At 38.3% G+C, this 72089-nt stretch overlaps 4 protein-coding genes and 1 long non-coding RNA gene across 5 annotated transcripts in view; 3 read left to right on the top strand and 2 right to left on the bottom strand.

Annotated features, from left to right (window-relative positions):
* LOC140945019 (uncharacterized) overlaps positions 1-9984 on the bottom strand; it is a 20050-nt gene extending 10066 nt beyond the window's left edge. The window contains 4 exon segments of the mRNA XM_073394116.1: positions 1703-1995; positions 5694-5837; positions 6319-6352; positions 9894-9984. Of these exon segments, the coding sequence (XP_073250217.1) occupies positions 1703-1995; positions 5694-5837; positions 6319-6352; positions 9894-9896 (474 nt within the window). The 5' untranslated portion in view covers positions 9897-9984.
* Positions 9985-12488: 2504 nt separating this feature from the next.
* On the bottom strand, positions 12489-28731 carry LOC140946885 (uncharacterized). Its single transcript, XM_073396020.1, has 13 exons — positions 28445-28731; positions 26990-27020; positions 26660-26803; positions 25131-25444; positions 21977-22007; positions 21353-21496; positions 19097-19447; positions 17968-18111; positions 15952-16025; positions 14797-14830; positions 14341-14484; positions 13370-13612; positions 12489-12726 (listed from the first exon to the last, which is right to left on the bottom strand). Exons 1-13 carry the CDS (start codon positions 28445-28447, stop codon positions 12695-12697), a joined length of 1689 nt encoding a protein of 562 aa, XP_073252121.1. The 5' UTR covers positions 28448-28731; the 3' UTR covers positions 12489-12694.
* A 965-nt stretch (positions 28732-29696) lies between these two features.
* LOC140945003 (calmodulin) lies at positions 29697-35843 on the top strand. The gene is made up of 5 exons (XM_073394115.1): positions 29697-29825; positions 32488-32518; positions 33419-33562; positions 34656-34898; positions 35512-35843. Exons 1-5 carry the CDS (start codon positions 29823-29825, stop codon positions 35538-35540), a joined length of 450 nt encoding a protein of 149 aa, XP_073250216.1. The 5' UTR covers positions 29697-29822; the 3' UTR covers positions 35541-35843.
* A 1840-nt stretch (positions 35844-37683) lies between these two features.
* LOC140935151 (peroxisome biogenesis factor 10-like) lies at positions 37684-51101 on the top strand. The gene is made up of 9 exons (XM_073384685.1): positions 37684-37878; positions 38890-38970; positions 40792-40868; positions 42389-42494; positions 43776-43844; positions 44384-44466; positions 47390-47500; positions 47865-48050; positions 49720-51101. The coding sequence occupies exons 1-9, from the start codon at positions 37770-37772 to the stop codon at positions 49792-49794; spliced, it is 897 nt and encodes a 298-aa protein (XP_073240786.1). The 5' UTR covers positions 37684-37769; the 3' UTR covers positions 49795-51101.
* Positions 51102-55636: 4535 nt separating this feature from the next.
* LOC140935143 (uncharacterized) overlaps positions 55637-72089 on the top strand; it is a 104332-nt gene continuing 87879 nt past the window's right edge. Inside the window, exons 1-5 of the long non-coding RNA XR_012165170.1 lie at positions 55637-55716; positions 56070-56187; positions 57071-57106; positions 57773-57856; positions 58467-58550. This is a non-coding gene — a long non-coding RNA (uncharacterized lncRNA). The remainder of the gene's footprint in view (positions 55717-56069; positions 56188-57070; positions 57107-57772; positions 57857-58466; positions 58551-72089) is intronic.

The following is a 72089-nucleotide window of genomic DNA, read 5'->3' as shown; positions in this document are numbered from 1 at the left end:
ATTTTGTTCCAACGCGTACTCTCCATTGTATATACAACGCTCTCATTCAATCTCAATTCGATTCTTATAATATTTTCTGGAGTAACTGCGGAAAAAACTTTCTTTGACAGGCTACAGAAGCTTCAGAACCGTGTAGAACAGATGTAAATTTTATACCGCCGATTACAATGTATTTCTAAAGATCTAAAAATACTCTGAATAGCCAAAAGGTGCTTTCAATGCATTTAGGAGGAAAACGCCGTTGGGCGCCCCTGAATTATCATGATTATCATTAACCATTCTAATTTTTTTTATAATTATCATTATTATTTTTGACACTATTGGATTAAAAGTAACATTAGTCTAGTTATAAACTCATTCAAATTGTTATCAGGAAGAAAATTTAAAAAGATACCTGCCTTAAAATGGCCGAATTATGATGTCTGTTACCGTCACAATGCTTGATCTCACAATATATTTTTTTAATACACTCTGTCGATCATGGTCGTAAAAAATCAGCTTTATTTTTGTTCACCCATTCTAATATACACGTTTCAGCATTTTGTTCGATATACCCCTAGAATTGTACATTAGTTAGATACAATAATATAACAAAAAATTCAACAGAATATCAAACAACTATCCCGGTATATGAAATTCTTAAAACTACATGGATGCTTGGTCACTTTTGGCAAACCAGTATAGGACAGTTAAATTAAGAACCGTTCATGAAGCAACTTCGAATAATAACAAAACGACAGGAAAAAAGGCTATTCACTTGCTCATCAACTTTACAAACTCTGCAATAAAAGAGAGAAATAAAAGAACATTAAGAGGAAAGCAAATCATCACTCGGGAGCTTATATAAAGCACAACTCGAAGCTAATTTTTGGCTGTCGTCTTTTTTACTTCTTTTAATTTTCGACTTTCTTATGACCCCAAACTTGAAGTTGAATGTGAATGACAACTTGTTTAAATACTTTAACTTAGCAGCTGCTCAAATACGACATTAAAGTAAAATCTCAGTAGGATCCATAGTTTTGTGATCTGAATTTTAGTGACGTCACGTAAAAATTAACAATTATAGCGAGTATGTCTCCCTTCTATTGCTGTAGTATTTTCTTTCAATGTAGCTGTGGCCCTAAGGAAGGCTCATGTTGTTAACCGTAGTATTGGCCCCACGGATTAATCAGCCCTTTGCCTTTGCATTCAGTTTTGTTTTAGGACGGAAGCCACCACGAAATTGAGTAATTTTAATTTTCATTGGACAAAAACCTTGTACCATACTAATTTAAAGAACATTGCATTCTTTTTTACATTTTTTAAGGGCTAAAGACGTAATAAATCATCTGTAGTAACACCAAGGAGAATTTCTCATGGAAGTCCGAGAAAATGAAACTCAAATTTCACAAGAATTGTGATTACACAGGTAAAATTCTGAGAATTTCGTGTAAGATGTAATTTTGTGAAATTAAATATTTATTTTCTCGGGCTCCCATTAGAACTATTTTTGGTGTTACTACAGATGATTTATTATATCTTTAGCCCTTGAAAAATGTAAGAAAGAATGTAATGTGCTTTAAATTATTCTAGAACAAGATTTTTGTCCACTGAAAATCAAAATTACTCATAATGTCCTAGTGGATTCTGTCTTAATTCCATTTTCAAATACTTTCTAAGTATCGCATGAAACGTATAAACAAAAAATAATCTATGGTCAGACAAAGTTTAATTATTCTGCGTGAATCGCGTTCTTTTAAAAACACTTACCTTCATAACTGATTTTTCCATCTTCATCTAAATCCGTTTCTTTCATCATCTCTTTCACATCCTCGTCGGTCAGATTTCGTCCCAACTTGCTCGACACTTCCTTTAACTCAGAAGCACTGATAAAGCCACTGTTGTCCTTGTCAAATACCTTGAAAACATCCGTAAGTTCCTCTTCATTAAATTCTTCCTCCTTCTTTCTTTCTTTCATCATTTTAAGGAATTCCGACCATTCAATTGTTCCACTGCCTGGTAAAAACAATTAGAAACTGCTAAATTACAATATAGTTTAACCTCGATTTAACGAAGCAATCGATATAACGAACGATATTCTCTGCCTCAGTTATGGTAGAATATACAGAAAAGAACATCGATAGAACGAAACTTCGTTTTAAGCAAACTATCTGCTGGCCAGTCCCTTGGCCTTTCGTTAAATCGAGGTTCCACTGTAACAGTTATAACAGTAAGTGAATCAGGAGAGAATAATGAGATAGTCTAGCCTCTGGGATATGTGAATTAATTTCAATCTGAAATTGGTTTCCGTACTGGGAGAGGTCGCCCGAAGACTTTTATTCAATGTTGTCAATAGAGAGGAGAGGTATGACGTCACGTTACCATGGTAGAGAAATGTTTGGATCACAGCAAAAGGGAGCTTAGTCAACAACGACGGCAAAGGCGACGACAACGGCAAAAAAGGCAATAAATTTATATGAGTAAATAACAACTGTGCACGTGCATGACGCTTTTTTGCACATTTTATAGCCATCGTTGCACGACTGCGACAAGAAACTTCTAATTTCACGCTCCCCGCTTTGCGAAGTAGATGAACACAACACAGAAAGTTTCTTCTTCTTTTTCTTTCGGATTCAATCCAGAAAATTTCGCCAACATTAATTTGACAAATTAAATGAAACTGAATAAGATCGATGAAGTTTGAAACAGTTCGAATTTACTTTTTATAAGTGAAGTTTCGGTTTGTTGTCATCCAAAAATGTTTCTACCATGGCAACGTGACGTAACGACTTCTCCTCTCTATAGACAGAATAATGGGGCATTACTTCCCTATGCTCTCTTGGTGTGTCACCATTACAAAATTCTGCATTGCGTGCTTTCAGGTTTTCAGGATTAAGATATGCGGACGTCCAAGGAATTAGACTTCCGTTATATTGAATAATGAAGAAAAGCACGTGAATGGAAGAAGGCATCAGACAATTATCAAAAGAAGGTTCTGGACGAGGGATTGAGATCTAAGTTATCTTATCTCAGTCATCTCAAGGAAGAACTTCGAAACACTCACAAGAACACCAGGGAGGAATGCTCGTTCATTCGCTGCATTGCAATCATACGGATACTGAACACAGTGCGACAGAACCAATATGATGAAATGATGAAAAGCCATGTTAGCAAGACTTCTCGCTTATTATCAAAGAAGTTTGACGTGAACGACCATATTAGCATCATATCTTCGTATCTTTGAAAGGCCTGTTCATTCTGCGGGATAATGAAATTTTATCTGCCTCAAAAAGTCGCTCCAACTGAAATCAAAGCTAACTTTTAGAAAGCCTGTCGGAAAATTGAGCCACTTTTGAAAGATGCTAACGATAACGAGTTAGCAAGTTCAACATCACTTTCCATGTCTTTGAATTACATTCAGCGCTCAAGCCCTTCTCCGGTCCATCTAAAGCTCTCGTGAAAGTGCTCGATCGCTTAAAGAAACTTGAGAACATTGTTGTTACCAAACCTGACAGAGGTTCTGGAATTGTAGTCATGGCCAAATCTGAATATGTCCGTCTTCTAAGCGCAGCTTCTATCGATGAATAGGAAATGCTACAAAATTTGCACGCATTGATGACAAACGCCCAAAACGGGGCGGGGCCGCCCATAGAAAAGTGAAGTGGATGAACGTCGTCTCGCTTTGGGGTGTAAATTGCAGATTTCGGTCTTAGTTAGGGTGTTTGCGATGTAAAGTTACTATTTGCCCATCCAGGTATCGCTTAGTACTGTGCATAAAGAAATTTTCAAAAAATGCCCTGACACTGACAACACAGAAATCTCCCCTAGGGGTTAGTTTAAACTTGAGCCACGCCCACATTAGATCCCCTTCAGGGGATTTAATTTGAATTTTTCTACGAGCATCCTCGTCGCTTTTAGATGGGAGTCCCCCGTATGCCCAAACCTTCGTGGACGACCCCGAACCACTTTCACCTACTTCTTCGGAAATAGAAAGATGTACATTCAATCCTACATTAAATACTGCCTGAAGACATTGTCACTTCCCTTTCTTCTTGTCCCATCTTTATGGGCTTCCCAAGACACACAAAGTCAAAAAAATTGAGTATGAGACCAATTTTATCCCCCACCGGAACTTACAACTTTAACCTGGCTAATTGGCTTGAAGAAACTAATCGAAACCACCTTCTGTAAACTAGTACGCTATTACTGTTGCGTTTGAATTTGCTGATGAGATTTGTTCCATTCCTTCGTATGAAGAAGATATACTGGTCTCTTATGACGTGAAGGCCCTTTTAGCAATATACCTCTAAGTGAGACTATTAACATCCTGGTCGACAAAGCCTTTACCAATGATCTTAATCTTGAGAAACAGGAACTTACACAACTGTTTGATGTTGTAGCCACCAATCAACTTTTTTAGGTTCGATGGTCATTTGTATGAATAGATTGACGGTGTATAGCGATGGGCTCTCCTCTTGGCCTCCTAATGGCCAATGTGTTTTATGTGCCACCTCCAAGAAAACTCTTGCTAGAATGCCTGCCACCCGATGCCGACGCTGACTTTCTCATTACATCGAATGCTCTACGCCGTCCCGAGCCTGAATTACAATGGCCGAAACTTCCTACTGATAACAAGATCCCGTTCATTTGAAATGAGCTATAAGAATAGTCTAAGAATAGAAAAGATTTTGAAACCCGTGATTACAGAAGGCGGACCAACAGACTGTTCTGCTCTTGCATTTTTAAAGCCATGTAAACAAACGTTACAAAACCGGTTTATTTAAGACCATTTTACATCGCGCCTATGCTCTATCATCTACGACAAAAGCCTTTAGTCAAGAATGTGCCAAGGTACGCTCTTTCTTCTGCCGACTTGATATCCAATCTAAAGCTCTCTATTGACGTCCGAAAACGTCGAAACGTCATATAATTTTTAACTGTTTTAAAAATTTCTTAAAATATTTTGAAGAAATTAAAAGTTTTGAAGAAATTTTTTAAAGCTAAATGCTTTATGAACTCTGGGAAATTTTCATACAGTCAACTCTCCCACAGCGACCGCTTCTTGTAAGCGACCATCCTTCGTGCGTAAGCGACCACTTTGTATAGATAACCGTCTTGTTTCTCAGTTAAACACTGTTTTAAAAACTCTCTCGTAAGTGACCACTACTTAAAAGACCGCGACCGCTTTTATAACCAGAAATTCAACATTATTCTATTCTTTTCTTTTTCTCGTATTAAAGTGACCCTGGCATGATCATGTATGATTGTAGGAAAACCATTGCAGCTCAAATTTCACAAAAGTTTAGTTTTAAAAAGCGCTGCGGATCCCTGAAAGCAGTTAACTTTAAAGAGGGTTGCTGTGATACGATCTGTAGGGAAAAAATGGGGATTGTAACATTGCTGCAATACTGTTATGTACAAAATTTCAACATTTCCAAGCGCTGTTCGATGTGAACCAGTGTGGCCAGTTGTTTGTTTGCCTTAGTTTTAGCTTGTTAGGTAATAACTTTATGTAATCACGTTCATCAGTTCAATTTGAGCATATTCTCTTGATTTTCCCTTGGATGACCACCTCCCGTAAGCGACCACTTTTTCGTGCGTCAGGGGTGGTCGCATACGAGAGAGTCAACGCCCTAAGATTTCCTTTCTGTTCCATTGTTCTCTTGACAATCTCTTGCGTGACTATATGCTCTTAAAAATAAGTGGATCATTACCATCTGTGTCAACTTCACTGATCATTTCTTTAAGTTCAGCTTCTGTCGGGTTTTCCCCTAGAGATTCCATCACTGTTCCCAACTCTTTCGTGGTAATCTTTCCATCCCCATTCTTGTCGAAAAGAGAGAATGCTTGTTTGATTTCTGTTAAGGATGTGAAGGAATAAGTGTAAATGGGGATAAGCTCATCATATAAGATCCACCTTACCCTGAAACGTAGGAAGCATCCCATTGGGAAATCCTGCTTTAGATCTTGAAATCCAAATTTTGGATATGTATAACAACGCAAAATCCAAAACCGGATTACGTCGAAGCGCCACTAAGACTGTGGGCACGCATAATTAGCAAAAAAAAAAAAAAAGACTTCTGATCACGCGAACTATATATTTTTCAAATTCGGATTTCAAATAAAACTCAAAGAAGATTTGGATTTCTTCTTTGAAATCTACCTCGTGGACGAATTTCTCGAAGTAATCCGTACTGGATTTTCTGCTTTAATTATTGCAAAATCCGAAATCCGGATTCCAAATTCTAAATTCACATTTCTCAATCGAACGCATACAGGATAACTACAAGGCAAGTCCTTGCATGTTGCTCGTTTTCAGATCGGAATTTAATTTCATACCTGCTATCTGATCTTCGGAGAATTGCGATTCAGCCTGGAATAAAAAAGGATGAAGTCTGTATCAAGTACATGTACTTTGACTCTATTCAATTATTTTAAGCAGAGGGAATCATGCAAGTCTGAGTTTTTAAAAGGCAAACAATTCGAAACAATACTGCAATTGGCTGCAACAGAATTTGTACGGTTGCGTGTAAACGGGTTGCACAGGTAAAATCTTTGTCCGTACCCGTGTAAACGATTTACAAATAACGTTGTACCAGCTGGTTAACTTGAGCAGTCTGTGCCACATTTAGCTCTTTATGCTCCATGTTCCTTTAGATTGAGTCGGTTATTGCTGTTGGTGGAGTCTCGCTTTGGGTGAGCTCTGTTTGCTGGGATACTTAATAACGACAATTCCAGTTTGGGAAAAATTTGGCCACAAGAGTGACCGTTTATTTCATTTAAGCATATCAAGCTAGGAAAATACAGATACACTAGAACATTTATACCAGCAAAGGTGAGGGTACACCTGCCATTAGGGAGATGATTCTCAGGCGATTAAGGCATGGGTCACCTCATAATTTGCATAATTTGGCGAAGTGGCCTTTGAAACGGATTGTTTTGATCAGTCGTCATGAAACTTGGCAAACAGTTTCAGCGCGACGATCTTAACAATAGCTGACATATTCATTGTTGAAATATTAGTCACCTGACCTGCAAATGATCGTTAACGTTCAAAGTGATCAAATAAAAACAGGTGAAAGGAAATGAAAGAGCAGCAAATATTCTTAGGCAACAGTGTTTTTACCTAGGCCTGGATATCATGAAATAGCCAGGCATGTATGCCTAAGTTGAGCAAGGATTATGAAATAAAGAAAAACAGGTCACGTGTCTTATAAAAGACTTTAATAACTCTTAATAAAAATGCTTTAATCCACCTTGCAAGGCTAATTGACAATCCAGACAGTTTCGCTGACAATTTTAGGCTGAAGTTTAACAACCTTGCCTCGTTTGAGAAAACAGTTTTTGTGACGTCATAGACTAGTGAATGTCGCGTGATGCTTAGGATGAATTTTCCAAAACTATTTTAGTGAGATGTCTTATCATATCTTTGTGGATACCTTTTTTCGTGGATCCTTCTGTGTCATTAAAATGGATCTTTGCATTCTCTGTGGGGGGTCTTTTAGCCTTTCAACCTATATGCCTTAACCTGCATGAGGAAAGCGGAGCCAAAGGGGACGGAAGGGAGGGGCAAATGTTTTCCAGCTTTGTTTTTGCAGAGAGCAGAGAGGCCTTGTTCTTCACTTTCATGTTATAGAAACACATATATAATGTCCCGGATGGCAGGAACGACCCTCCCCGGTAGCTAGAGAAATGGCACATTAATCAGTCACATTTAGCATAAAACCATTTATTTCTTTCAGAGATAAGTTTCCTTTAAAAGCAATATCTAAGGAAATATCAGCCAAACTTCAAGATTGCTGAGTAGAAAAAGCCTTAATGAGCCTACAGTTCCTTTGATAAATTTTGAGTTTTTTAACCGAAAATTTCTCCCAAAAAAATGGACATTTGATATTTGTTATATCTAGCTCGACGTTTTCAGAAATTACAAATACTATTATGCTGTTTCTTACTAGAAACAACTCTTCACTAAATAGTTGTTTTAGTAAGAAATCGCCTAGTTAGCATAATAGCATAATAGAATAATTGTTATATATTCAGAGATGTCATCATGCCTGTGGCATTAAGTAGATGCGAGTTAAATGTTGTTTAAACAGGATCTAACCCTTATTTCAAGCAATCAATCATGTCGCCCTCTCACCACCTAGCCCCCTATGAAGATGCCTCTAGTAGCTTAATAAAATGTCACAAAACGGAAAGTGTAAACAAGGATTCGCCTATACTATGAATAAAATATGCTTTTATTTTTTTCCATTTTACAACAGATCTGCCCCCTAAACACCCGCAAGAACTGGTCCTTGTTAAAGCAAATTAGTTGGCATGGACGGGGGTTTGAATAAATTTTTTAAAATGTTCTTAAAAGTCTTTTGTGATGTTTGTTTCAGCTTAAATAAGTGTCAGGACGCGAAATATTTTGTTAGTAAAGATCGAAAGAAAAAATTGAACACAAACGTTGCCATTAATATACATCATTTAAATCCTCGTTGCACCTATAAGTTAGAACGGTATGTAATAACAATGGTGTGCTACCTAAACTGACAATGTTGCCTGGCACATTGCATCCATTTAAAAGGAATCCCTGACGAGAATTTTATTTCAGCTGAAATTCATTATTCTTATAAAAAGAAACAGATGGACTGTCATTAATGTTAACGCTAAACAGAAGGTAATTAAGTAATATAAAGGCTATATATATATATTTTTTTTAAGACCTACGGCGACAAAAACTTCATCGTAATTAAAAGAATTAAAAGTACACGTACATTCTCTAAATAACAGCTATGTAGTCAGAACTCAGTAAGCACGTCTGGCACTTGAAAGACGCTAAGATTAGATTTAGCTTAACTTGGAAGATCTTAAAGCAAGCCGCACAATTAATCCCGCTTCAAATCGCTGTAATTTGTACCTGTGGGAAAAATATTTCATCATTTGCAGAGCCGATCTGGCGTGCTTGAACAAGCGAAATGAACTTGTCACTTCGATTCCTGCAAGCACGCGCGTAAATTCCTTCTTAGCAGTTTTACATCTTCCGTTGGCACGCAATAGTTTTTTTTGTTCAAATGCCGCGCGCGCGTTTGTAATAACGAACTTTTTGTTGGCAATTTTATCTGAGGTGTGCCATACATACCGTGCGGTACGAAACTAAGTAGTAATAAAAATGCCAAGTCAAATCTCAGGCGTGCATATGCATCAACTGGTAAAAAAAAAAGTAATGTAAATGATGGAAAAAACATACAAGGCATCGCCATTTAGACCTGTATTTAATAGTTGTCATTCTTGTGCTTTGAACTTAATTTTAACGTTAAAGCCGGCCACCTTTACCTCAAGTCGAAGATTCCGTTTCCCCGCTCTCAAACTAACCACCAGAATGCAAATAAGATAATTATTCCTCACCGAAGGATACCGAAGGATACCAGCTGACTAGCGTTTTGTAGGCATTAAGGACGAAACTTGTAATCTTTTAACGAACACCTCCCCATAGAATACTTTTTTTTTCTCATTACAAATTCTTAACCTTTATGATAGAGGCTTAAAATTTTGACCTCATGTCTTGCCTAGAAACAGAGGATTAGACATTGAATTTTTCTACGTTTTTGTGTAGTGAGTCGCGGCATAACTACCTTTACAAAATACCCCTTATATTCAGTGTGAGCTAGAGCCTAGCTCATAATATCCTTTATCCGAGAATGGATACATCCAAAATGAGGCAATACCTCCCATTCAATTCAAGGCAAAAAATGAGTCCAATTTACCTGCTCATCGTTATGATAGTCTTTACTCAGTCTGTGTTGTTCCTTTTTTTTTTTTTTTTTTTCAAAGTGAGACCTACACAGTACACTATGAAAATATCGCTGATCAAGTTATTGTACCGTAAATCTTTAACCTAGATTGAAAGCTATGGACTACAAACTTACCATATTACAAAGACGTTTCCACTGCACAAAATGTTCCGTATCAACGAGCTATTGCAAGATGTCAATGTTATCGACAAGGGTATTTATTGCTGTAAAAATACAACCATAGCCTGCTTCTGATTGGTTCGTTAGAATCGATAAACAGTTTTTTTCGGATTTATTTGCATGTATCAGGGTCGTAAGGGCCAAAGCCCAGTTGTGTGTCGCCAAGTCTACAGTTTTGATGATTAAGAATTAATGTTAACTGAAGTTATCCACCAGCACAGTTGGCAGTCATAGGCGAATTCTTGTTTTCATTTTTTTTGCGTCATTAGTATACGCTTGTCATTATCTAAAGAAGCTAACAAAACAAAATTTCTGAATATTGAAAGAGCATATCAATTTCAGTTATCTCTGAAAATTTGAGCCCGATATACTGCATAGTTTCGAAGAAATTCTCTTTAAAAAGAATGTTTGAGCTCATTAACATTTTCCCTCCTAGCAATTTCGCAGCTTTTTATTGGTGTTATTTTCTTTGTTATTGATTGTAAATAGCCGAAAGCTGCACAAACTGCTCAAATCCACCAGTTCTTTCAGTTTTTGAACCTAATTTGTCTATATGGCTACGCTTTCTCTTGGTTAACTCGTACGCTACTGCAAGAGGAAAAATGCGAACAACGACGTTATGATGAATCCGCCTATATAAAGTGTTTCCCCCTACAAAATTAAACAGAACATCAACTGTTTTGGCTTATCAGGTTCAGGTTCCTTTTCAGTATAATGGCTCATAAAGCATATATATAGTATAAAGTTTCCAACGGTGCAGAGAAGTATGTCACTGGAGAAGTTTATTGGGAGGTAGCCAAGTGCTGGTGAATCGTGCAAGGTGGAATCCATTTGCCAAATGTCTGGTTGTCAATTTATAACGCCAATCGGAACTGTTACTGTCAAAATTGCTGAAAGGAGTTCTTTTTTCATTGCTTCAAATGATATAACACTATACCATTATTCACTGATCATAACTAAATTCTAAACAAGGAAACTGATTCAATGAATGCACCATTCTTGACTGTCGGGATTTTTTCTTTCTTCTTTTTTTTTTTTTTGAGGGGAGGGGGGGGGAGAGGGGGGGTTTCAAACATTTACACGTGTACAAAAAGTAACTGCTCGATTGTTTTCGCAAGTTTCTAATCACTAAATTCTTTGCCTATGGCGAACATTTCTGTTCGCAAAAGAATAACAGGCTACTTATCAAGGCAACCACTGAGAAGATCTCTGGAACCTTGTGGAGTGGACGAAAACATGAAGAAAACATGGGATGCAAACATGGAAAAACATTTATAATTACTGCAGGCAGAAGCAAAAATGTTAGGAACCTGATTCGGCCCGATTTTACATATGAACTCAAATTCAAATTTGCCAAATACAATCAGTGACCTTTAAGGGTTTTATCATTATTATATCATTACATAACTATTATTACTTATTTATTTATTTATTTATTTTGGTACTTTTTACTTGAACATGGCTTTTTTTTTCAGTTATTTATTTGCCAGAAAAAAATACAGCCATTCATTATAATGCATAAGGTTAAAAGTGACGTTAAATTTACATATAATAATAATAATAATTATAATAATTTAAGAATTTATATTGCGCTTTTTTCATGACGAGATAATCAACTGCGCATTACAACAATACATAAAATAAAAATAACTAAATGTTAAATAAGAATTACATCATGTGTTGTGTAAAATATTAAAAAGCCTAGCTAAGAATAGAAAGCCTTACTAAAAGGTACATCTTCAAAAGTCTTGCTAAAAGTAAATAAAAATTACATAGTCGTGTAAGTAAACCTAACTAAGAATGGAAAGCCTTACTAAAAAAAAGATGATTTGGTCATTCTAATTTCCAGAGGTAAATCGTTCCAGAGTTTAGGCGCCGAAGGAACAAAAGTATGGTCCACCATTAAGTAGATCCATTAAAGGTATTTTTCCGGCGAGGAAGCTCAAATTGAAACTGTCAGTAGAAACTTGTTAAAAAAGAATTAGTTTCTATTTATTTTTTTAATCGTAAAATTAGAATTCTTTTTTCTTTAATTGGTATTAGTAGAATCCCGAAAGGGTTAAGCAGTAGATATAAACAGAGTTCCTGGGCACTGACCGTTGGGGGTGTGATTTTTAGCTGCTTTATCCTGACTAATGACGGTGACGAGAATAGAAGACATTATCATGTCGGATAAATCTAATTGATACTTCAATGAATTCTCCCCGCTACTTCTATAGCAAACGTATATGGACAACAAATGAGAATCTGCATGAATATTGAAGTCAGGATTTAAAGGGTTAATTAATGCAGAGCTTGCTGCCCTGTCCTGTATTCAAACCTCATCCAACATCCTTGCTCCGAAACCAGTACCCAACCATCCTCCCTCCTCAACCCCCTGGAGTTTTGTGGTTTTGTGTTTTGTGTTTTGAGGTCGAAACGTCGTGATTTTTTATCGCTAATATTTATCTCAAAATCGATTTCTAAGAAACTACTTATTAAGGAAGAACCCATTAATTTATTTCGAAAATAGTTTCAATCTTTTTATCATTGCTAATTCTAAAACATATTTTAAGATGTACAATGCACCCCCAAAAAACTAATTAAACCAATCCAAACACACTAGCTAAGAAAGCAAAGTTAAGAAATCTGTCTTGTTATTTTAAAATGCCGAAAACCAACACATGTATACCAAACTATCACAAAACAAAACTTTCTTCATTTCTTCATTTCTTCAGCAACGAGGATCAAAGAATAGGCGGAAAACGAGAATTTCCTCATTTTGATGGCATCATCATGTTCTCGAACTCTGTTACAAAGCAAATGAAAAAATTATATATCAGTGCAGAGAACAAACTAAAGACTGAAACATTAAAATCATTGATTGGAAGTCACTGAACATATTAAACCTGGGCGAGAGGAATAGCTAGGCTATCTCCTTTGTCCAAGTTCTTTCACATAAGGCCAATTTTTTCAATTGAGCTATTGTAACTAATTGGCGTCCGGATCGTCAAAGTTCTCATTGCTTAGGTCAGTTATGCACTTATGCACGCATTAATGGCATTAATGTTGCTATGGTTACTTAATATGAAGTCAGAAAAAAGTCCAAGCAATGATCGGGTGATTTCGTACACACCAATGTTATAGCGACTCTAAAACAAGTGGTAGTATCGATCAGAGATACCCTGGCTCATAGGGACAAAACACTTCCCAGAATCTAAAACACGTTCCAGGATCCAAAACACTTTTGGATTCTGGCACGTGTTTTGGATTCTGGGAAGTGTTTTTGGATTCTGGCACGTGTTTTGGATTCTGGGGAACTGTTTTTGGATCCTGGCACGTGTTTTGGATTCTAGGAAGTGTTTTGTCCCTTCGAGTTTTAGTGGGTCCCACTTTGGGAGAAAAATCTACTTAACATAACAATTCATACACTTCTAATGGGACATACATACCTTTGTAACTGACTTTACCGTCTTCGTCCAAATCTGCTTCGGCGATCATCTTCTCTATTTGTTCATCTGATAGTTTTTCTCCCAGTTTTTCCATGAGTTCTTTCAGCTCAGAAGCATTAATATAACCATTGCCGTCCTTATCGAAAATTTTGAACGTCTCCCTTAATACCTCAGCTAAGTATACTTCCTTCATTTTCCGACACATCATAGGTAGAAACTCATCAAACTCGATTTTTCCATTACCTATTAAAAAAATAATAAAGGAATACACAGTAACACCTTGACTGTATGCCCCCTACGTCCGGTAAGTTATGGGAGGTATTTTATGTGAATAAACCTTCAGCGCTAACTAATCATTAGTTAGTTAGTAACTTAAATTGCTGGAATATAGCAAAAATTATCTACACCTGGTAATGTTTAACTGTGTAATTCAGTAGAGACTCGAACGTACAGGGCGTTTTTTTTTTTTTTACTTATGTGACCAAATTAAAAGATGTCCTTTTTCTTTGAAGGTACGCCGAATGGTGTTTACAGAGGCGGAACACTCGACGAAAAAATAGAGGAGTGGTATGGGGCAAAGATGGTAAATGCCACATTTGCATACCAAAGCGAACTTGCATGATTTGCAGTACTTACAGAAGCTTTTAAGGCTTCTGACACCTTTGGATATTATAAGTTTAGAAACAAAGGGCTGACAGGCATCCATCGATGGATCGAATCGAAATCACAATGCTGAACTTTGCTTGGCTTTGTTTAAAGAACCCATAAAAGTAATGACACATTTCCAGTTAAATGGGACAACTTGAAACCAAAGGCAAACTGGATAATTGAATGTAATTTAAAGAAGCGTGAACAATGCCAAAAACAGATCATTATCATTATGTTTTTTCAGAATTTGCTTGTTCCTACAGACAACTTTTATCCTGCCAAGCGATCGACAGAACATTGAGGCGAACTGAACACTTAATTACCATTCGTATCCAACTCATTCACCATATCCTGAAGTTCTGCATCTGTTGGATTCTGTCCAAGAGATCGCATCACTGTTCCAAGCTCTTCTGTGGTGATTGTACCATCTCCGTCTTTGTCATAGCACGAAAAAACCTCCTTGATTTCTTTAGAGAAGAAAAAACGTGCAAAGAGTAAACAATGTGTAGTTGGGACTTTCTCAATTCTCTGAAAAGACAACCTTTTCTTAAAACTTGAACAAACATGTTGAAACATTTTGTACTAAATATCAGAGTATGGTTTTCTGTTAACCGTCAATTTATTTCCACGACCCTCCACATGACCCAGATAGAAAGATGTCGATGAAATACGTAGGACTAGTAACAAGAAAACAAGTTAAGGGATGGGTTTTGCTACTTAATATCAGTTAAAGAGTACGCTGTAAAAAGCTAGAGTCTAATAGTGTGTAAAATCCTTACCTGCAATTTGTTCATCAGTAAGATTATGATCACCCTTGAAGCAAAAGATACAGTTGTAATTATTAGTGACAAAGATTACTTCCACAAGCTAAGCATCTCTACCTTACTTTAACTGAGTACTTATCTTAATTTGAAACATAATGGGTGTTACTTGTCTGGAAGGCAAATTAAACCTAGCACTGTCTTCTAGGTATAAAACTAAATATGTAAAACGTAGCATTTCACTCGCGAAGACACACCAAGCTTATTTATCCATTTGTCTGATTTATTTATTTATTTATTTATTTATTTATTTTATTCATCCATTCATTTATTCATTTTTTTTTCCTTCATTCTTATTCCCGGCAGAATAGCTTACCTTTCCCTAAAGTTAATGCTTTTTTTATCTGGCTACTTTTTAGCTTGAACCCAGAAAACATGATTATGATTATTTACGTATTAATTGTAATATACAAAATTGTAATTGTAATAATGAATCAAAATTTGAGGGTGCAATCGATGTCATAATCGTTCTTTGATATCACTTAAAACAACCCTTTCGTATGCCTTTAATGAAAGTAGGGTTGTTCCGTACAAAAAGAACATTTTCTCCAGAAGTTCCCAAAACAGGCCGAAATGAGAAACTAAACAGAAAATAACTTCGAGCAGAATCATTAAACATTCATAACCCCAGCATAACCACCAGTCAAGGCGTGTTCAATCTTTATTAAGTGCCAAATTTTCCATTGTATTATTTGGTGTGCCACTACTCTGCAAATAATTTTCTGCTTCATCGAAAATAAATAAAGTGGAAAAAAATATATATATCAAAGCCCAGCGCATCGAGTTCTAAGTTCACGACGTACAGATGAATACAAATTCGATGATTAAAAATAAATAATTAATTGAAACGGGAATTTTTAATTTACTTTAGGGCTTGGTGTACAGACTAATATTCAGGCCAGCCTTACAATATGATCGGTATTACAGACTTCGGCAATCAAACCTATAGTGAGCATTTTTTGTTTTGTTTTATTCTTCATTCATGTGAATTCAGATTTCACACGACTTAGTAGATTTTTTTGAGCGATCGGCTAGGTATGCACACACCGTTTCTGGATCTTAAAGGATTCCAACTAAGCAAGGCATTAAGTAGGTTGTTAAGGACGCCTTTACTTTTCCTTGTCTCACGTCCTTTCTCGGCAACGTAATATTTTCCGCGCAGAAAGCAAAGCCTTTCAAATCATTCGCTAAAAAAAGTATTAATTCTCACGGTCAGTGTAACAGTTCATCAAAAGTTACAAGACGAATGGAAGATATTATTGACGCAAGCCACTTCAATCTTACCTTAGCATAAATCCCAATTCGTGAGGTGCATACTTAGGCTAGAGAGAATAATATTTAGTGTTAAATAAACTGAACTTACCATTTTCAGATTCAAATTCTCCTGCCCTAGCCAAATGTCTGCAACCGATAGTCTAGTCACCGTTCATTAGTGAAGTTCAAAACTTTTTAAATATTTATTAAGGTGGGTAAATTTTGGCATTCTTTTTATTCGCTTCTTATTAAAAGGGAAGCCCTATTTGGCCTTGCATCATGATAAATGCGTCGTTCAGTTTGCGTCGCTGTAGCCACGCCTAGCTGTTGCATCGCCCAATGTAAAGGAATTCGGATTTCCGAATCCGGAAAAATTTTGCTTGTGGAATCTGGAATCCTGGGCTTTGAATACGAAATACAGCTCATGGAATCCGGAATCCCACTAACGATTGTAATCCAGAATCCAAGTTACACTGGCAAAGAATTGAACACAGTTCCTGGAAACCGGCCGTAATCCACGGAGTGGAATTCAAAATCCAGGCCTGCCTTGGATACCCTTAACATGCGATATGGGGTGAGTTGCAATTAAAGAAACAAAATGTATTTTATACTTTCTCGAATTTTATATGCGCAATTTCGTCGACCTGCAGGCAAATAAACACCCTCTATTCTCTTCCACACCTTCTTAAATGGAAAAGATCCGTATCATAACGAAAGCTTTAATTTTTCTTATTATTTTTTCAACTCAATTTTGACATTACCTGCATCAATACAGAAGGGCTCTTTTTTCTTCATCAATCTAGCCTGTGTACAGACGCCCCTCTCCCCTCAGAAAAAAATGGGGAGAGAGAGTCTCTCCCCGATTTTTTCTGAGGGGAGGGAGCCAACATACAACCACTTCTACATGTGTGACCTCAAGTACTTGTCCCTAGAAGGTGGATCTGTCACGTTACTCTTGAGCAAGCTGGTACGCGGGCATTACGGGAATAAACATTTCTGTGCGTTTTAGTTGTACATCATGTACAATTCAGCGACTCGGACGGGGATGGGAATGACACTACCAAGTCAAGACTAAATGATTTTTTTACGAGAAGGTAAAAGAAAAACTTGAGAGCTAAAACGTGGAAAGTTTGTATTACACAACGGAACATCAAAGAACAAATCCTTCCGATCGACAAGGCACAGAAGAGCGGGAAAACTAAGTCGCCGAGCCTCCAATTTGATAAATGTCATCAGGGTAAAACTCAGAAAAAATTCAAAGAGGAGGGGAGCGGGGGGGGGGGGGGGGGGGTTGGGGGGGAGGCGGCATCCACCCCTGTTTGTACTTCCGAGAATTATTAATAAGTATTTTCTCTTTCACAGCGCATTGTGATTGCAAATCTCCCTGTGATGTGTCGGTGCGCGCATCCATTGAATTAGAATGTCCCGGAAGGTATCGTCAAGTCCATCAAATAATTCGATCATTGCTTCGGACTAATCTTATTGACACGACACCGATCATTTGGTGATGAAATAAGTTACATTGATTTATTGAACAAGCGTAAAAGAGCTTTTCCATAAGGACTTAAAATACAAAGCATATTATGAGTTACGCAGATTACAATGCAACTTTTTATCCTGGCACAAAAATTAAAAGTTGTACTGTCGGAAGCGCAAATCACAATGAAGTTGACACGCAGCATTGAGACGGTATAGCGCGAGATTCTGGTGAGAAGTAATTAGACAGAACATCAAAAAAAAAAAAAAAAAAAAAAATATTAGGCTACTACTTTTACTAACTAACCTAACGGCTCGTGAAATTACGTATAACAATTTCGAAATATCACTCGTGGTATTTATGCCAAATATCACTAAAAATCACCAACACTAACTCACCATCGGTGTCAACTTCATTGATCATATCCTGAAGTTCTGCTTCCGTCGGGTTCTGTCCAAGAGATCTCATCACTGTACCCAGCTCTTTAGGGGTGATCGTACCATCTCCATCCTTGTCAAATAAAGAAAAAGCTTCCTTGAATTCTAAAAGAGGAAATTAATTCAAAGTATTTAAGACAATATTTTGATTTCAGGAAGTCAATTAGTGGACAACCTCTTTTTATACAGTCAGATTGATTGTACCAAAGTATTCCCTGAAACAAGCTAAGTTTTCCACAGGGTATTATTACCATGACTAGCTAAGCGAAATCTCTTTAAAGAGTTGTTGACAATTACATAGCTTATTGACCCTTCCATACCACAAAAGTGTCCGGAAATTTATGTAAAATTTCTTTACACTTTTTTCCCACAGGTAAAGTGGAGCGAGTGAAGTACTCCTTTCTCACGAGATGCCTGTTCTCACGCGAGAAGCTGATGTTTGTGGCGCGCTAACTTGTTTCACTCTCTCTACTCTCACGGAGGATACAGCAAGGAGCCCAAAAGTGTGACCTCCTTTACTTAATTCACATTCTTTCATACAGACATTAACCAATCAGAGATCGAGGACAGTTTCCAGCTGGCTTCTGATTGGATTAAATCAGTGCACGAAAGAATGTGAATAAGTTAAACTTTTGGGCTCCATGCTATAAAAGTTCGAAGAGTGACCAACAACATTTTTTCCCTTGCAATATCAATACATAATCAAGAGAAAAGTTTATAAAAACTATTAAAATGATCACCCAAAACTAAGGGAAAATGAATTTTTTAGGAGGGTTTTTTTTTGAAGAATTTGTATCTGGATAATGGGACTTAAAGGGTTAAAGAAAAAGAAGCAGCTGCTCGTAGTCTACTTTCAGAAAAAAAGAGTTTAAGTGAGAGTAGATCTCAATCACATAGCCATCATGACGTTAGTAGAGAGAAAGAAGAACTTTCAAACTTCTTTTCCTTTGTCTTTATCATATCGTTTAAGAAGAAAACCAAAGATTATTTAGACAGTACTAGTTATTTGTCGATTGATGAGATATTACCAGTTGTGGATAGTAGTATTGTCTGGCCAAAGGTTTAAATTCAGACCCTCCAATTGCCTGACCGCTGATGATAACATGCTGATGATCATGAGCTACCGAGCCATTTATTGTTGAGTGAACTTGGGGTGTTAGGGGCGTGGCAGAAACTATTTTACCGTGGATGCTCTCACCTTCATAATTGACTTGTCCATCACCATTAATGTCAACTTTTCTAATCATCTCATCTACTTCTTCATCCGTAAGTTTCTCTCCTAGGTTACTCATGACTAGTCGCAACTCAGCAGCACTGATGAAGCCATTGCCATCCTTATCAAAAACTCGAAAGATCTCTTGTATTTCCATCTCGCCGTCATAGTCTTTCATTTTTCGTGCCATCATAGTAAGGAACTCAGGGAAGTCAATTTTCCCATTTCCTGATTACGCAAATATAAAATTAAATTTAGCACAAAGCTGTATTGAGGGCATTGTTTTGTGTTCTGCACAGGAGATGCCACTCCCATTTTAATGCGTAATGCTGCCTCGGCAGGGTTTGCAGGAGAGAATCAGACATCGTCACCAACTTACTAACGGAGAGCTAGAGAGAGACTGAGGTCGATCTCCGTAATCTTAATACAGTCGAATCTCTCCAAACCTTGGGAACAGAAAATGGCCATTGTGGAGAGGGTGTCCGTTATGGGGAGGTAGAGGTTAATAAATATGAGAATTTTTTTGAGGAAATACAACGTAACATGTTGTGATCAGTTCATGCTTACTGTATCCCATACTATCGTGGATCCGATGGACAATTAATGCTTACTGCAGCAGTAAAAATGGAACACAATCAAAATGCGATAGCCGCGATTAATCATCAACGCGCCATACGGAACAAATTTCGCAACCATTCTTGACTTTTTCATCAGTCAGCTGAAAAAATTGCCATTTTCGAGAGGTTATTTTGTGGACCCGCTTTAGTGGCCTTTGCCGTTGTAGAGAGATTTAAACATGAGTCAATGTATGCGGAATGTCCGCCGGGGCAAAAAAGTGGCCGTTGTGGAGAGGCTGCCGTTAGTGGAGGTTGGACTGTTTACATTCACCACACTCTTAATGGACACCTTGCTAAAACGGACAGCTAGAGTTGTTCCCTGCCTTCCTTTCTCCTTTTAGTTGACCCTTTCTAAGACGCACGGACACATAGAAAGAGATGTCCGTCTTATAGAGAGTCAAATAAAGGGAGGAGCAATGGAGCAAAGGCACGGACCAAATTAAGGTGTCCCCTTTACAGAGGTGTGGGTCTTATAAAAGAGTTCATCTTAGAGAGATATGACGGTGCAGTGACCACACCTTTATAAGACGGACACCTCTGTAAAACGGACACCTATAGTTGGTACCTGCCTTTCATTACTCGTCCCTTTATTTGATTTCTATAAGACGGACATCTCTCTCTAAGACGGAGGCTTAGTGCTGGTCCCGGTCCGTTTTCGCAGAGACTGAGAGATTGACCATACTGTTAATTCATTTATACTAGTACATGAGAAATTTCTGCGATTTGATTGGCTTAGAGCATGGTATATCAGCTTAATTTGAAATACCTACATGTTAAAATTACAAACCTTTAGCGGGTAGTAGTATAAACAAATAATAGAGACCTTAAGATCGAGGTTTGGTCATTTTACGGCAAACGACAAACTGTGGTTTGCGGTTAACGGTTTCACGTCACCCGTCTGCCCATATTTGGGACTTAAGATTCGCGGCTAGTAGCTCGCGGCTGCCATGTTTGCTGTATCCACTTGCTTCTATTTTAGCTGAAAATTTGTCTTCAAAATTTCGTTTTTTTAAAGAATTGGATAATCAATTAGCAAAAGAGTTCTAAAAAGTCGTATTTCTTCTCAAACGTGGGATTGTGATGTTTTGGGGTGCAAAAAGCCTTGCGGTAAATCACTTACCTCTGGAGCGTGGTCTAGCCGTACAAACGTGAACCTCACACCGCAAACCTGACAGCAATGCCCTGGTCACGTGACTTCTAGACGTTAGCGGTTCGCAGGAAATGCCGAAAAACCTCAATCTTAAGGTCTCTAATAGCATGATTTGTACGTGATATTTGGCATAAATACCACTCGTGATCTCAAAATTGTCTCACATTTCCTCGCCTAACGGCCGGTGAAATTATTTATAACAATTTCGAAATATCACTCGTGGTATTTGTGCCAAATATCACTAAAAATTAGGCTACTACTTTTACTAACTAACCTAACGGCTCGTGAAATTACGTATAACAATTTCGAAATATCACTCGTGGTATTTATGCCAAATATCACTAAAAATCACCAACACTAACTCACCATCGGTGTAAACTTCATTGATCATATCCTGAAGTTCTGCTTCCGTCGGGTTCTGTCCAAGAGATCTCATCACTGTACCCAGCTCTTTAGGGGTGATCGTACCATCTCCATCCTTGTCAAATAAAGAAAAAGCTTCCTTGAATTCTAAAAGAGGAAATTAATTCAAAGTATTTAAGACAATATTTTGATTTCAGGAAGTCAATTAGTGGACAACCTCTTTTTATACAGTCAGATTGATTGTACCAAAGTATTCCCTGAAACAAGCTAAGTTTTCCACAGGGTATTATTACCATGACTAGCTAAGCGAAATCTCTTTAAAAAGTTGTTGACAATTACATAGCTTATTGACCCTTCCATACCACAAAAGTGTCCGGAAATTTATGTAAAATTGTGCAAAAATAAAGACGAAAAATATCAGACTTTTAAAATATATAGTTGAATAAGTTAAATTAATTTGGAGTGCTGGCCATGGCGACATCCAGTGACTATGACCTCAATAGTATACCGGCAGTTACTGACTGTCTGACTAACGCAAGAGAGCGAAAACTTGACAAAGTCTTCAGTTCAAAGTTTCAATGCTAAGTCTTTCAAATTAATTCAATGCTGTCCCTAAAAAAAACCTACCAGCAATCTGCTCCTCTGTTAATTGATCAGTCTGTAAGTTGTAAAAAAGAAAAAAAATGCAACCGCTAAAATTCAGTTACTAGCTTGCAATTTAAACTGTCTCTACGCTATAAAAACTATTGACTAGAAGGCCATTACGTTGAGCAAAGATCAGCAAAGGTATCACTTACGACCGCGATTCTCAGAATTTCCGAGAACTACTAAAATCAGTATCAAACAACAAACGAAAGGCAAGGTTACGTTTCTCCACAACAACATACATGTTCTGTTTTTGCAAGCAGCAATCTCGTACAATTCACACAAATATACTAAAATCGTAGAACCGAGACATGTAATCACCGGCATAGTACTTAGTGTACGGGGCTGTGAGGAAAGTACCAAACAAAATCTTACCATGTTTCGTCTGATGTCGTATTCTAACTTTTTAAAAAAGTTGAGAAACTCTTGGTTATATATTTGAAACTTCCAATTTCTCTCAAAATAACAACGTCTATAATTGGTGGATTTTGAAATTAAGTCATTCCAAATTTGGAATGTCAAGGAGGAAAGTGCGTCGAAGGACTGCTGTGCTTTTGCTCTATGTTGATGCGTACGGCATCTCGCTGAAATTATTCCGGACGATGATACACCTGAATAAATTCAATTAATAACCAGATTACTTAATCGTTTACAAACAAATCATCGCAAGGTGTCACCAGCAAATAAGTCTACTTACATACTCCTTCTTCCCGAGTAAAATCTTGGGCAGGGTTAATTCAACTGCCGCATATTACGTCACACTGCGTCAGTTCACTGCTGCGCATCAATGCGGCAAATGCGTCTGGTGCGTTTACTGAAGAGACAGCAAAGGGATGCGTCGTTTGATTGCTTGACTTACTTCAAAAGTGGATCTCAACTAGAGAAGGCTCGTTTTTTGCGTATTATGCATAGCAGGTGCAGGTTTAAGGCAGCGGGAAAAATTTAGACTACGCGCATGACAAGCAAAAGGGGTAAAGTGGACTAATAAAAAAATTAATAAAAAAATTAGTAAATAAATAAACAGATAACCGGTGCCTGCTACGCAGACTAGTTGTATGACCATTACACTACAAACCCAAGGTACCCCAGGCTCAGTGATATCATGATACCACAGTACAAAACCGTTAAAATTAAGTTGTTTGTGTGGAGTGAGAATTTGAGCAGATTTTACGAAACTTCGATTGAGCTTCTAGCATTAACTGCAGAGTAAGCATTTGGTAATTCCTAAAAAATTAGGAATCGTAACAAACATTGCAATTTTACAGGATTCCTACTGTAATACTGTAACGTAATCTCTGAGCTTGAGTAACCTGTGTACAAACGGGGTAAGAGGGGAAGTGTAAGCTTCTCATTACACGTACTCGTTAACCCCGGTTCCCGCCCCCTTGTATTGACCTTCCCTCGCACTTTCTATTTGTGCAATGTGCTTTCTGCTTTCTCGTTTCCCACTTTACCTCTTTGGCTTAAGGTGAATGATCGAGTTATGGTTGCACGTGAGAGGTTGCTCAGCAATTCTTCCAAGTGCAAGAAGCTTGAGTCGCACAAGGCAATGTGCTTCTTTTGTGCATTGCAGCAACCCTCAGCGTGCAACCATAACTAGTACATGCTGAGCCGCTTGCTTACAGATAGATTGTGAGGGAATGTCTCAGGTGTTGTTATCTGTGCACGCTATGGGGTGTACAAATCATCTTCTGCATAGCAGTCTATTACGAAAAATGTTCGAAAAAAATATTTGCTGAATAAGTAGTTTTTGGTCTCAATGTAAAATCCTTTTTCATTTTTTATGTGTTTAAATGACTTGTTAACTTTCTCGATAAAATGCTCTGTAAACTATGAACAAAATCAAAATATCACAAAAAGCTCACACTGATTTGAGCAAGCAATACCTAGTAGTCACCCATGGGTAAAATGTAATGGGTAACTGAGCAAGACTATTGACCAATTGGATCACTTGCTTTACTTTTGGTATGTAACAATGTTTGCTCTTTGTGTGACATACACTCATTTAGGGGAGGTGCTCTTTCAGTAGACCTCTCCTTGGCCCAACCCCCTTTTCTAGGGGACAAATAGCTGGCACTTCAGACTACTCTTTCCAGTGAATACTAAATAAATTTGGTAATAGCTGGGAACTAAATACCCTGGTCCCAGAGGTTTTTCTTGAAAATTTTCTTTGCTACTCTCTCTCTTTCTCTCTCTTGCAAAGAAAAATATCAAGAAAAACCTCTGGGACTAAGGTATGAACTAAACAACACCAACTAGGTTCTGGTTTTTTTTTACTTTAATGATGAAATAAATTACATTGAATTGTTTAAACAAGTTAACAGTGCTCTCGATAAAGACTAAATTTACACAACATATCATTGTGAGTGGTGCACAAATATTATGTTCCAAGTTTTTATCCTGACAGAACATTGTATAGATCTTTTGCGAGTGCCAGTCACGATAGCATTGAAACCCAACAGTGAAAATGTACTGAGATTTTGGTAAGTAATGATGCACATACTCCTTCATCAGGTGATCTTGCTGTAATATCAAATATATTTATACACCAAGTGGTTGGCTGCCATATGAAATTATTTGCTGGTCATCATCTTGACAAATTCTGGAGAAAATAAAAGAAAGCATATTACAAATGGTTTGTTTTGTGTAGCCATCTACAATAGCCTGTGGGAGTCGGCTATTTTCTCAAAAGGGCAGTGACGTTTCTTGCGAACCATGCAGGGGTGACAAATGGTAGTGAGGTGAGATGCATAAAACAAAAACCAGCACCACCGTTTTCACCTGGTTACATGTATGTCTGCTACCTGTAAATGTTTTCACAAATGTTTGGGCATGCAGAGATTAAGAAAGGAGGGGGGAATAGTAATGTAGACAAAAAAGAAATAACAACAACAAAACAAGACAAAAACAGCAACAAGAAACTTGATGAAAAGTCCTTAAACTAGTTTACAATTCCCCTTAAAATACCCAAGCTAAAAGAGGTGTATTGCCTACTCCCTTAAAAAAAGCTGGGGTTTTTGATTTTGCTGCGAATGGAAAAGGAAGGATGGATGGGGCATACGGGCCAATGTCTTACTATGAAACAAAACCAGGAACACCAGTGGAATGTTATTGTGTTGCGGTGAGAAACTGTGGCAACAAGGCTTGAGAAAACTAAACCACAAAGGGGAAGGGATGGAGTTATTACTTTATAGTACATGCCCTCACCTTCATAATTGACTTGTCCATCACCGTCAATGTCAGCTTCTCTGATCATCTCATCAACTTCTTCGTCTGTAAGTTTCTCTCCCAGGTTAGTCATAACATGTCGTAACTCAGCAGCACTGATGAAGCCATTGCCATCCTTGTCAAAAACTCGAAAGGCTTCTTTTATTTCCTCCTCACTGTCGGTGTCTTTCATTTTTCGCGCCATCATGGTGAGAAACTCGGGAAAATCTATTGTTCCATTTCCTAATAACAAAGCCAAAGCAAGACTAAATTGAAGATATACTGTGAGTCGCGTCCCATACAAGAGATGAGACTGTCTATTTTAACATGGTCACTTCAGACCCCTTCTCTGGTGCTAGTATTCTAATGTTACACTGTGATTTGATTAGAACTATGCAATGTTCATCAGGTGGTATGCACAGCTAGGTTTCACTTCTTTTAAAACCAGACAGAAAAACTTCTCCTTACTGCAGAGGCTATCGAAACGTCAGTTTTTTCTGATTACAGTTGTACAGGGTTTTCAATAAGGTAGGTACAGGCAAAAAAAAGCTTTGGAGTAGGTGGAGAAGGACAAAAAATATGTGCCACAGATGCGACTTGCAAGCGTCAAAAGCACAAGTTACTAGGGGGTCTAGGGAAAACATTTGAAATCTCAACCTTCCAAGTTAAATTTTTTGCTCGGTCGCCATTTGGCAACAAACTCTTTTAGTTTAGGGAGACTTTTTTACAAATCAAGATGCCAGCTCCAAAATTTTAGGAGCCATGGCGACCAAAATGGTCGCAATTTAGAGGGTTGAATCTGTGTGCATTTTATTTCCAGCATTCTGGAGCAAAAATAGAGTGTTTGAACAGAACACAGGCATCATGAAATTTTGGCTTTTTTGTTGGTAATTTCCAAAGAAAAGTATATGTACACAGTGAGTTCACGTTAAATAGCCCGGGAATTTCACCAGCGGCTGACTCTTATTGAGAACCCTGGATTACAAGCCCTAGGGCTTATAAATATAACCTTTGTATGGGGTTTTAGGAGGGCTTACAACCAGACTGAAAAGTGTTTCAAAACAAGCTACATAGCAGTGCTGATCCAAATACTTTTTGAATTTGATTGCTTTTTAAAACCTTACAAAAAGTCTAATCAATTTAATACAAGATAGAGGGGGGCTTATATTTCGGGGGAGGGGGTATAACTGGTTGTATTTTTTCTGTTTACAGGTGGATGGGCCTTTAATGAGGGAGGTGGGGGCTTATAATGGAAAGTTTACTGTACATGTACACCAAGGCTGGCATTAAGATTTCAAGTTGCCAGATAAAATAATACAATAATTCAGTAGGTGAGGAATTTAAACAGCTGGGGCTTTCTTTTGGTTTTATGTCTATTGTCACATCAAGGTATGTGGTCCTGGGTATCAGGTCCTTAAGGTAGTTATTCAATATATTCATCATTCATAAATAACTCACCATCAGCGTCAACCTCGTTGATCATATCCTGAAGTTCTGCTTCGGTTGGATTCTGTCCAAGAGATCTCATCACTGTACCTAACTCTTTTGTGGTGATTGTACCATCTCCATCTTTGTCAAAAAGTGAGAATGCTTCTTTGAATTCTACAAGAGGATATATTTTTTTTGTTTCAGCACATTGATCTGACCTCAGACACTACCACGTTTTGTGAACAAACATTTGTGAAACTCAGGAGGCTTGATAATTAATTATAGTTTCAATTTTGGTGATGTCTTATAAAAACCAAGAATTGATTCATTAATTATTAATGCAGGTCTGATAACACCTACCAGCAATTTGCTCCTCTGTTAATTGGTCGGCCTGTAAGCGTTAAAAAATAAAAGCCTTAGCATCTCAAATTCAGTGACTTAGGGGGAAAGTAGCTTACAATAAACTGAGTTGGAGGTACGCAACTATTCATGACTTGAAGGCCATTAACTTTAAGGGGTGGCGAATGGTAAAATCCAAGACTCGCCGAGACCCTAGTTAGAAATCCGAGCCCGAGACTCTTTGGTAAAAACTTTTGAGACTCAAAAAAAGTAAAAACAAACCATGCAAAAACGAGATTTCGAGACTTGTCAAAAATGCTTCCGAAATTTTGAGATCCTGCCCAAAATTTTCCAAGACCCACGTTTTTCGAGCTACCATTCGCCACCCCTACTTTAAGTCCTGTACGATGTAGATGTCAATCAAAGTATATTTAAACAAGCTTAAGCTGTGAAAGCTATATAAGGTTGCCATTGTAGAGAGGTTAATGTTGTCGTTAATGGAGGTGCGACTGTAAACCAAACCTTCGCCATTATTTCTCTCATGGCAGTGGGAATCAGGATGAACTTAAAAATCACTTTGTAAGGGCGTTTCAAAACTTTAAAAAACAAGTTCAGTTTCAGGCCTTAGGATTGTTTTTTTCTCACTCATTTTCCCTCCAGACTTTTAATAAAGGCTGTAAAATGATGTTTATGGAAATTCAACCACAGAAGAAATGCTTTGATGGGCAACCTTCATAATTGCCAAGAAATAATTGCGCCCAGATGTATCTAAAATATGTGGATGTGAGCAATGACACGGAAAAATCAGTAATTGCCCCACCTAACGGGCTTTGTTTATTGTTAATTTTTCGCCTGAACAGAGTTTTACTAGTATCAAATGCCCAGAATTAACTGATATACGAAGCTGGTAAAGTTTATGGTTGGAAAAGTTTCCTGTTGCAGATCATAGAACCTTTAGGCACTATATATGCAGAAAAACTAAGATTACAAAGATCTTTTTTTGCCACTTGTTTGTGAGGGTATGTCTGGTACGATCCAGTAGCAGACAAAATATCGAATACGTTCAACGTCTCACAAAGAACACTGCTTCAGTGCCAGGGTTTTGTTTCAATGGAGAAGGTGTATTCCCTCGTGACCATGGAAACAAATACTTTAACGTGCTCAGCTTCGTAGAATGCGAGTGAAATTTGCAAACTCTCATCACGACAACATACCAAAGGCTGATATCATCAGTGTAAAAAAATGCTTAGGTTAGTTACGGTTAATATTACGATCATAAAACTCAACCCACAGACAAGCGAGGAAAACGGTGAAGATTTTTTTTTAAATGTCAACTGTATTTTCGTGCGCGCGTGGAGTTGAGTTGTGTGAGGCAAAATGGCGCTGACCAGTGTACCTATCAACGGCCTATCAACTTTACCACAGTTTTACAGAATTTTTGTTCGCTAGTTAAGTAAGTATCAAACAAAATCTTACCATTTTTCGACTGATGTCCTATTCTGACTTTCGAAAAACTTTATAAATTGATTATTATGTTTGAAATATCTTGAAATTTCTCCCGAAATTAAACCCCGTTTGATTGGCTGATTTAGAAAAAGGTCATTCCAAATTTGGAATGCCAAGGACGAAAGTGCGTCGCGGGACGCCGTAATTATTGGCAAGAAATTTTCCTGAATATTCTCCTGAAAATTATACACTTCGACCAATATTTGTGTTAAATAAAAGCAAGCAATAACCAGTTTACTTAAGCTTCGGTAAACATATGCTTCAAGACATTACAACCAAATAAATCTACACAGACACTTGTTCTTCCGGGTTAAAAATTCAACTGCTGCATGTTACGTCACACTGCGTCAGTGTTCACCGATGTGCATCAATGCGGCAAATGCGTCTGGTGCGTCGACTGCGTCGACTGCGGCGACTGCGAAAGGATGCGTCGTTTGATTTGTTGACTTTCCAGAAAGTTGGATGTGGACTAAGGATGGCGGATTTTGTATATCGAAACTATCGAGAGCATTTTTATTGGAATGGTCAGAGTATGAAACGAGATGCAGAAAATGTTACTTAATTTGTGTCTAACAAGAACGGTAACTCGTCTTATGAAGAAAGGTGGTAGTTTTTTCAAGTTTTTGAACACGTTTTTTGAAGTCGAGCCCACGTTGCAATGCAAAAAACTGACGCGCGACTTCCTTCATGCTTTCACTCTGCAAAAACCGTGTTCAACGCTAAATAAAGTTGTTTCAACATGAAATTTGGACAGACGATTTCATAGACAAATGCAAGTAATGCAAAGGAAAGTTCAAGATGGGGCGTACCAGAGCTACATTTTCGTTAGTGACCCTAATAACGGCTGCGAAGGAGACTATATTTTCGTATATAGCTAGCAAGTCCAGTCCAGCATGCATTTCCAATATTCGAACTCATTATAAATTCGACGCAGTCTGACGTAGCACATTGGTGACGCTTGCTGTGAGTTGACGCACTGTGACGTCACATGCGGCAGATTGTTGCTTGTCGATTGCTGCGACCTAATTTTGATTAATTTTCGTTCAAACGATTTACGTACCACAATTCTTGAGTGCATTTTTTCTCTATATGTAATGTTTTGTGTTTTTGGACATGAAAGATCATAAATACTCGATAAATCTGGGGCCGTGAACAGGTCAAGGCCGCAGGCGACGCACCATGATCTATCGCATTCCAAATTTGGAATGAAAAAGTCATTTGAACGAGCCAATCAAATACCGTTTTAATTTGGCGCTACGTGCCCAAAAAATATCGGCATTGAACATTTCCTTTGCACCTGAATTGTGAGCGAGGGGAATTTTTATCTGTCCAGAATTGCCTGCGAAAAATGGTACGTAAAGTTCTTTTTTTCAGTCTGATATCAGATTTAGCAAATGCCTGTAATTTATGCTAGGAAGCCGGCGTGGCCTTGATCTGATCAAAAAGTTTCGGGGCTTCGAATCTCCCAGCTGGGTGTGCACTTTAGGCTCAAGTCTTTATATTGTTCTGGGACAGTTTCTCTATGTTTATTTCAATAAAACTTAAATTTAAGCAACTTGGATATAAGCGCTATGGTTTTATGAAACTAAGGGAGAGACGGATCGCTTCACCCAGTAGAATTTTGGGATTTTTCCTTGCTGCTACGTACATATTTTGCTTTAATATGTCCATACAACTCCGGTCCGAAATGTAGAATCTCTAATCACGGCACCGCACGAGGTCTTTCCAAGGTCACGTGTAGGAAGAATGAAGAGTACCAAATCATGATAAAGGAAACAAAACATAGCCATTGTGAAGCATTGTAGATTTTCCGCCTTTGCGAATCTGCAGGGCGCAGTCTAGCCTTCATGTTAATTGTGAAATATTTCTTTCACTTGTAACTTCAAGCTCGCGTGATGATGAGTCATGGTTGTTTTTAGTGTTTGAACGTTCTGGAAGGTTCAGATTAAAAAGTTTGATTGAAAAAAGCATAATTCGGATAAATTTATGTAAGGTAGTTAGAACAGTTTAGTGACTGGTCTCTCTATTCACTTTTGTAGGGCACCTTTCCCACTCCTTTGATAAGCCTATTAAATGCAGTGTTATGATTATCTAGACATATTGTTGGTTTTCACGTGACGTCACTAAAATTCAAACTACAAAACTATCCATCCCGCTGAGATTTTACTTTGATGATGTATTAGGGCAGCTGAAAACTAATTTTGATACAAATTTTCGCTTCAAAAGGGTTCTTTGTTTTGTGATAGAGTATGCTTGAATTTCTAAGCTATTGTGTGACGAGGCATTTTCATGATGGCCGAGAGAGCTGTCTTGTAGGTTAGAAAAGTGATGGATTTCAGGGAATTTTGCTATCTAAACAGTTCATGTATTAGAAAAAGTATTACTTTAATGTTTATAAGTGCCTCGAGGATTAAATTCACGCTTTGTACCAAAACGTGTTGGTTTCCTTCCGCCATGTTGGTGGCCATCCAGGTGGGCACCAGCATTGTCGCCTTCGGACGTTTTTTTTTGTTCAAAGAAGCCAAAGAAAACAAAAAGTAAACACTTTAGATTTCATTTTTCAAAAGACACCAACAAAAAAACTTGTTGGTTGTTATTCCAGTCATCTCTGGGGTTGGGAGAGGTGTGTGTGCGTGGATCAAAAATGGAGCAATTTTCATCATAGAGGACACTGATACAAGGACAGTTGAACCCCACTTTAAGGACACCCAATTATTATGGACAGTTTTCTTTGTTCCCAGAGAAAGCCCTTACATTTTCTTTCAATTCAATCTGCTTAATACGGACACCCGTTGATGTGGACAATAGACACTTTTTTCTTGCCCAATAATGAACACATTCTCATATAAAGTCAACCTTCGCTAATGCGGATACTTTACTAACTGTCCACTGTGTGCTGTGATAAACCTTTCTTTTTTGAAGTTAAAAAAAACCTTCAATTGACACAATGTCGATGTTCCCAGTGCAGTACACCAAATAGGATGACTATTTTTGACATCACCTGACGCAGAGAACGATTTTTGTTTATGCAATGTATAAAAAGCGAATTTTAAGTCGAGTTGTTTGAGTGTTTTTATGGAATTGTCCGCGGAATAACGGCTTGTTGAAGTTTAGAGATGTTTAGTTTGACGATGTCAGTGTCTTGTTTTATTTTCGTAGTATTTTGATAAAATAAAGTTGTTGTTTTTACTTAAATAACACAGTGTTCTCCCTAGCACATTGGGAAGACCAGGGGTACTCTAACCATGATTTTCAACAGTGTTTGTATGAAGCCTGAGTAATAATAGGGACAGCGACATAAAATCAGTTCTTAAAAGATTCTTTGACAAGCTTCATATTTATTCCGTACATCGTAGGTTGACCAAGTTCTCCATTTTGACACTCCTTGAAAAGTGAGCACGGGGTTTTTGTTTAATAGTACATGTAAGCTCTTTGATTGGCCCTTGTGCTTCTGGGATGATTTCAAGATTACTGCCTTTCAGTAAAACAACAGATTTGAACATGCTCATCAAACAGTAGATCACTTATAATCAATTAATTGTTTCTTCAATTTTGGCGTCCTGGAGAAAGACTCTGCATGAATCGATTAAGATCTTTGTTGAGCATGCTTTGCATGTTGCTAGAATACATTTTTGAACTGTGCGGCTGGTACAGCAGGCTCTGTTGTGAACATTGGTTTATTAATAAACAAACGTTAGCACACAAAAAGCCAGTTTGACTAGAGAAAACAAGATTGACTAGTATAGAAGTTCAGGCTGTGTGTAACTATGATTCTTACCGGTATACATGTATGCTAAGTCTAGTACATTCCAACATGAATTGCTCGTGCACAAGCAAGCCAGTTATTACAACTTTGTGCACGTCATTAGCATTTACAAAGTGGGTAAAATGAATTCACTCTAATGAAAAGTCATTCCTCAATAGTCAGTGGTTTTTAACTGTAGATTGTATCATAAACAAGGAGTTAACATTTGCACAATACCCAAAACAGTCTCAATGATTTGTTTTTACAGGCTGATCAACTGACAGAGGAACAGATTGCTGGTGAGTACATATAATGTGCTACAGCACTTTCCTAATCTTCTCCCCTTGATGGTTTGGTGTGCATTCTGGGGTGGAACTATTCTCATGTGCAATTAATACAGCAAAAGTGCACCAAAAGGGGAGAGGTAAGGACAAAAAAAGGGGAAGGCCAAGGCCCACCTTATGGATAGCCCACCCCATATTTTTTCTTTACTCCTTTTTACCCCTTTAAAAGGTGACCTTTCTTCAAAGTCGCCTATTATGGTTGCCAGAATGGAAAAAATATGTATAGGCAATAGCATGATTTGTAGTGATATTCGGCGTAAATACCATGAGTGATATTTCGAAACTGTTGTACGTAATTTCACGAGCTGTTAGGTGAGTAAAATTTGAGACAATTTTAAAATATCACGAGTGTTATTTATCTCAAATATCACGAACAAATCATGCTATTAGTTGTTTATACTACTACCTGCAAAGGTTTGTATTTTTCACATGTAGGTATTTCAAGTTAAGCTGAAATACCACTGCTCTAAGCCAATCAAATTGCCGAAATTTCTCACGTAGTAGTTTAAAATAAAAAATAAATAGTCACCTCATTCAATTACAAAAAAGTTTCAAATATTAACAGTCAAAGTGGCTGCCAAGCTATTGTGGCCAAATTTCAGGAGATGCAACTTACAGTTGTAAGAAACACTTAAAAAAAGTTATTGCTCGGTTTCATCACTGCCAAAATAGGTTGTGTGGTGACTAAAATGGTTGCAGCTTGGACATAGTTTTGATACTGTACATTTTCTTTGCTTCCTTTGTTTTGTTTTAAAATGACATGGACAGGAGGAAATGTTTTGGAAAAAAATTGCCCTCACTTACAGGCTGTAAATAACCCTCATAAGCACTAGAATGTGTGATTTCCTTTTGCAGAATTCAAAGAGGCATTCTCTCTATTTGACAAGGATGGGGATGGTACGATCACCACAAAAGAGTTGGGTACGGTGATGCGATCTCTTGGACAGAATCCAACAGAAGCAGAACTTCAGGATATGATCAACGAGGTTGATGCTGATGGTGAGTGCATTATTAGAAAATGAGTGCATGTCCAGGCATTTTCCTTCATAATAAAACAGTGCTATCCAGTGGATTCCTTGGGATAAGAATTAGGGAAACGAGTTTTATCATCTAGTGGGTCATGGTTTATCTTGTAGATAGCATCACAAGGCATTATTGGAGTCAGATAAAAGTGAATCACTACACCTAATTGCAATAAGGTTGTCATAGAAAAAAGCAAAAAGCCAAATAGGAATTAATTAGCAGTAAATTATCATTGCTTGCAACATTCACAACACACACGCTTATAGCTGAATATTAATCACGTAATATGAAAGCCAAATCATTTGCATCAGTTTCTTGGTGTCATTCTAATGCAATTCGAGGCTGATTCATCTAGCGGATTTCAAAGGTACTCTAATTACAAACGTACATCGGATAACTACTGAAGAAAAAATGGCTCCATTTTTTTTCAATAAATATAGCCTGGGGTAAATTCCAGGAACGCGATGCGTCTCTTCGTTTAATGCTAAATAGAAAAGCCAGTCTGTATATGGTTTGTAGTGTACAACACTATCAGATCACAATTTTCAAGCAACAAATCAGGGGTGTAGGCAGGACTTTCCATCGCGGAGAGGGTGAGGCGTTCCTCCGCCAGTTCCTCTCCCGCGCCACAAACCAAGCCTCGTTTGTCAGGACCCTTTTGTTACACACATCAGTGTTTCATGTGCGGAATCTTACAGCGCGGAATTACAGAATTATTTCTTGTTATTGTGAATGACTTCTTAAGTAATTGTTAAATTATTAAAATACGCAAATGTAAATCACATGTCTAATTAATTCCAATTTGGTTTTCTGCTTTTTGCTTTTTGCTTTTTTCTATGACAACGTTATCGCAATTAGGTGTATCCAGTGAATAAGCATTTAGGAAACCAATATTGGATTATCCACTGGATAAAGATTTAAGGAGTGGATAGTGTTATCCATCTGGGACCCACTTGATAATATTCTGAAGTAATAGATGTCCCTACCTGTTTCTCAGCCAGGTTTTTGCAACCCTAAAATACATTGTTTACACAAGTTACATGTTGGAACTGACTTCTTCTTGTATTAGGCAATGGCACAATTGACTTTCCAGAGTTTCTGACCATGATGGCACGTAAAATGAAAGACACAGATTCTGAAGAGGAAATCAAGGAAGCTTTCCGTGTGTTTGACAAGGACGGTAATGGCTTCATCAGCGCTGCTGAGTTGCGACATGTTATGACTAACCTGGGTGAGAAACTTACAGATGAAGAAGTAGATGAGATGATCAGAGAAGCTGATGTTGATGGTGATGGACAAGTCAATTATGAGGGTAAGACTATTTCCATAATTGGAGAACAACTGTGACTGTCAATGAATTGTTATGTTGTTGTTGTTGTTTTTTTGTTGCTGTTCAGCTGTTATTGTTGTACTTTGCATGAAACGGTCACATGGTGCAAAAACTAGATTGAGGTAACTGGGTAACTGATCACCTACCCCTTCCCAAAGTCAACATTGATGCTCACTTTTCACTAAGGGTAAAATTGTGACACAGGGGAGGGGTAGGTGGTTAGTTACCCAGAAGTCACTTAGCTGTATGGCAAACAATGCTGTAGGACCTTGGAAGAAGAAGGTATCAGCTTTGTAAATGTAATCTCTTTGTTTTTCTTGCCCCACTGCATTGATTGCCATCCATTAAGATTTTTTCCATGTAACCACTTCAAGCCAGGAGCCAATTCTGCTGTTGGCCTCTTAGAAGAGGGGCTATTTACACATGGGCAGATTCATGCTCAGCAAGTAACTATTGTAGGAAGATATTGGACAGGGAAATTTTTGTCAAGTTGATGTTGATTTTGTAGAGTACTTTGAAAATGTTGACAGGAATAATTTTGTAGAGGTCAATCTGGCATTGCTAACAACCCTGCATTCTCATTTTTTCCTTGCAGAATTTGTGAAGATGATGACATCAAAGTAGCTTCACACTTTCAAATCGACTAAGCTGTACAGTAGAGTTCATCAGTCAACCAAAGGGTCACATCTATTTGCTGCTGTGGTTATAGGTGTTGTAGCCATAATACTGGCAGTTATACGACTTGAGCTTATAGCGGACTTGGGGACTTTTAATGACCAGACAGTTTGCATTGCCAACAACTTGACTTGTGTTGTATATTTTAGAAGTGCAGACTCCTGCATTGCTTGTTTGTACGTGTAAATTATTGTTTATTTTATTATTATTTTTTGTTTTGTTACAGCATTAAAGGTTGATTACAGTTGAAAATGACAGTGCTTCACTGTGTAATATTAATTTTTGTAAAATAGTCATTTAATGGCTGTTGTCTTCTGCAAGTTTTATTCATTCTAGCCTGCGTCACATTCAGAAATTAATCTGGTTAAGTCTGTCTGTGAAAAAGTGCCAAAATCCTTGTTCCTTGTTCTGGGCCCCACCTGTGTACCAGGATTTTAGTACACACCAAGGATTTGCCAATGTAATGACTGGTGTAAGATTACATGTGTGATGCAGGCTAGATAAATAAAATCCCCACTGCAAGCAAATTCTCTTGCCACCCCAAGAGGTTTGTCCTACATGTATATACACAAATAGACTCTGGTACAGCCCTGAGTAAAATCCTGGTAAGTAATATCTGCTAAACAGGGCCAATATTTTTCTTCTGGGCCCCCCAACAGACACAATTTACTGGAAATATCTTTCGAGTTTTCCTTCAATCTGATTGCCATATCGACAATGGCTTTTTTAAACAGGCCCATTGATCATGGTGTTGAACAAGGATTTTGGTGCTGTTTTGCAGATGGACTTGGCTATCTTTGGTGCAAGCTAGGTTCACATGATGGTTAACTGACTTGTCATAGTAGTCCTTGTTTGGTCGGGGAAGGGTAGTCGGTAGATGAGAGTCTAAGCCTCCTAGCTTCCACTGCCTTTCCTTGGCTTCCTCTCTGTAGCTGTCTTTCGACTGCTGAATGTTTTAATAAAAGCGCTGATGGTTAATTTCCCCCAGTTCCCACCCTCTTAGAAGTCCCACCTCCCGCACTCCATCTGCCTGCCCCTAGTCTCCCAACTGCCTGTCCTGCCCTACTTGCTTGGTGACAATTATTTAAATTATTGTGCCTAGCCTTGACTTCAAAGTGCAAAAAGGGTTGAAGGGGTACCACAATTTAATAGTTAGGGTACTTAAGCCAATGCAGTTCCTCTCTTCTCTGCAGACTCGGCTCCCACTGGATATCCCAATAAAAATAAAATAAAAGAAAAAAACGCAATATATCAAAGAAAAGAAAGCCCGCGGAGGTCGATGAGGATGCAACGTGTCCCGCGCGCTTCCTTTTTCCTTTCTCCTTAGCCTCCAAATAACACCAGAATGGGCTACTGACAACACAAAGACGCCTCTGAGAAGGAGAGCTGCAGTTTACAAGAAATGGAAGGACGATGCCCCGTACCTAGCCTGTGCCAAGCGTTCAGGATAGTGGAGAGCGGTGCGAAGTAAAGAAAGCGATGAAAAGTAGAGGGGTAGGCGCTCATTTTTACTTCGCATCGCTCCCCACTATCTGGACGCCTGGAACGGGCTACCCGTGCCAGGGTGAATTTGAAATAGACAACCACACTTAACTGCACAAGCACTGTCCAGTGTCCGAGGACTACGTCTCCTGTCGAAGTGGGTTCTTTTATAACGTCCCGCAATTCCAAGTCTTTCCCTACATTTGCGTTTTCTGAATCTTAGCTTTTCAAAGTTTTCATGCTAGCAAAACACATCCAGCTTCGTTTCCACGCGTGCTAGCATGTTCACGGGTATAGTCAGTCTATACCCGCCTATACAGTCTTATAGTCTAGTCTGGTATAGTGTCTGATTGACTGCAAGCTGTAGCGTGAGAGAAGCTCGCGCGAAACCGGACAAGCTAAGTCACAGAAAATAATAAAATGTGATAATCAAAAAAGGAAAAAAATAAATGTGCTTGAGGGCACTCTGCACCATGGTAATAACAACGGATTTTGATGATAATGAAAATAACAACAAAAACCTGTTTTGCGCGCGCGCGCGAACGGGCAATGAAGCATGGGAATGATATCCAGGCTTTCGCGGCCACTGGGTAATCACAAAATGGCGGACGTTTCTATCTAGATGAGATCTCTTTCAGGACTGACTCTTCCTACAGATAATTTTACATCAGGCGTAAGTCTGCAGAAGTGCATAAGATGTTTGCTCGTGCTGGCCAGCCGGAACTCGTTCGATCGAACCAAAAAGACGTTTACTATCTTGGTTTCTTGAGAGAAGGGATTGGCCAAATTTATCGAAATTTCCAAGGTAAAACGATGTACAAATGGCAATTCACTACTTACTCCAGGGCTATAGTAAAGGAGTCATGAGGATAACAAGTTATATCAGTGGGACTCAGTTTTTATAAGCATCTAAAGAAACTCTTCCAGGACTTTCTCACAAATCAGTCAAATGATCAGCAATATAATCTTGCTTGCGCTGGAAAGGAACCGTCCCCCTCTAAGGATGACGGGTTTTAGAATAGGAGGTTCGGATTTTTCTTCAAAGAAGCCGATCAAAAGATAAAAAATGGAACGCCCCAGATAGCATTTTTTTTAATATTGTTAAAACGTCCTTGCCTGCTTGTTTCTGTCAAAGTTCAAGAAACAATGAATAGATGATGTACATAGCTTTATCATTATTATTGAGTTCTCTAAGAGGATTGCTCACAGAGTGTTTGATTTCTGATACCATTGCTTGATCATCATTATCAATATGGTCCCAGTCGTGCAAAAGAGAGAGCGCTATCCACCAGATAAATCTCTATCCGCTGGATAGTGCAATAGGTTTCCCTAATTATTTCATCAACTGGATAGTGATTTATCATGTGGATAGCGCTATCCAGCTTTTGAACAAGTGGGGCCTGCTCTAATTTTGTGCATATAGGTGATGATAATAGTGAACAAAAATACTAGAACAGATCAACTCATAAAACAGAATTGATTTTACTTTTAGGCGACCACAATTATTAATTCCTTGTTATTTTTTTAATCAAAATAAAAGGAAGAATTTTATGACTGTGTGTTTGCAAAGAAGCTTTTAGGTCTTTAAGTAATCTCGGTCTAAAGGACTTCCAATGGCATCCTGGTTGCATATCAAAGTGAGAGGCTTAAGTATTCATAGTAGGTGATATCTTCACCATAATATGGTAAGAAGATAGCTTAGTTTAGGAGGTGCTTTTACAGTCAAGAAGAAGAAGAAGAAAAAATCACTACATAAGTTTTTGATGTTCTTGAAGAATGTCATTGCAGTGTTAATAGTTTTGATGTTTTTTCTAAGGTCCGTTCTCATGGATAAAGTGGAAGGCTGAACTTGAGTTACTGGCTGACATCTGTTATTTTGGACTTACTACAATAAGTGGTATGACATCATTTCTGTTTAAGCCTTTTCCTCTCGGCACGGGTATTTTGCAGAATGTCGAACACCAATACTGAGTGACGACTCTGAGTTTTAATAGGAAACTGAGTGAATCAGGTTCGTTTTCGAGTAGTTATACTGGGAAACAGAGCTGAAACTTGATTCGCTTCAGAGTCATTAAGTATTCTGCCTGTGGTGCTTGACATTCTGCAAAATACCTCCTAGGCGAAGTACAATAGTTCCACTGAGGATGATTTGACACTTACATGGCTGTTAACAAAACCTTGTAGTGTTACATGTTACATGTACCATTCAAATGAAAACTTTTTAGCAGAAATTTTGCATGGCACTTTTTTAGGGGCTGGTCGTTTATTACCTGTGAGGGGGGGCCGGCCATTTTGCTCTGGGGTCATTTCCAAAATCTTGATTCGTAGTTACTAAAACATGGAATGACCTAAAACCACCTAAAACCACCTAAAACCATCTACAACCACCTAAAACCACCTACAACCACCTCAAAAAATTCAGCAACCACCTACAACCATCTACAACCACCTCAAAAACATCTACAACCACCATGTTCCATGTTTTAGTGACTATGAATCTTGATTGTTTTGGGGGGCTCATTTTCAGAAAAGGAAGCTTTACCTGAGGGATCATTTTATTGGAAGTGGTATAAAGAAATATTTTCCTGTTATATAAGCAAAGAAGTCAATGTAAGGTATTATATTAACTTTTTAGAAAGCTGAAACTACAGCGAAAGACTAGCCTGCAAGATCCAGTCATTACATCCCTAGAGCATGTTTTTTTAAATGAATAACCACACAGACATGGACAAATTTCCATACTTAAGGTTTTTGGGAGATAGATAAATACATGGTCAGTGAATTCACCTAATAATTTTTGGAGCCGACGGTGATTCATCTGTCTAGTCTGTTCAGTTCAAAGCTGTTAAGAATACAACTTGTCAAGTAAGAGTAAATACATGTTAATAGTGCTAAGTTTTTCATGCAAATTGAGTAATATAAAACACCGATCTTTTAACACTACTGTAAATCTTAAGCATGTGGTGAACTGCGACTCAATTTCTAGCTAAACTATTCGGATCGGGGGTCATTTTCGCGATATGTCAACTTTATGGGGGTCATTTTCAAAAAACTAGGATGAAGTGGGGGGTCGATTTGAAAGTCGTCCAAGCTTTCTCAAAATGGCCGCCCCTCACAAGTAATACAATTGTAAATTACCAGCCCCTTGGCGTGTGAATTGTTTTACATTGGCCACTGCAGGAAGAAAAGGTTCATTTTCATCCTTAAAAACAAAAGAAAGGCACTTTGAAAATGGTAGGCCATCTCCATTGTCAGCTTTTTCGCCCATGCAGTGGTACATGTAATGGACTACTGTTTCTTTCTTGTAACCACTCAAGTATACATTGAAGCAAGCAGTAATTTCATCTTTAGATAAAAGATTGGTAACATGATATTAAGTCATTGAAGGTGTTACATAAAATAGTTTTCAATGAATTCCATTTGTTAAAATAAGTTTGTCACTGCCATTCTGTCATTGTTAACAATATAATAATATTGTATTGTTACTTTCAATCCTCCTTGTATAATCACCTCTTGTAAGCAACCGCTTCTCAAATTTTTGAAGCACTGTAGTTGAAACCTCTTGTATTGTAATCCACTGGTCACCTCTGGATTTAAGCAATCATTAAATCTTTGCATTATTACACTGTAAGTGGTTGCTTATAGGAGGTTTACAAACCTTACAGTATTGTTAGTAATTCAATAGACATAAGTGATTGTTGATCATTTTCCCTTTTAGGATTTCAAACTCTTGGTGAAGAATACTGCAACATTGTTCAGGTTGATCAAACCAGAACATGGGTCCCTTCCACCATGGTAAGCTGAAGTATATATCACCTTGATTGAATAATCAATAATGAAATCTCTAATAAAGTATTCTCTGGTTTCGGTGCTCTTTTAATTAATTTTCTATGCTAGGCTGATGTTTTTTAACCATGTATAAATAAAGTTATCATTCATTCCTTCATAATATGAATTCACAACAACCAACAATTGTACCACACACATACATTGTAGCCTTAAAAATGATGGCTTTAAACATAATTAAATGAAGGTAATATATAGATTTAGCCAGGGCTAAAAGCGAAGCTCTGGTTAATAATACTTCTAAACAAAAAAAATTAAATCGTGTAATGTTAAACGCAGATGACAATGAAAATGGCTTCAAAACTATTTTTTTTTAATTAGCAAAAACTGACAAATTACACATGCAGCACACGTTTTCTTCTAATTTAATAGCAAAAAGCAAATTTGCATGGAGGAATTGTTGCATGTGTTTACCCAATATTTTGTTTCCTGTGTTCATGTTGGCTTTAATTTTTCACTGCCACTCATTTTCACCTTGCTAGCCACTAGCAATAAAACCTTGAGTTGCATTTGGGTTGCCATACCTGTTGATTGAGTTACTTTTACATTGGTATGCTTGTGGTGCGGATGGACAGTCGTTTGCTCGCTCGCTTGGTGTGCAGTCACGTGATTTCCAAATTTTCCCGCTGGGTAGATTACCACATTTCCTTAGCAATGGAGCTCCACCCTTGCGCAGCACTTTGCGCCGCGCGTAGAACTCCGCCTTAAATAACACAGAAAATAGCAAAGGAGGCAGCTGATTGCAATTTTTATTTTATTGAGGTTTTTGAAAACTTTCAGCCTAAGATAAGAAGTTTTCAAAGTTCACTTTTCTTGTTTGTAATGTTTGATAATTATAATGGTTGGGATGAAGCTCATCAGGTATTGTCATTCACAAGTGATTTCTCAAGTTCCATGGCTAATAGGGATACCCAGTTTATTGGCATTAGTAACAAAATTAATTATGAACTACATGTAGACAGCCGTGTCAGTCATCCCCTTTATTAAAGAGGTGGTTACAGTCAAGGCAGGTCAAGTGTAACCCCAAGATTCTATTAATGAATTGATTATTTGAAAAGTGAATCTGTTAGGGGTTCCCGTAAAATTAATAGTGTCAAATTCAAATCAGCATTCCTTCTTGCAAAATGAGCAGTGAATATTTTACGAGAACTTCTCTGTATTATTTTGGTCAGATTGAAAATCTTTGACTGGATTAAATTTCTTAAAAGACATTTACATCAACTGCCTCGCGTGTGAATTCACGGCTCATTACACATGTAACAATGCCGAGATGAATCTGAAATCTACAACTACCAATGGATTCAACTTTTGAATAATAAGTTCATTAATGAAATCTTGGGGGGTAGGCTTCATCTGGGTTGACTGTAAGTACCATATATGGACTGAGTGGTCATGCATTTTGTCGTAATTTTGCTTTTTTGCTTTATTATATTATTTTATTACTATTATTATTATTTTGCATTTTTTAGAGAAGAGGATGTCTAGTCCTTTTCTATGTTTTTGGTCCATATGTTATTGAGAAGATGATAATGAAACTTGAACGACGGTTGCAAAGTCAAGAAGACTGGCCCAAAGGTAGGGAGTAAATTTTCAAAGATGAGATCAATAATATTATATATTATATTTTATATTTTATAGTTTATTGAAATAACACCACCCTCATCAATTTTCTGTCACACATTGATTAAGACAAGTGAGTTGTAGTACATGTATAAACCAAGCAAGTTTCTCTCTATTCCTGAAGTTTTATACTTGCCCAGAGCAGTCTTGCAACTGGCCTACCAATCCCTTATTTCACTAACATTAATTTGTTTTTTTTAGCCGATTTTGCTTTAATACCTACACGTATCAGGCAGCTTGTAATAAAAATGTTCTACAATCTTGGACAATAGTGTTTTAAGAATTTTGCACTTTCTTACCCACAGAACACCTATCCCGCAGATTTGGTACCGCTATGGCCCCTTTCGTTACCCCATCCTGATCAAAGTTGATTAGTCGGGGTCAGAAATGATCCGGCCCAAGATTAAGATTTTCCAAGATTGTAGCCCAGTGGGTTGCTCCACTAGCCCTGGGCTATCAGAAGGCACTTTTGTTGTGCCCTGATGTGACAGGCCAACTGATAGGGTGTAGTAGCCTATTAATTATTGGATGCAGTTTTAGGTCAACTTTGCAAAAGCCCATTATGTGGCATACAGTGTAATACATGTATCAGAAGCACTAGTGTGATGCCAGTGTTCAATGCAAAGTTAAAAGTTCTCTAGAGAATTCATGTCAATACAGTGAAATTATCTCTCTATAACGAAGTACATACCAAGGAACTGGCAAAATGTGTTTGCAGTAGTGAGATTTGCTTATCCCCAGTACATTGAGGTTCTTTTCCACATATTTCCCCTACTGGGGTGAAGAATACCGTTTATTATGAGAAACTGCCCACCCATCCCTCCCCTAATCCAGCAATAAAACTATTTTCTCACTTTAATGGGCAAACTGTTGGGTTAGGGGAGGGGTATGTGGGAAGTTAAGTAGAGCCTTACACTGCAGTGTAATGTGTTGTAAAATATTGGTGAGATAAATTTTATTTTGTCAACACAAGAAGAGGAATTTCTTATCTCTAAGCAGCCATGTCATATTGTATTTTATCATAATTTATAAACACCGTTGATAAAATACCAAACCATTTGCTGTGAAATTTGTGATTTATTATGTAGCCATAGCAACGGTGATCTTTTCATGTGTGAAGATCACATGTTATTTTCACTAGTCTTGTGAAAATATCATGTTTTTGCCCAAAAGCTTACCTGGTATTTCATTTGTGTTTATATAATACACTTTCATCTTTCTTTCTGCAACATGTAGGACTTAATCATCCAAGAACAAGAGAGATTCTGTCAGCTGTGATTCCCTTTCTCAGAACAGCAGTTGTTTGTAAGTACACGTACAAACAAACAGGTTCACGGTTCAGCACGTGCTCGTTAATCAAAATGCTATTTTTCTGCTGGGACATGATGTATCGTCTGAAGGTAATATGGTCATGTCATAATGTTGTCAAAAAACCAATCTGCACACTCCCCTGGCAGTCACGTGATCAACTTAGGTGCAAATAGCTGTAAATTAATCAACCATGGGATAAAACCCTCGTGTCAACAATAAATTCCATGTTGGTAGTGTAGGCATAATGCACTCATTTTTCTGCGATTTTAGTGCTCCTCCATCCCACTTCAGGTTACTCTGAAATACACTCAGTCTACTTTGAAATACACTCTGAGATCACTGAGATACATGTGAGTGGGATTTTCAAAAGATAGAATTAATAATAAATTGGAAAAAAGTAATCTAATTAATGAGCATGCGCTGAACCGTGAATCTGTCCCTTTAATTGTTTCGAAGCTGCAAATTAATTATTTTTTCTTTCTTGGTTAGGCTCAGTTTCGCAAACGTGTATTGTTATGTTTTCATCATTTCAGATACTCACAGAGCACACATGGCCCTGTTTTATTTAACAGGAGTCTTTTATCACATTGCTAAAAGGATTACTGGAGTCCAGTATGTGAGTAACAACTTGATTTTTTTTTACTCACGGGTAATCTAACATTATGAAACTTGGTCATGATACCCAGATCCCAGCGGCTGTAAAATCATAAAAATGGACGTATAGTAAAAAGGAAAACGGTCGAAGGATGGGCTTCTGAGTTCGACTTCATCCAACTTCATTTTTTTCACGGTGACATACGAGACTCACGGAAATATGACACTTTTCGCGGGAAACACGCCGTTCTATCTATAAATCTACTCGGGAAGAGGGTTGACTCAAGAAATTAATGGAGATGGAGGCTCCATTTGATGGGCTCCTGACTTGGTGTATTTCTATTAACATCAGCCCCATAATCTCCCCTCTCCCCCCCCCCCCCCAATCCATGCTCCACCACCGGGGTCTACATCTTCATGTTCTCTTTTTTAGCAGCAGTGAGGTTGCAGTGCGGTTGCAGCGCGGTTTCTGGCCCCTTCCTCGCGTATCCGGATATTTTAAAAACTGAGATATTTTTTTTCTCCGTTTTCAAAAAAAAAAAAATACGATCCACACGTAGTGTATTCGAATCGTCGGTTTTTGCCCGTCCAAACGAAAACCCTAAAACGATGAAAATACGCTGGCACCCTTATGGAGCATGTGTCGTGCTAGAAGTATATGATGCATGACATCATCGTATTCGAAAACCTGCGTTTTCGTCCGTCCACACATAAACGAGAAACCGTATGCTTTAGATTAAGTAAGGCGGACCCACGGTTTTTAAACCCTGAATGATTACCCTCTTTTCTTTGCCCGTTACAGCGAGCGGTTAATCTCGACGATCTTTCAGGAAAAAAAACAAAAACAACAACAACAACAACAAAGGAGTTGAGGTGGGGTGTGGGGGGGGGGCGGGGGGGGGGGGAGGGGTTGATGATACTTGTCGGTAATAACCGGTATCGCTTCTTGTCGAATTCGTTACCTCCTAGTTCGCAAAACGTTCGCTACCTTTACGTAAACCTTTGAAAATAACCCTCTAAACCCACTAGTTAAACTTATCACCAATAGATGAACTTGGGCGCTGGTGCCTACAAAGTTGGTGGAACCGGGCAATGCTCTAGCATGAGGAGGAGGTATCCATGGCAACCCTGCGAGCGGCCCCCACCAGGTACCGTTACACTGAACAATTCAGTGGAACACTTACCGACCAATACTTACCTGGCCCTTTATAGCTCAAGAGGGAGGGAGGGATGGGAAAAACCAAAGCACAAAATGGCGCGCAAACAGCACGAGGTGCCCCTGCCAGAGGCATCGGGTAACTCCCATTATAGCTGGAAAAACGGCCGACCAGCATTGCTTTGAGTTTAACTTTGCCTAAATTACATTTGGCCACATGATTAAAAAAGAAAAAAAATAAAATAATTATAACTGGTTGTAGCTTTCGCTATGTGCCAACGAAAGAAAAAGAATTTGCCTACATCACTGGTTTTAGTTCCAATGTTTATAAAACCATTATAGCTGCTGAGCCGAGAATTTCCACTACAAGCACTCCTCGTTCCTACATTTCTGCCATGCTCTTGGCCTTAAAATCGCTCTTATTCTTCTGCGTAGACATTTTTGAACCTTAAACTTATCGAGTTTCTAACAGCGAAAGGGAAATAACATTTATACGTTAGCGCGAACTTGAAATAGCGAGTTGTAGTTCGTACAAGTACAGTAGTTTGGCAGAGAACATTGTCCGAACTTTGAAGGTTGGTTTGTTTATAACAAAGGTCATCAAAAGTCACGTGAAACTACACGTGAAATCTAACGCCACTAAAATCCCCAGAGAATCTACACCTTACATTACACTTTTCACGGCACGATCTAGCCTGTTCCAGGCGTTCAGATAGTGGGAAGCTGTGCGAAGTAAAAAGAAGCGCGAAAAAATAAAAGCGAGGGAGGAGGAGAGGTGAACCTCTCTCCCTAGTCCTCCTCTACTTTTCATCGCTCTCTTTACTTCGCACCGCTCTCCACTATCTGAACGCTTGGAACGGACTAAGCACGATCGAGAATTTTTCTGCCTGCTGCAATACTTCGCGTGGCATTAAGCTGGCTGCCTCACAAGCCTACCGTCTTCGCTCGGCTTGCTCGTTGGCAATAATAATATGTTTGTGAAAGGTTTGAACCAGGAGTCATTTCAAAAGCAGGTTGAGTTTGATCGTCCGGGTGAACGTAGTCCTGAAAAGGACTGTTGTTGTTGACAGTGACTGACGTTTCCACAACCTGTGCGGTAGTCATCTTCAGAGTCAAAGTGAATTGTATCACGTCAGTTGATGGTATTATATTCTGGTTATTAATCTGATTGGTCAATTACGTCGCGATGTTACTGGTCGTCTGTCAGTTAAGCCATGATGTTATTGGCTATGAAGACTCGTAATCAGTAATTGGTGCGTTTCGATCCGTCTATTGTCACAGTTAAACAGTCGTCTATTGTTAGTCAAATTGTCAGTTCTCCAGTCGTTCTCTCGTCGTTAGTTTTGCTTGATCTCGTCAATAAGTCGTTTGTACGGTGCTGGTAACTGTTGGCTACGATTCAGTAGCTTTTGTTCTAAGTTAGTAAACCAGCTTTCTAAAGTAAGACGTTGCTAGTAGTCTGTATAATACGTTATACATGTCGCAGAGTCCCAGTCAATTTGATGTACAATGTTTCTCGTTCTTCAAAGCCTGGCCCTCCGAAGGTACTGCAAATTTTGGACTTTGCAAAAAACAAAAGCCACAGGTTTTGATTATCAAAACAACAACTTTGCACGTGCTATCACGCTCCTTTGTACATTACTTTGCCATTGCGACACGACTATTAACAACGTGAAACTGCCTAATTTCACGTTTACTGGAGGACGTGAACACATTGTTTCGTTCTGCGTTTACGTATGCAGTGTTTTTTTCACGTTTTTTTTTTTTTTTCATTCTAATTTTCTTACAGCTTTTAGTGCGAAGGATCCTTAAAAATGAAGGTTCCAGACCTACTTACCGTCTGTTGGGGTACCTCTCTGTCTTTCAGCTGGGTGTTTCTCTCTTGCTGGCTATTCATCAGGTGAGAAAACTCTGGTCAATACACCTTATATTTCTTGTTAAAAAGTAGCACAATGAAGCTTTCCGGGATGTGTATTTTTTTTAGTTTCCTCCTCTACGATATTCTCCCTTAAACTCGTAGTAGAACGGCGACGCAAAAAATGACAAAATGAGGCTAGTTTATGCGTGCGCACTACTTAGTATTGAGAACATATCGTCCTCGTCTTAGAATCTGAAGGTCTCTGATAGACAAGGATATTTGGTAATACTAATAACTGTTATGTAAAGACCTCCCAAATTAACCTTGCTATATGCCAGTTTACGTTATTCCCGAGATAGTAATTCTATCTGTAGCGACACTTTTATTGTAATTTCGCTCTGAATAGCGTTTGAAATCAAGCAAGTCGGCAGATCATGCTGTCGTATCTGAAAGCCAAACGACGACACGCCTAGCTCCTCCTACCGCCGGCATTAAATGTGCACTGTGTTTAGAACGACTCCAGGGTAAAACTGCCACTCCCTGTGGACATTTGTTCTGTTGGAGCTGTATTACAGAATGGTGCAGCAGTAAGGTAAGACCGGCCTTACTGGCATAAAACAGTTCCACTAATTGCAATAAGGGGTTATTGCTTTGGTGTTACGAAGCCCGAATTTATGCCAATTAGTATTTAAAAGAGCACCTAATTTGAGTGTCAATATATTTAGCACGGAAGCTACTAAATGGGCACAATATTTTTACGTCTCCAACCGGAGACACCGCCATTTTAGGAGGACATCCGAGCCATGTAAAGGGCTAGCCGCTTGCTTTCTCAGTTATTTTAAGACCCGGAGTGATTTGTCCGGTTCCGGAAATCGACCCGCGAGTTTAACTCTTTGACGACGCTTTAGTCGTTGTTTTTCCATACGGAACGATGCACACAGTCAACTCCCTCTAAGACGGACACCTTTGGGACCGGCAGTAAGTGTCCGTCTTAGAGAGATGTCCGTCATATAGAGAGTCAAATAAAGGGAGTAAAGAAAGGTAGGGACCAACTCTAGGTGTCCGTTGTAGAAAGGTGTCCGTCTTATAGAGGTGTTCGTTAAGAGAGAGTCCACTGTATTTTCCTTCCTTAACCCATTTACCTTTGAGTTTAAGCTATTAAGTTGGTAAACAGTAACATGAGCTAGAATTATCTCTCCACAGATACCTTGTTTTGGAAATTCTGACTAATCCTGACAGAGTTACAGAAAAAAAAGTCACATTCAGGGGAAATATCCACTTTACCTTCTACTCTTTACAGATTAAAGAGAATTAAACACTCATCTAAAATATAAAATATGGACACTCATCTTTAACCGAGAGCTGTTTTGTTACCACACTGTCCACATAAAGCGCACCTCTATAAAACGAAGACCTCTGTAACCTGCGAATACCGCCGAGTCTCATTGCTACCTGTTGCTGAGACCCCAGTAACGGCAGAGAGTGTTGAGAATCGACTTCATTCCTAACCCACGAATGTGTCCGTTTTTTGAGGTAGGGTTTAAATGAAAGGTAATACCTTTGGGTACAAGAAAGCTCTCCGACAGGCCGAGGGGAAGCTAGTAGACTACAGCCCCATGTACACCAAAGTTAAACATGTTTAAAAGCTGTTTAGTTAAACACGGTTTAAAATTGTCTCCTTCATAAAAGCTGCTAATCTCTTTCTCAGCGGTTTTCAGGGTATTCGCCATTTGTACTTCTCCAATAATACACCGTGTTTGCCCCCTCCCCAAAATTTTGTGTAAGCAGTCTTCAATTTCTCTTGGGACCACTAGAATGCCCAGGAGAAATTAAGGCAAAGGTTATTTCATTATTTATTTATATATTTATTTATTGTTATTTATTATTATTATTATTATTATTATTATTATTACTATTATTATTATTATTATTATTATTATTATTATTATTATTATTTGGATCATGTTACCTTTCTGGGAAACTGCCCACCTACCCCTCCCCTAAACCAACATTAACACTTAGTTCTTACTTAGAGCAAGATGTTGGCTTAGGGGAGGGGTAGGTTGGCAACGTAAAGTGATCCTTTTGGGGGGGGGGGGAAGGAGGTGCAAATAATGTGTATTATTTTGAGAGATGTGCAAATGGCGAATCCTGTGTAAAAGCCTGTGTTCCAGATTTCTTGGTCTGTTTTTCATTTAATGTTTAGTTGGTGTCAGTGAGGCATATTGATTCTTGTTTTGTTTGCTTATTTTTGCTTCTAGGCTGAATGTCCTCTTTGTCGTGAACCAGTCCAACTTTCAAGACTTGTCTTTTTGCATCATTATGAACCCACGTGACCTACGACTTAAACACATTTTGATACTGTATGTTGAGAAGCGTTCAAATACAGTCAATTCGGCTGTAGACAGTTATGAGCTGTACACGTTCTTGACGCTTGAGTCGACGCCAGAGTAGCCTGTTTGTTAAAATATTGGTCGTTTAAAACACCAACAGCTCAGAAAACACGCCTCACGGTCGAGATTCATTCCTCGAGTTGGGGCTGAGAAGTTTACAGGGAAATTTAGAGCCCGGGAACAAAGCCATTTGTTCGGAGAAATAATGTACTGTGAACAGTCAAGACTGTATCAGCCTTGGACCAACCGGCTGTACCAACCCGTAGTAATTGCGGTTCGGTGCGTGTCCAAAGATCTTTCAATCCTGAGACCTGAAATTAGCCAGCCGATCCTTAAAGCAAACAAACACACAAACTCAATCGTTGGTAGGATAATAAATCCACTGCAAGTAATCTTTTTTTCACCCATTGGTAAAAAATGTAGGGCATACGCATACTCGAAGTTTATTAGGACTGGATGCACATGCAAGTCAAAGTTTCATCCAGGAAATCTTTCTAAACGTCCCACCCTTTAAAAACTTCGTATCACCGTTTCCAGCGATCTTATCTCTCATTCTTGCGCTCCCTTTAAGCAGTTGTATTTGTGAAACTACAGTTATCTCCCTTTATTGCGGACACTGTAGGGACCTCGAGTTAGTAACCTCATAAGCGAGAATCCGTAATAGCGAGAGTTTATTTCAGTCAAAAGTTCATAAGTTGTTTTTGCCGGGGATTTAGCTGTCCGTGCATGTTCTCGTGGTGTCTGCAAGGCGAGAGAGTTGACTGTATTTGAGAATCTTTCTGCAAACATTGCTTAATCGTTATAGGATTACACAAGCTGACTCAATGACCTGGAATTGTAAGGAAAGTTTTATTCCCATTTTCTTTACATTTTAGGGCGATCGCAAGGGTAATTTTCAGTGTAACAGATCGCTGCAACATTGGTGTGGCATTGCTTCAAATTGTTGCGACATTATTCCAGCATTGTTGCTGTAAAAATCATCGTTGCAAATCTTGAAAGCCATATTTTTTTGTGCTCGGAGGTGAATAGCACAGGCCATTTACTTCCGAGCTAACCTTTAAGAGAACACGCAATAATTAATGTCATTCATTCAAAATATTTCTCCGTTTTTGATTGGCTTAAAGCCCCCGGCTAATTTTTCATAACCAATTAGCGTTGACCACATTTGGAAGATGCGAGCGATGTCGTATCGATTCGATGGTATATTGACCTGGAAACGTGGACGAGTGAACTAAAAAGAAATGGCGTTCACGCGGCTATCCGAAGTCGAAATAACTGAATTTTTGATAAACACTGAACGGAAGGAAAGCAAGATTACGCAAAACATATTGCTCAATGGATGTTATCTACTTTTTGAGGAGTATGTGCAAGAATAAAACCTCTTTTTATATCTTGAAACTGTGCCGAAAAAGAGGCCAAAGTTAAGAAGAAAGTCTACCTGGAGGTAACCTTATTAAGAACTTAAAAATATTTCGAATGAATAATTCTGACAAGATTTTGAATGAAGATGACTAGGACGTGAAGAATAATGCTAGAAAAATTCTGTTAGAAACAGAAAGGAAACGGAGGCGAGATGCGTCCCGCAATTGCTTCTGGGATCGTTAATGGGCCGGGACGCACTGGTCAGCTATTGGCCCTTTGCAACTAGCCATTCACATGGTACAAAAGCGCCATTCTGGAGAGCAAAAGTCTCACTGGGACAAGACCAACAAAACTTAAAGGCATACATAATTTTAAATGTAACTTCCTTTTTTCTTTCTACCTGTTCTTAGTAACAGTCCCAGAAGTCGTTGCGAACGTTCACTAGGCCCAGACCCCTTCTCTTTTCTAAAGTGGCGAATAGCCTGGGTTTTAGTCGTTTCAATGGGAAAGAAAATAGGGAACAAGGAAAGGTAACATATGGAGAGAGCTTTTCTTTAACCGGACATCTTTGCAGAGGCTTATACCATCGTGGTGTCACGCACTATGTGAAAATTCGGAAAATTAAAATGCTGTATTTTCAAAACGAAAGACGCTACGGGGCTGGAAACTTCGATATTAAATAACAATTATTCACCGAAGTGGAGGTGGCTAGTATTGGGTATTTACCGACGCCGCGAAGCGGCGAGGTAAATATCCTATACTAGCCACCCACACTGAGGTGAATAATTGTTTTAGTATATACTAAAACAGTGAGATAATTGAGCACAAAATGATGATTTTTAACTCATTTGCTGTTGCCAACGATTACAATTTTGGCGCGCTGACCGAACGGCGGCGGTCGTCGCTTTTTCTTAGCGACAAATAAAACTTTTGAAGGCATTTGTTTAGCTCTTGCGGGGAAGTTTCTTCAAAAGGAGTTGTGAATTCTGTTTGTATTTAAAATAATTCTGTAAAAAAGATTATTAAATTTAGTTTTAAGCTTATTTATGAACAAGTCAACTAAATAAAGTAACGCAAGACTTAAGCTTAATTTGCATTTGTAAACAAACAACTTTTTCACCGGTTTTATCGATAACTATTCAAGTCAAAAAGACAAAGCTTTACCTGTTAAAACTTCCAAACCGAACTTCGTCACCTTCTTCGTGTATTTCGGAAATAGTTTGCTTGATTAGTTTTGAAATTTCTTAGTTTGTTACGGCAGCAAACCGGGAAAGCATTTTGCTCACAACCTACGCAAGTTTGGCGTCGCTCGCTCGGAGGAACTGGAGGTGAATCAGTGAATAGTTCAGGATATTCACTGATTGAGTAGCCAATCAGAGCGCGCGAAAAACACTATCCACTGTTTTAGTATATACTAAAAAGATTTATTTCTAGGTCAACTTCACCCCACTGGTATATATAAAAATTCAGAAGACCTCGATTATAGAGTTGATGACGTCATGGTGAAAACGCTCTATTCTAGAAAAGAGCATCAAAATTGAACAATATGACACAAGACTGTTGATTAACAACATTTTTATAAATATTTCAAGTAAAGAAGAGCTGATGCCGTCATTGTATACGTAATCCTTTTTTTTAATGGACTGCCTCCCTCCCCCATTCCGCAAAGAAACTGTTTCTTTTGAGCCAAGTTCGGGCCATTCATTCTTGCTTGTTGGAAGCCACTCCCCCGAAAGGTTAATGATTAATGATGTCAATTTGTCATGAACGAAAGAGTACTACGTCACGTTATACTAAATATTACAGAAAAAAAGAAGAACTGGAATATTGCGCAAAAATAAAGTTTACAGGCTCGACTTTTTTGGGAAGAATGTGTTGTAATAAATGAGTGATATGTATAGGTAATAGCATGATTTGTAGTGATATTTTGCATAAATACTCCGAGTGATATTTCGAAATTGTTATACTGCGTAATCTCACGAGCCTTTAGGCAAGTGAAATTTGAGACAATTTTGAAATATCACGAGTGGCGTTTACGCACTATTATTTGTTTATAGTGCTACCCGCAAAGGGTTTGTAATTTTCACATGTAGGTATTTCAAATTAAGTTGAAATACCACTGCTCTAAGCCAATCAAATTGCAGAAATTTCTCATGTAGTAGTATAAATAATGTAATTCATTTTAATTATAAGCAATATAAACTGAAGTCATTGTAGTTTATAGAAGAACATGAAGAAAAGGTTGGTATTAATTTCTTTAATCGACTCCTTGAGTGCTTGAAGGAATTGTTTAACAAGTGTCGAAATAAAATTACCCTACGAGTAGAGGTTTCTCTCTTGCTTGGCTTTTAGCGTATACGTAATCATTCGTGTGGCTTGTCTGTCGATCGCGTAATTAACGGGGAGTAAACAAACCAACTACGCGACGGATAAGCAACGCGAAGGACTTCGTAAACGCTAAAACCATGCAAGAGAGAAACCTCTGCTCACAGGGGAAAATAACATATAATAAATCTAAATCTGAGAACGCACGAAACTGACGCATGTGCAACCTCTAAATTATGAAATCATTTGATGACCATTCGTTAATTTCCCTCGAATTTTGGTATAAATGTAGAGGACCAATGTCGTAGTTATTATAACTTCTTATGATTAATTTATTAGACAGAAACTGGAATTTATGTAGCTTACTGAATAATTTAAATCAACCTTTTCTTTAGTGGACGATAACAACATGTTTGATACACCTTAAACAACTTCAAGTTAAAAAGAGAATTATAATGGCCTTTGCAACGAGGACAGTAATTTTTATCGAGATGCTTACATTTGGAATTGGTACGTTTTGGTATGTTGCAGGTATGTGACATGTTTAGTGCTTCATTTGTAAAAAGTTAAGGTTGGTTGAGACAGGAATAAATAATTTTTGGCTAAATAGGCGGAAACAGTGTTTTTTGTATAAGCGTGTGTTGGAAATTTCAAGCAAAAGCTAAGATAGCGAAATAGGAATCATTGGTGGAAATTATGAACGTGAGATAACCTGGAGGGCTAATATACATGACTATTCTTTTGTAAAGGGCTACCGTTTTGTCATCTTACAGCTGAAAGTGAAAGATGATCAAACCTACATAATTCTCTTCTTGGAACTTTATCTGCGCAAAACAAGGATTAACGCGCGAATTCCATTTAAGTATAGTTGAAGTGAAATCCCATTAGGAGAACAAGCATTTTGGAGGAAGCGTAAGGGTTTGCGGTGATGCGGTTTTGCGGAAATTTAAGTTGCGAAATTGCGGTTTTACAAAACCCAGCGGTTTGCGGTATTTAGGAATTTTCGGGTAATTTCAATGCGGTTTGCGGTTTTCTTATGTTATTTTTTGCCGTGTTTATACGTATTTCTGTGCGGTTTTGCGGTATTCGTACCCCTCTCCACTCCCCTTACGCCCCTCCAAAAACGGTAGCCCATCCTCAACTTCCTAATTTTACTAAGAATAGAGAGTGTTTTCAATGAAATGGAAACTAATTAAAACTGTCCATTTCATCTACACTCCCTTCAAGAAAGGGTGTCCGCTCAATGTAGGGTCAGTCGCTGTATAGCCTTTTCTGTTTGCCGACCGCAGGTTTGAGAATTCTAAAGTACACTGAAAGCAGACAAAAAGTTCAAATTTACAATTCCGACAAGATGGAGGCGAGAAACAATGCAACTTCTGCAAAGGCAAACAATATCTATCAGTACGGACACATGCTGCTTCAAGCAATAGTATCACCCGCAAAAAAATACCGTAAAATTCCGAAAATAAGCCCCTCCATCTATAAGCCCCTCCAAATATAAGCCCCCCTGGGGAGCTTGTACTTGGAATTTGTCCTCGATTACAAGCTAGCCCAATCGATTTTGAGGCGCAAATTTCCCTCCATACATAAGCCCCTCCAAAAATAGGCCCCTCAAAAAGGGCCTTTGAAAAATATAAGCCCCTGGGCTTATTTTCGGAATTTTACGGTAACTCACTAAAGAACAAAGTATAATGACAAAGGGAATTTCGTATTTGCATAGAGATGACTTTGCTGTGTTGAAATTAGAATAGCCAGTTAAACTACACATCGCATAATTGAGAGCCGATTGATATGTCGTTTGTAACGTTATAAGTAAAATTGTTGCACTAAAGAAATCATCTTTGAAAGATCAGCGGATAGATATTTCATGATAAAACCTCTGCCCAATTCTACCCATTTTTGTTTCCAGTTATTGCGAGAGAATACAATCGCGTTTTAATATTCAAGGAGCCAGTAGAGGACAAAATACTTCCGGGTCACGTGATAAGGACGGAAAAAGTGCCAAATGAGGGGAGCTGCCGTGTGAAGTGTTTCTTGGAGCCCAACTGTGTGTCTATCAATGTGGGTCCTGCTGACGACCAAGGACCGCGCATCTGTGAGCTGAATGATTTAACAGATGAAAATCCATCACAAACTGGCTTGGAGGAAAGGCCAGGCCACATTCACTATTCAGCTGAGGTATCAGATATTTTTGCTGATTATCAATTATGCTTGTCAGTCTTAAATGTTATTCGCGAAACGGGAATTCGCTTAAATTATTCTGGATACAACTAAGACTGGTGGTAATCCATGGAAGAAAAGCATTTTTGGTTAGCAACAATTTCACTTAATTAGACGTAATCTATTAAAACAAGAGAGAATGATCTAAGCTTAGCTCATTCTCTCTTGATTAAAACAATAATTGATGGGAAAGAGAGCTTTTAAACGCTAAACGAGGGCCATTTGCAAATTCTCTGGGAACTAATCACTATTTAATAACTAATTAATAATTTTATATGGAGGATCTGATAAAATAAATTTCTTTCCAACAGAACATTTGTCACCGTAACCCATGCCCTGGAGAGAACTTCATCTGTCAGGTGGGCTTCACAGCTAAACGCTACCAATGTGTTTGCCGTGATGGTTTTAAAGGAGAAAACTGCGACGAAGGTATGACTCATCAGGTTGACTTTGTTGTTTTGTATGTCAGTAGCTTGTGTTAGCACATTGTTTGACTCACAATCCGGGCTGGTTCGGTCTCTTTACTTAAAGTGGTCAATGTGCCAGGTTTTAGAGTAGTTATTTTGGACTAATCGCTTTATGCGAATTATTATATGGCCCCAGCGTATAGGTAGGGTTTTTAAGGTGGTCCAATACTGACTGAATTGTTATTATTATTATTATTATTATTATTATTATTATTGTTATTATTATTATTATTTGTATTGCGCCTTTTCTATAAAATATTCAAAAGCGCATCACAATAATAATTAATAACTAAATTTTACAAATCTTTCTATCAAAATCTTAAAAATATTTACATTTGAATGAGTGAAAGATAGTTACAAATATATATAGATAAAGATATACTAAGATAACCGAAATGATTCCTTAAATAAAAATGTCTTAATTAAAGTCTTAAAAGATTCTAAGTTCGTTGCTTCGCGCGCGGACCTTGGCAGCTTTTTCCATAGGAAAGGAGCAGCTACCTGGAAAGCTCTGTCTTCCATTGTTTTCTTGGTTTTCGCACTTTTGGCATAGGGTGCAGGTGCCTTCCTGAATTCCACCCTAAAATGACGTGACAACTGTCAGCTGGTGGGCCAGTATGCTCTGCGGATCCCTTTTTTGCAACTTTTTGACTTCAAATTCTTGAAGCCATCTGGGAACGCACCCGAAAATGAATGGCATTTAAATTTATTGCATACGCCTGCCTACTTACATATTTAAATGCTACCGTTTGGGCTTTAGAACAACCGATCTTATTCAAACCGGTTTTAATTGTTAAAGCTTTATATCAGTTTTTGCATTTTTTTCTCTTAATTTGTCCTCGCAGAAATAAATAAATGCATCCTTGACACAGGATGTGGAGGTGGGTCAGTTATACTTATATGAATTTTATTAGAGACTTATTTTGCGTCATATTTTTCTCTAAGGTTCCCCCCTCCCCTCCTTTTTTTTTAATTCTTAATTTTGTCAGTTTGTGGATTAAAAGTCTGCCTATTGTTTCTATAGTTTTTAATCATAGACCTAATCATTGTAAAATGTGCCACTCCTTTTAAATTTGATCGGAAGATTTTTCCTGTAAAAGCACTTTTTAAAAGCAACGGAAGTCACTGTCTACTTCTTCATTAGAGACATTTTCACTATAAACAGAAACTACTTTAACGGACTGGATGACCTTTGTGACCTTTTTGTTTCTTGTTGAAGATCCGCGATCGTTTGATACTAAATAATGAGATACATTATTACTAAATGTGTCGATGAAAATTTCTTTCTTCTGATTGGACAAAGTGGAGTACACCTAAACCCCAAATTTACGCTCTTAAAGGACCAAAAACTATGTTATATAATGTTTCAAGACCTGAAGAGCTAATGCGCAACAAAATGCTGAATTTGCCCTAAACAACTTAAAGAAATTTAAAGGTAACTAAAAATCCTCAAAAGCTCCCGTGGGTTTGACTAGGGATAAACAGCTAATGGCTAATCTAGTGTATGAACTGACTAAATTTCAAACAGCAAATTAATCCGTTAGCAGTTTCAGAATACCCACCAACAGTTTCATCAGTATCAAAGGCTCTAGATGCATCAACAGTATCTTCATCAGCTACTCAATCGGCGGGTAGGTATTTTCCTTAGGTTAGGATTAGCTCATCAGTAGAGAAAATTGAATACACTGATACCGGTTTAGAGAAGTAATGTTTTGATTATTATACCTTATTATACGGCTAAATTCGAGAGCGGACAAGATGAAGCAAATACTGTGTTCTGATGGACCACCCGAGCGAGAAAGAAACTGCCCCTTGGTATTTCAAGCGTCGGTCCCAAAAACACAGGTTCCCATCATTTGGGCCATATATAGTAAATCCTCTATTTACAATGCATGAGGTCAAGATGGCGGCTGGAGATAGTTGGCCTTGTTTTCTTTTCTTCTCTTACTTTTTCTTTTCACCTTGACTTCGTCTTGGTCTATAAATTAAAGTCGCAAAGAAATAGAAAATATTTTATCAACATTCAGCCAACAAGACACCTCATACTTGCTGACCATAATCGCTTCCTACCATCTGATTCTTTTTTGTTTATTTATTTATTTTAACCAACAACCAGTTTACCGATAGCAATTCTGACCAAGTCACTTACAAACTGGGCGAGGGAAAAACAATGAGGAAATAAGAAATATAATACTCAAACAACTGGAAACAATCTTATTGTCAGTATTCTCATATTAACAGATGCATCGTCATCAGAAGCCACAGTGATACCAACAGCAGTTTCCACAGCTTATCCAGCGTCAACAATTCAACCACCTCCACAGGGTAGGTAATTTTCTGTGCCTTTTCTTAGACTTGTCTATATCTTAATCTGTTTTTGTGTCTAGAGCGAAGCACGTAGACACTTTGTGAGAGCATAGAAAATTCTTTTAGGTACTTCATATAATCTCAACTTATGAGGTAACAGCCATATATTTATTTAATTGACGTGTACATTTAGTTCCTTAATTAACGTCTTAATTTTACTTTGCGTTATTTTCCTCACTTACATGTGTTGTCCGTGACTCACATGATGGGTGGCTCCTCCTAAAATGTTCTGCAATTGGTATAGGATTTAATGGAGCCGAAACCAATTGTGGAATTGCAAGCATTTTAGGCATCCTACTGATGAAAAGTTGCGACACGTAGCTAGGTATATATTTTTTAGCAACTACTATAATTTGCAGTCTGTCCACTTTGAATTACTATGAGGTATTCTTCGAGAAAATTAAGCAATGAGAAAGTTATAACTACAGCTTGCAACTTTTGAAGGCAAATTGCCTCTTCTTTCCAGGTTATGAGTGGAAACGTGTTATTATTACGCAAAAAATATATTTGAAATCCCGCAATTCTTTCAAACCAGGCTAGGGTATCTGGGCAAAAAAGTTCACGCATGCTCATTACGTTTTTCCGCCCTGAACACTAATGATGGACCCCCAGCACCTCTCTGGACCTAAATCATCGACCTCTTCGTGAACCTGGCCCATGGACTACTCAAGTGGACGACCCCTAATTTTTGAAGATAATTTTTTACCAGAGGTCTAAATGAATTTTTAAGGAACCTTAAATGGACGAAACTTTCTCAATTTGTATTATCAGCTATGAAGGCTCTTCATGTTATGCTCATTTTTATTTTTTTTATTTATTTATTTATCTCCTGAATTTATTTATTTATTTATTTATTTTTTGGAATTTCATACATGTCTTGAGTTTGGTTTAGTCTGGAAGGAAAAACTACTTGATGAGGACATGAGGAGAACTAGGGACGTATTCACTTACACAACTTTTTTCAGTGTGTCGTCGAGTTGCATGAAGATCGACACAAAAACGGCTGCGTAGGAGACTAGAAAGGAAGAGGTAGTGCATGATGATTGAATACCCACCTCAGACTTCCCTTCCCTTGCTACCCTTTGGATGGAGTATTTATTGGTTGGCAAACTTACGGAATCCTGTTGACGAATCAAACACAAAATGACGTGCAGATTATCAAACAATGCGGTTGGTCAGACGTATTGCAAGTTTGCTTACACTTGCAGGTTACGTTGGTTCTGACATGTAAATCAGTTGCCATTTATTCAAGTCGAGAATGTTGTCGTTACAAACTCACAGACATAAAAGCTCTCTCCGTACTCTCGTACGTGGCCGTTTTTGTTTCGATTTTCACGCAAAGCGAAGAAAAAAGAAAAGAGCTGCGTAGGAGACTACCTCCTCCCTATCACTCCTCCTGTTCTATTAAAATATGGTTACTCCGTCACGGGACTGAAACAAACCTACTTACATTGGTATGAAAATGCAAAAAAAAAAAAACAAGACAAAACAAAAAAGAAATCGAACTAGGGTGACAAATGAGGGGCCCAAATAGGGACCTTACTATCCGACAACGGCGACATCCATGAAAACTTCGCTGAAAAATAGTTTTCGCGTCCTTTCAAACCTTTTCGCGATTATCCCATGTTGCCCACTTAAAAGAAGGGAATTTATGTTGGAGCTAAAGATAGGGGGTCATTTCACGTCGAAGCCTTCCAGGGACGGAAAGGAAATGTACAAAAAGCGTAATGCACGTGCAGAGTTGTTGTTATTGCTTTCTGACGTGGCCGTTGCTGTCTCCATCTTAGTTTCGTAAGGTCCCTGTACTTATAAAAACTTGCCACAGCTTCGTCCATTTATAAGGTTCCTAACATTTGTTTAGACCTCTGCTAAAATTGACTTAAACAAACTAGGAGTGGTCCACAGAAGTAGTTCAAGGACCCAGTCCACGAAGGGTCGGGTCCACTAGGTGCGCAGTTGTGGTCCATGTTCTGTATTCGTCCCGTTATTGATGGTAAATTGGGAATTAGGTTCAGCACATGAAAATTTCGGCGTCTGAATTAAAGCCGTTCTAAAGTCGCTCCAAAGTCAGAATTCCAGGCGGGGTTAGCCTGCATGGAACAACGGCCGAGCTGTTCCAAACTGAAATAGAATTGATGAAGACGCCGAACTTCTCGTATACCATCAATGTAATTCAATCCATATAATTATTAGGCTCGGCGCATGGATGAAAAGTTCGGTGTCTTCTTTGAACCTTGCCTAAGTTGCACTGTTTCTCAAGTCTTTTAGCTATCCTTTGTTCTGCGTTATGGTATAACATTTACGTCAATTCAGTTGGTTATTTTAAAATGGTAATAAAAGGAGGAATGAGGAATGGGGAACGGCCAAGGAGAACGGGAAAATGAAGAATGGGAACAAAACCTAACTTGGCCCCCTAGCCCTATTAGCGACTTCATTACCCATTCTCTTTTTCGTTCCCATTTCATTACCCTTTCCTGGTTCTGCATTTTAGTAACATCGATTATTTTAACTAGTTTAATGTCTTTGGTTAAATTCCTTTTTATAATGTTTTTTAACTCAGCTTGTCAACAACAAGGGTGGAATGGCAATGGAACGTCGTGTTATAAATTGTTTACGTCACCTGAATTGACTTGGGAAAACGCGCAAGAAGAATGCAAACAAATTGGTGCCAATTTGGTTAAGATTGAATCTTCTCTTGAAGAAAAGTATTTTCTTGAAACGGCATATTCGCGTGTCAACCGTTATTACTGGATTGGACTTTCTTACTCAGCCAATGATTCGGTCTGGAAGTGGGGTGACGGAACTATATGGGATGGATACCAGAACTGGTTTAGAGATAACCAGCGAAACTTCACTCATTGGAGTCCTTGCACAGTCATGCACATAATAAAATGGCCATCATACTATTACGTCAAGTGGTATCTTCGTTCATGCTTAACACGACATGGATACATTTGCGAAAAGCCATAAGTTAGTAGGTTGATAGTAATTTGTAAGGACTGAAACGAACACTCAGCACTAGCAGTTACCATAACTAACGAGATCGGGAGCGGCCCGGGGCCCCGAGAACAAAGAAATTTTAAGCATGTATTGCTGCTTTTTTTTTGTTTATTTTGTTTCGTTTTATTGTTTTGTTTTTATGGATTATTGGTCATCATCCAAAAATGTTTTGGATGACTGTTGAACGTATTGCAACCGCTTTCTCAGTGCTCCCAACGAACCTATTCTGTTTATGCAAAAGCGCCCGGATTATTCATTTGTGATCCAATTTTATTCTTGGAAGAAATTTTATTTTCCTTTGTTTCAAGTTCATTGCCAAACCCCAAAACAACGGAAGATAGAATTTAACAAAGGGAGAAAATTGATCATATCATTCAGCCAGCATTTTTAGTTGTTTTACTAGTTAACAGTGAAAACCTGAGATAAGTGATTTACATCGCAGTAGATACAAATAAATTGTGTACTGTAAGGCTGTAGCAATTTACCTTAGTTGGTGAAGTAAAATAAAAATGAAGTGTTGTCGTTTGTCTCTTGTAGTAGTTACGGCAAAACAGGTGGATTTACAGAAAGACCTAGCCCTCCTCCCGCACCACCCCTACCTTCTCTTCTAAAATGTTGTTTAATTAAAAAGAAAAGAATTCTATAAACGTGTGTCTTCCAGAGTATCATTTCCTGAACATCTACAAGGCACAAAAAAATGGTCGACAGCTCAGCGCTAAAATAAAATATGCACAGTAGGCGAGATTTCCGCTAACCCCCCCAAAAAGGAAACAAGAGCCAGTACAATAGACAGCCTTTGGGTACATAACCCCTTTTGATAACTTCCCCTAGATGAGGATGAACTGACTCCTTAGCCTGTGAAAACAGCCGTGTCTGACCTCACTCCTCGCCGATAGGGACGTTTCGCCTGGAGTAAGGGAAAGAAACTGGCCAAACTCTCTAACTGCCTAGCGGCGAGGAGCGAGGAGCAAGGAGAGACGGCTGTGTCCGCATGCAGGCTACTGAATCCCCAACTTTATTTTTAGACACTGACATATTTAATGACAAATGGCAAGTTTTCTATGGCGGCAGAGTCGACTTCGAAAACTCATCGAAGTGGTCAGGAAGGGCATTATGATCCTAGTACAGTGGAACCCCGCCTTACGGCCACCTAGATAATACGGTCACCTTGTTATTACGACCAGTTTTTTCGGCCCGGCAAAACGGCCATGAATTTCCTTATTGGAAAAAAAAAAAACCCTGTAATGCGGTCACCCGTTAATACAGCCAACGGCCACATTTTAAAATCCCATATAGTAGAATACCTTATAATTTCACCCCGTCAATACGGCAACTCGATGGAAATTTAGAAAATTAAAATGCCTCTGACATGTCAATTTTACGGGGACTATTTGGCGAAAGCAGACTCTGAGAAAATGTAGCAAAACAATCAACCTCGTCCCCAGGGCTTTTCCCTTACAAAAAGGGGTAAAAAGAAACACTTGGTCCATCGCGGAGGAAAAAGATTTTTGGTTATGATGTAAGGAAAAGGCGATAACAGACCTCCTGGACAAATGCGTGACATCTGCTGGTGTAAGTAGACCCTTTTAACTCTAAAACTATCACATTTTATAATTATTTACTAGTCAAATTGCTATCTTCGTATTATAAACTTACACTAAAAAGTAAATTTAAGTATACAGAAGACTTAGATAAGACATGCTCGAAAAAATGGTCCAGTTCGCGTCTTATTTAAGACGCGTCTTATTTTTCCTTGTATAAATGGCCCTAATGTTTCAAAAACTAAACCGTCATCATGCTTTCGAATTTGATTTATTTTAAACCGGGAAGGTGTCGGCGGCAGAGGTGGGGCAATGTTAAAAGGTAAACGTATGCATGCATGGGGCTTTTAGTCATATGAAAAGGGTCGGTTTTAAGTTTCAGTTTAGAGTTTCATTTATGCGGATTTGAAAACGGGAGTTTCTGGTTCTCTCGGCTGGGAAAGGGATTTTTAGTGTCAAGTCGAGCAAAGGGCAGCACAACAGACTGGACAACATAACAAAAAGGTCAAATAAAATTCTTTAAGGTCTAGCTAATGCTGCAATTGCAATCCTGTAAAAATAGAATTTCCGCAGACGCACATACCGTTGTGTCTTTTGGTGCAAGCGAGGGAAGCCATCGCCATGAAAATTTAATGATTTTAATCATTAAAATGTTTTACAACGGAGCCGTAAAACAAAATTCTAGACTTTTTTGGAAGAAGACAAGAACATACCACGCAACGGAATTAACGGGATCTTTTCTAAGGAATATCATAATGGACAAGGTATGAATATTGCTTGCTGAAATAAACGGGAATAAAAAGGTGGAAACAAATAAAAGTAAGCTAAAAATAAAATCCTGAGCATTGTAAATATCGATGTGTGTCATTTGACTCCGTCAAAAGTATAAACAGGTGCCACAGGAGAGAATATATATAAATAATATTTATAATTTTTATTTTAAATTTAAGACTGACTATGAAAAAGCGTGAGAAATCATTCAATGGCTCTTCGCCATTTTCCCTCAAAACCTGGTGTAAATAGGGAAGCGGCAAATGGTAAAAACAGGTTTTAATAAAATAAATAAATGAATAAATAACTTGTCTTTTTTTAGCGTCGAGTTAAGGACCAATTTGGCAACCATTCCAAACTTTCTATGATTTATTTATTGTATTAGAATTAGAATTTAAGTAGGGTATGCCGCATGTAATTTAAATGAGCCTATTTATTTACTGGACTAGTTGATAACAGCAGGCTACAAGCTCTACAACTTCAAAGGCTAAGCTAAGGTAAAACCATGTCCTCTACTATGATGACGGAAATTTTCATCGCAATACTAACACTTGGCACACTGGTTCACTATGGTAAGTCCCACGTGTTTAGTGCTTCATTTGTGGCATTGGAAGCTAAACAGGAACAAATCATTTTTTGTCAAAGAAGGAAACAAATGAATGCATTTTGCCCAATCTACATTTATTATTTCTCAACGGCTTTTTACACTAGTTGTTAGGGTTGTAAATTATAAAACTTGTATTAAGAAAGAAAGAGTTGATTGTTTAGCCGATCGATACCTCGTTTTAAGCTTTAAATTGTTCCATCTAACTGTTAAATATCGTTGAGAAATTACAAAATAACATATTAATGTTTCACCATTAAACTACTTTAAAAAGCCTTTGCCTAATTCTATTTCTTTTTCTCTACAGTTCTTGCTACAGAATACAATCGCGTTTTAATATTCAAGGGGCCAATAGAGGACAAAATACTTCCGGGTCACGTGATAAGGACGGAAAAGGTGCCAAATGAGGGGAGCTGCCGTGTGAAGTGTTTCTTGGAGCCCAACTGTGGGTCTATAAATGTGGGTCCTGTCGACGATCAAGGACAGCGCCCCTGTGAGCTAAACGACTTTACAGATGAAAGTGCATCACAGACTGGCTTGGAGGAAAGGACAGGCCACATTCACTATGCAGTTCAGGTATCACTGAGATGTTTTTTATTCTTGATTAACTGCAAAGGTTTGAGAAACTTATTTACCAAATTAAGACGATCATCATGCCTGTCATTTGTGACAAAAATATAGCCAAGTTTATCATACTCGCATTATTTAATGTTGTTTGCAAAACGCGAATTTCTGTCGCTTATACATTACCATAAAACTGAGACGGATGATGAGTAATGCAAGCCACAAACGTTCAGGTTAGCAAGAAGTTCGTTTCATTGAAAGGTAATCCAGTATAATATTGACATTCGGGAAAGAGAGCTTAGTATGAAAAGGCAAAACAAGGAATTAAAGGAAATAACTAGCATTCCCTTTTAAATAGTTTTATGATGCATTCATGGATCGCGGAGTATCTATTTAAAAGAGCAAAAAGAAAAAAAAGGAGAAGAAGATGTACTAAAGTAATTTAAATATTTATCATGTTTTCCAGCAGAACTTTCGTCACAGTAGCCCATGCCCTGGAGAGAACTTCATCTGCCAGGTAGGCTTCACAGCTAAACACTACCGATGTGTTTGCGTTGAAGGGCTCGAAGGAGAAAAGTGCGACAACGGTATGCCTCCTCATGTTGACTTTGTTATTTCTATGTTGTGTATTAGCACACTAATATCAGGACAATTGTTATTTCAGACCTGTTCGTTTATCTTGAGACACCTATTTACTGTGAATATAATGATAATCGGCTGATATATAAGCAAAAGTGGGGGATATGAGTTTGCATGCACCAAATGATTTTTTGTCTATTTTTAATTACTTGTTTTTTCGCAGCTTCCTGTAAAGCGCAATGGGCAACTTTTGGGTCTTCGAATTATAACCTGTACAAATCACCCCAGAAATGGAAGAATGCTAAACTGATCTGCCAAAATTTTGGTAGTAAGTTAGTGAAGATTGAATCTGAGAAAGAAAATGAATTTATAAAAAGAGAATATTTGAGTAGTGAAGGTCCTTACTGGATTGGACTTTCCGACTCTGATAGTGAAGGGGAATGGAAATGGACAGACGGAACTGGGTTAACTGGTTACCAAAAGAGGAAAAGTGGCCAACCGAATAATAAAGACGGTAAGCACGATTGCGTAGCCGTATATGGGGGGAAAGCAAAATGGAACGACGTAAGGTGCTCCAGAAAACTGGGATTCATTTGCGAAAAGTGAAGCTGCCTATTCTTATTTGGACCTACGCTCTGAGAGTCATGCAAATGTTTTCAAATATATTTACACCGAAACTATCATTATTTTTTGTTATTGTTATGAATCCGAATGTCATAGTGCCAAGAGAAGTGGAAGAAGCTGGCAGAATTGGATGTGTAGAGAATCTTTGCTTTATCTTTGCTTTATCTTTATCTTTCATTGGTTTAATTCGTTGCTTTTCAGTATGGTAATGTAAAATGAGGGTAAGAACAAAATAATGTTTTCTTGGTTTAAGCCAAACTAAAGAAATGGGAACGTGAGGCGGGGAACGAACACGCAGCTCAACTTGAAAATGAAAATTTGGAACAAAACCTAATCTGAACCTTAAGGCTGGTTTTCACTAGCAACGGAGTTGGAGTCGGAGTCGGAGTCGGAGTCGTAAGAGGAGTCGTAAAGGCTGGTTTTCACTAGCGACGTAGCTGGAGTCGTAATCAGAAGCGTAGAGTCTATGATCTAGTGAAAACAGCGTTCCGATTCCGCTTACGACTCCGTCGCTTACGTTCCGCTTATAATCTAGTGAAAACTAGATTGTCGGAGTCGGAAGCAGAAGCAGAAGAACCAAACCAATCACAAAGCGTGGGAACGTGCATTGTGATTGTTTTGTCCTTCCGCTTCTGCTTCCGACTCCGACGATCTGGTTTTCACTAGATAAGCGACGGAGTCGTCAACGGAATCGGAACCCTGTTTTCACTAGATCATGAGGTCTACGCTTCTGGTTACGACTCCGACTCCGTCGCGAGTGAAAACCAGCCTTTAGCCCTATCAGTAGCTTCATTCCCAGCTCTACTTTCAGTTTCCATTTTTCATTTTCCCGTTTCCCGTGCTTGTTTACCACTTCTCGTTCCCCCGCTTTAGTAAAATCCCAGCCTCACAAACCCAAAGAGGACCGAAGGTATTTTAAAATTAAAAGCAAAGTGGGCACGAATTTCCGCCCAACCCCATGTATTTAAATAACACAAGAGGAAGAAAACGAACAAAGAAAATGTTTCTCCCTGTTGTTTTAAACAATATCTCGTGAACCCTAATTCCTTAAATAACCCGTTCGTTTGTCTGTCGTTCAGTGTTGTTTTTTTCACTACACCTGGATCTTTAAAGATGTTCTGACTTCTTCATTTTCATTCATTTTCCGAATATTCAAGGCTAGTGTTAAATGGTGACAGGATTGGGTCGGAATATGATCGGCTTATTGAAAAGAGCGTTTCTGATTCAGCTACGACTCTGTTGTTGTTTCCGACCTCTTGAAAGAAATAGGTTGTCTAAGTCAGACGGAAAAATAGAGATGCTAATAAAAAACCAATCATTAAAGCATAGGGACGATTTTTTAACTTCCTGCTTTTCCTTAAGTAAGTAAATAAGTAAACAAGAAAATAATAATAATAATAATAATAATAATAATAATGTATTGGGCAATTAACAATGTAAAATTTTTAATTGCGCATTACAATGATAAAAATCTAGAAATTTAAAATTGAATAGCTATGAAATATGTAAAATAAAATGTATATAAAAATAAAACGTAGATTTTAAAAGCTGTCGCCAATAAAAAGGTCTTGGTAGCTTCCTTTAAACTTCGCACGGATATGATGTTCCTTTAACGTAAACGGAAGATCGCTCGGTAGTTTAGGGCGGCTATTACGTAACACGTGGACGTCTCGTCGGATGCAGGTTGAAGAGCAAGTGAGTCGATAGGACCAGTCTCCCTGAGCAGTCGGTATCTTGATACAAGCGTGGTACTCCCCACCCGCCTAGTAAGTCAAAGGATCGGCAGTCTCGCGAGATATATTTGCAGCGAAATGCAAACTCTTCCTTTTTTCGATATATTTAAATCTTGAAATAAAAACGAAGAAGGAACACCAAATCAAACGATTTTATCACGTGTTACGTTTTATCCAATAAGGTAGCAAGCAAACAGCCCATTCGAGTCAGAATTAGCCCCCGGGCATTTTTCTCTCAAAACGTAGTCCATGGTGAAGAACAGTTCATAAGAAAGTCCTTTTCTTAATTAGAAAGGATACGGATAACCACAAGTACTAACTACGACGAAAGGCTAAAGGTTACTCGAAAATGGCCTGCTTCTCGATAGGTGGTTATACTGAAAATAAAGGTGTAATTACACAGGTACTAATCCGCTGGTTATTGATATACAAAGTTTGTCAACAGGAGGCTTTGTTCTATCTAAATTTATTTTGGTTGAGATTACACCTCCTTGATTGCAAATGACGTTAGCATGTCTTCAATTTTAGTTCCATGCTAATTTAAAATTCATTTGTAATCCTTTCGATAAGAGCTATCGATGCAAACTATTGAGTTGAACAAGTTGCTTTTGCCGCTTGAGGGGACGCCAGAGTAGCTTGTTTAGAGATCAAGGGCTTCTACAGCTACAAAAGACTTCTCCAAAAACATTTTCTCTCTTTGTTGAGTCAACTTAATTTGCAAGCTAGTGCTGCATAGTCAGGATTCATGCCACGAGTTGGAGCAAATATTGAGAGGTTTACAAAGCAAAGCAATTTCCACAGACCCTGCACCCCATAATGTTAGCAACGAGGAAGCAGATGACAAGGGACCTAAAAAGTTACGAGAAATCCCAGTTTTCAAAGTTGAGTTTTGCGATGAGCTATCGGTTGAGGGTATATTGATGGAAATATTGCTGCATCAACAACGTCATACATCCAAGGAATACACAATAAACGGTTTGAGTTTTAAGGTTGATGTGCTCGATGACACGGAACTTTGATCAAAGTGGTCGTTTACTAGCAAGGTGGAACTAAACAAGACTTGACAAGAAATCCGAGAGTTTGTTTATACCTTGTAGGTCTTAATCCCGGTGGGTTTACTCCCTATACTGGGCTATACCTGGAGGGGTATAGGCTCCGCCCGAAAAAGGTATCTTTTTCAGAATTCAGGTACGTGAAAGGGTAGGGGTTTCACTTGTTACTCTTAATGTTGAAAAGTGAGTCCAGAAGGCGATGTTTCAAGACATAAATATTTTAAAGAACGCGGAAACTTAATAACAACACTTAAATCGGACGTGTGTAATTTTTTTCTGCTCTGCAAGATCTGTAAGCAAAATCTGTAGATGTCAGTGAATCTACACCTGACAGTCAGGATAGTCAATGCAAGACAGCCCATGAGTACCTCGTGTTCTTATGGAGTTCAGATTTTACAAAGCACGAAAAAAGCTCGTGGGAATTTCTGAAATCTCGAGGTATTTTAAAAGAAAAAAAAACAAATGCGGTCATCTCAATAAGCACAAATGTCCTATTTTCCGCTTTTACAAAACTTAAATCCCTTTAGAATATTCTTTTTTATCACTTTACATTTTCCTTTCCTGATGGTAAGTGCTATTGACATAACGACAGTTGTTTTAAGTAAAACATCCATTGTGTAATCCAACTCACGGCACTAAAAGTTGTTGCTCTGTCCTCATAAATAAAGTCAAAACTGTCAATTGCAATAAACCTAATAAAGGTAAAACAGATAAGAGCCAAATTGCTGATTACGTATTGGACAAAAAAAAAACAAAACAAAGCAAAACATATTGGGAAATAACCGGCCTATGTTCAAGATTCGGCATTTGGGAACAGTAAACTCGATGATTCGTGGAAAGCAACGCTAATTCGTGTCACATTTTTTTTTGCTTACTGAGTGTCGTGAGCTTATTCTGCTTAACTGGTCTCGGTGTGCGTTTCCCAGATACTCTCCCCTAAATCTCAGTTCGTCCCAACAAGAAAAACACACAAACCTTGGGTGCGGCTCGCTTCAAGCCAAGCGCTCGGTTTATTCACTAAAAGACTAAAAGATACATGCCATATCATAGAAACGTAATATACAATCCAAGTAACAAACAATTCCAAAAACCTAGATCACAAGCTAAATTAAATTGAAATGAGGTCGTGGAACAACAGCTGGGTGAAAAACCTCCCCGTACGTCCACTGGCACCTAGGAGGAAAACCCCAGGCCAGCTGTAACTAAATAGAAACTAGAATCAATTAAAAGCGGTACGAACGAGAAAACTAAATACCTAAAGCCTTAGAAACCGACAAACGAGAAGATAAAGAATCTTGGACATATCCGTCCTTAGCCGATTCACTAGCCTAGCAGCCATGACGCTTCAAAAGTCGATCTGGTACGCCAGCATTTGCGGCAGCAGTGGCCTCGCCACTCCTAAGGCTATGCGTAAAAATGGCAGAAATATCAGGAACAATATCTTTAAAGGCCTCTAGCACTAACTCTCTTAACTTTGAATAGCTTAAACCTTTAGATCTAGGCTTACAACCACATTTAGTTTTGGAAAGCTGACAAAACAAAGGGCTATCGCAGGAACGCCCATTTCTATCTAAATAACGGTTCATCATAGCAACCGGACAAGTTGCTTTCCTAGAAGAAGCTACAGCAATCCAAGCTCCATCTCTATACTGATCAGTTTTACTAGATTGAATAAATAACCTTAACATGTCACCTTCGATCTTAACATCGGATCGAACAAGCTTAGCAAGCTAGCTCATCAAATCTGAGAAAGGCAGAAAAAGCTAGTAAGCAAATAACAACCGAACGAATATTATACAAAGAGGCCATTAAGTCCGCCTTGGAGGCAACTAACTGCTCTAACTGAGAGACTGTGATGGGCTCCTTCTTGGTCGTTTGATGGGCCAGCAAACGGCGCTGCGCACCGGCAAGAGTACTTTTCACCAGCTGGTGAAACCAGGCAATGCTGTGAACTGCAGACTCCAGGGGAGCTGCTGTCTTCGCCTCAGTCATCAAATGACGCAAATAAATGGCAAAGTGAAACGGAGAAGCAGGAAAAACTGTCAAGTCATGTTCTCGTGCCCAAGACCTCCATCTGTTGTAAGAAGAAAAATATTTGGAGGAAGTACTGGGTGCTCTGCTAGCCAACGCAACATCCGGAAGAGAACTTGCAAGGGATTGTAAAGCACTGGATCCCTGGGGAACCGCAGCCCGAAGATCCGACCACATAGTAGAGCTGAAAACATCTTCAAAATAAAAGCAAAAAGAACACTCACACCCTAAAAAGTCAAAAACAAATAAAAATGACCCGACCGCTGGAATAGCAAGACCGAGATGAAAAACAAAATCAGCACGCCCATATATATACCCCTACTAGTTACCCACATACCAGCGCACACGCCTAAACAAACATAAGATACCGATATGAGAGCAGGAGCCCATAAACCTGATGAGAGCATATTTTCCTGCTAATTACCAAGTCAAACGCAGGAAAATACTAGTCCCACTAGACTCACGCTGCCTTCAGGGTATACCGCTATTATAATTACGGCTCTTGTAATTACCTATAACCAGAAACAGGTACCAGTTGCAATAATGCATTTAAAAGCCAGAAGATGTTGGACAAATTTTAACGGTTCTTTTTGAAACTTTTAGTTTCCAGTTTGAAATAATATAATTTTCAATAAGGGAATAAAGTGGGGGAGGGGAGTGGAGGGGATCCCGCTGCCATCTACTTTACCTTAAAATAAGTGTCTCCCAAAGGCACGTGAATCTCGTAAGTTTGAGGGGTAAAACCATGCACCAAGATTCCCTTGGGCGTGGGTAGGGACAGTCGGTGAATACGCTGTCTTGTAGAACCCCTTGGTCTACACATACATATATACGGGTGACTGACTATTTTAGTGTGGTGTAAAAGGTAGGTTAGTGGCCTGCGTGAAGTTTCTGGTCGTCTATATTAGTAAATGGTTTTTGTTACAAATTCAAGAAGAGGGCTTCAAATTTAGACAATTCATTCATTCAGTCATGTTTTTTCGCCATATCACACATCA

The sequence above is a fragment of the Porites lutea genome, chromosome 1, assembly GCF_958299795.1.
Source record: "Porites lutea chromosome 1, jaPorLute2.1, whole genome shotgun sequence".
NCBI classification, from domain to species: Eukaryota; Metazoa; Cnidaria; class Anthozoa; order Scleractinia; family Poritidae; genus Porites; species Porites lutea.
This window is presented reverse-complemented; position numbering and strand designations above follow the sequence as displayed.

Coding starts and splice junctions, on each gene's coding strand:
- LOC140945003 (XM_073394115.1), top strand. Junction 32,519..33,418: donor GACAGAGGAACAGATTGCTG/GTGAGTACATAT, acceptor TTCCTTTTGCAG/AATTCAAAGAGGCATTCTCT. Junction 34,899..35,511: donor TGGACAAGTCAATTATGAGG/GTAAGACTATTT, acceptor TTTTCCTTGCAG/AATTTGTGAAGATGATGACA.
- LOC140946885 (XM_073396020.1), bottom strand. Junction 22,008..25,130: donor TAGTTTTCTCAAGCCTTGTT/GCCACAGTTTCT, acceptor TACAACTTACAG/ACTGATCAATTAACAGAGGA. Junction 14,485..14,796: donor TACTGATGAACAAATTGCAG/GTAAGGATTTTA, acceptor TCTTCTCTAAAG/AAATCAAGGAGGTTTTTTCG.
- LOC140935151 (XM_073384685.1), top strand. CDS start 37,770: ATGTTTGCTCGTGCTGGCCAGCCGGAACTCGTTCGATCGAACCAAAAA. Junction 40,869..42,388: donor CATGGGTCCCTTCCACCATG/GTAAGCTGAAGT, acceptor TGCATTTTTTAG/AGAAGAGGATGTCTAGTCCT. Junction 47,501..47,864: donor TCTTGCTGGCTATTCATCAG/GTGAGAAAACTC, acceptor CGCTCTGAATAG/CGTTTGAAATCAAGCAAGTC.